The sequence below is a fragment of the Balaenoptera ricei genome, chromosome X (assembly GCF_028023285.1).
Source record: "Balaenoptera ricei isolate mBalRic1 chromosome X, mBalRic1.hap2, whole genome shotgun sequence".
In the NCBI taxonomy this organism is placed as follows: domain Eukaryota; kingdom Metazoa; phylum Chordata; class Mammalia; order Artiodactyla; family Balaenopteridae; genus Balaenoptera; species Balaenoptera ricei.
In genome coordinates, this window is record NC_082660.1 from 119,572,318 (window position 1) to 119,644,406 (window position 72,089).

At 44.6% G+C, this 72,089-nt stretch overlaps 1 long non-coding RNA gene across 2 annotated transcripts; it reads left to right on the top strand.

Annotated features, from left to right (window-relative positions):
- The first annotated feature begins 20,510 nt into the window (after positions 1–20,510).
- Positions 20,511–51,473, top strand: LOC132357828 (uncharacterized). Of its 2 annotated transcripts, none has more exons than XR_009500349.1 (3): positions 20,511–20,610; positions 22,355–22,511; positions 51,304–51,473. It is a non-coding gene; the product is annotated as an uncharacterized LOC132357828 (long non-coding RNA). The 2 variants fall into 2 exon arrangements; XR_009500350.1 differs by lacking the exon at positions 51,304–51,473 and adding an exon at positions 23,309–23,372.
- Positions 51,474–72,089: the final 20,616 nt, after the last annotated feature.

Genomic DNA, 72,089 nt, shown 5'->3' on the forward strand with positions numbered 1-72,089 from the left:
CCCATTCGTCATTTGTTGGCATGGGTGGGTGTGGGAGTCACAGTGTTTCCTGTGGTGTTTGGCTACAGTAGAACAGTACTAGTCTAAAAGTGTTCTACCTTGCTAGGCTGCCCCTTTCCTGGTCCTTTGGCTAGAGAGAGCAGGACTTTTTTTGTTTGTTTGCTCCCATTTGGTGTTTTCTGAACTGCTGGTGTTTCCAGCAGCTAGTCTGGAATCTATGAAGCAAAAAGAAAATCCAGGGAACTCACCACCATGTCATTCTTTGGTTGCTGAGGTCCTTAGCCACTCCACCCTTTTCTCTCCACCTTTCTTCGTCTTCTTATATCTGTTTTATATATAATGTCCAGGGTTTTTAACTGTACTTAGTGAGAGAAATAGGGAAGAGTACATCTACTCCAGCTTCCTGGAGGTGGAAAACACCATTTGACTTTTGGGACCCCACATCTCGTATTAGTTAAATCTCTTCACTTATCTCGGAAGGTATGGTGTTAAAAAGTCACAGTTTGATATGCTGTCTTCATTGAGTGAGTGGATCATACTCATGTAGCCTGTATGATAGTGAGGCAGAACTATAGATTAAAGCATCCCCAGAGTTCTCCAGCTGCTGAGCTGGTGACAGATTCCTTAAATCTGTTCTGCTCTTGAACAAACAAGTCTTCAGTATGTGCCCAGAGCTGCAATGGGTGTTTAAGAGGCTACGGCAAAGGCTGTAGCCTCCACTCTCAGGGTGTTTAATATCTAGGTGAGGAGACAAGACAAATGAATTCTCCATCTTAGGACCTGGCATATAGTAGACACTCAATACATATTTGTTGCCAGGATGAATGCTGCTGAACAAATGCTAATTGCCCCTGAATGACAGGCGCTAAACTAACTGTGTGCTGCACACTAGAATTGCTGTATGAAGTCAGAAGAGAGGCAGCAGTGTGGGCTGGAGTAGTCAAGAAGGGATTTCTTAAGGAGGTAGAGGTTGGTTTTGTCTTGTAGGTTGGGTAGGATCTGGAGGTATTTTTTATTGAGGTATAATTGACATATAACATTATATTAATTTCAGGTGTACAGCATAATGATTCGATATTCATATATATTGTGAAATGATCACCACAATAAGTCTAGTTAACTTCTGTCACCATACATAGTTACAAATGTTTCTTTCTTGTGATGAGAATTTTTAAGATCTACTTTTTAGCAACTTGCAAATATACAATACAGCATTATTAACTGTGGTGGCCATGCTGTAGATCACATCCCCATGACTTATTTATTTTATAACTGGAAGTTTGTACCTTTTTGAAGGTATTTTTAAAGGAAAAATTGACAGGACTTGTTAACAGATTGTTTATGTGGGGGAGGGGGTGTGAAAGAGAGCAAAAAGCCAGACTTTGGTTCAGATCCTGGGTCACTGGGAGCCAAGGGGAAGATTATGTGTTTGATTTTGGACTTGATTAGCTTGAACTGTTAGCAAAACATCCAAGCACAATTGCACGGTAAGTACTTGGACTCTCTGAAGCTGAGGGGCTAGGTAATATTAGAAAAACCCATCTTTTCACCTGAGAGTCTCCAGAAGATGTGGAGCCTAGCTCCAGCTCTGCAGTCAACAAACTATGTGATCTAAGGCAATTCATCATCCCTCCCTGGGCTTTGATTTCTTCATCTGTAAAATGGGGTGCATTGCTAGATGGTTTTTAATGAGGTAACACTGGATCAGCACCTGGCAGAGTATCTGGTATTTGGAAGGAATGCTATACTTGTTGGAATACTTCCGTTCCAGCTGTAAAGTTCTAGGATTCTGAGATTTCTTTGAAATGTGAATAGTCCTTACTGTAGCTGCCTTCTATGACTGAGTTTTTACTTAGTAGTTTTTTTCCCAGAAGAGCCCACCAGTTTATATTGTGTGAAGGTCAGAATGTAAGGAGGGAAGGTTATACATGTTGTGTCTCAATCATTTCAGACTTCCTAAGTTTTTCTGTGTTTTGCAGTTGTCACGCTTGAATCAGAAAAGCCTCCATTTTGGCTGACTCCAGCCCTCCACTCTGGGGAGTACAGTGGGCAGGTAGCCATTAGTACACAGGAAGGGAGGGCTTTGTGGTATCTTAAAGCCATTGGATTTTATTTATTTCCAGTTTACTCAACATTTTTTCCACAGATCTGGACAGTTTTAAAATGGGTGGGGATGGGGAGAGAGAAGGATGAAACCTAATGAGGCCTAGAGAAAAGGATGAACACATTTGCCTTGCAATATCAAACTGAGGCTCTTAACACTTAAACCTGAAAAAACTTGTAGCTTCATTTTGTCTTTCTGAAAACTAAACACTGCCGTGACTTTCCACGTGGCATCTGAAGAGCTGACTTTGGTTTGAGAAATCGTTCCACATTTTGTGACTAGGATAGTAGTTCTTTTTTTTTTTTAATTTTTAAAAAATTTATTTTTGGCTGCATTGGGTCTTTGTTGCTGTGCGCGGGCTTTCTCTAGTTGCGGCGAGAGGGGACTACTCTTTGTTGCGGTGCGCGGGCTTCTCATTGCGGCGGCTTCTCTTGTTGTGGAGCACGGGCTCTAGGCACGCGGGCTTCAGTAGTTGTGGCACACGGGCTCTAGAGCGCAGGCTCAGTAGTTGTGGCGCACAGGCTTAGTTGCTCCGCGGCATGTGGGATCTTCCCGGACCAGGGCTCGAACCCGTGTCCCCTGCATTGGCAGGTGGATTCTTAACCACTGTGCCACCAAGGAAGTCCCTAGGATAGTATTTCTTTCTTTCAAATTAAAAAGATATTTTTCAAATTGTAAAGTAATACAAACTCATTGTAGAGAATTTGGAAATTACAAAAATTAGAATATAAAAATAACTCATAATTCTACCATTAGAGAGAACCATTGTTATTATTTGTATGTATTTCCCTTCAATCTTCTTTCTTTTGCACACACACACATGAGATCATACTGTATGTTCATTTGTATCCTCCCTTTCCCCACTTAATTTAGGTTGTGAGCATTTCCCCATGTTATTAAATACTCTCTTAAACATGATTTTAAATAAATACATAGCATTTCATAGTGTTAAATGTTACCGCATATGATTTTATAATATAGACTTTTAAGTTGATTTCACTTTTTCTCTATTTTAAATGATGCTACAATGAGTTTCCTAGTATTTATATCTTTTGTGCATTTCTATTATTTTTTAAGGATAAGTCCTTAGAGGATTACTGGGTGAAAGGACAAGAACATTGTTAAGGCTTTGGCACATTTTGCCAAATCTTCCTGTGGGAAAGTTGTACCAATTCGCATGCCCAGTAGTGTTTGAGAACGCCTGACTCACTGCATTAATACAGAATAGTTCACCATCATGTGTACATGACACTATTTTGGACTATTTCCATTCAAAAGGCATTTACTGAGCACCTACTATGTGTAGGGTACTATGCTAGGTATGAGTTATGCAGTGTAAGTGCTAGGTAGATAACACACATACAAAGATGGTTAAAAATGCAAGTAAATATAACCATATATAAATCTCTATGGCCAGAGCTGATATCATTCAGCCTTTAAATGGCTACTTTTTTTTAAACTATTTTTTATTATTATTTTTTTTTAATGCTATTCTTGTCTGCTTACATTCTTTTTATGTATGTATGTATGTATGTATGTATGGCTGTGTTGGGTCTTCGTTTCTGTGCGAGGGCTTTCTCTAGTTGTGGCAAGCGGGGGCCACTCTTCATCGCGGTGCGCGGGCCTCTCACTATCGCGGCCTCTCGTTGCCGAGCACAGGCTCCAGACGCGCAGGCTCAGTAGTTGTGGCTCACGGGCCCAGTTGCTCCGCGGCATGTGGGATCTTCCCAGACCAGGGCTCGAACCCGCGTCCCCTGCATTGGCAGGCAGATTCTCAACCACTGCGCCACCAGGGAAGCCCTAAATGGCTACTTTTTGAGGAAAGACACTGTGCCAGAAAATTTTCAAACATAATTTTGATCTCATAAATGCTTTAAAAAAAGAAATGCACTAATATGAATCTTGCACATGACAGGGGCTCAGTTGTAATCATTTACACTGTATTTCCTGATGTAAATTAGGGTCAGAATGGAGAGGAATATTACAAATCCACATCTTTTAAAAAAGCAAAAACCCATTTGGGTAAAAGGACAATTTCTGCTTTTGTCAGTTCCCTTTAGAAAGTTAACCTGTTAGTTATCAGAGAAGGGGGACACAGAACACACAGAAAGCTAACCTCCTTCTGGCAGCTGGGGATAATTTGTCAGTCTCCTTTGAAATGTGGCTTTGTGCTCACTGGTAAAGGCAGCTGGAACAGAAAAAGCATGACAGACAAAAGCTGAAATCCACATGAAGAAAGGTCTTTTTCCCCAAAATTACTGCCTGAGTTAGCAACGGTCAGAACAGAAAGTACATGTATATCTTCCCAGCAACAAGCACGTCTGGAGCTAGAGAAAGCCCCCATGCTACAGGAGCCATTTAGAATAGCAGTAGCCCTGAATGGGGCTGCTGGGTAACATTTAAACAAGCCCGCTCACCCCCATGAAAAATTACACCCTCAAACTCAATCCATTTAAAACGGAGACAAAATGAATGAAAGTATCATGTTTTGAAATCCAGTCAAAAGCATTTACTATTCTGAAAAGGAAGACCTAGTTAATATATAGTGGGTGCTATCTAGAGAAATAGAAATAGAGGTTTAAGTACATGGTTTCAAATTAAAAGGTAACCAGTGGAATTCACTGAAAATAATACTATCAAACTGGAAACAACCCAAATGTCTTTCAACTGGTGAATGGGTAAACTGGTACATCCAAGCAATGGAATACTACTCAGCAATAAAAAAAAAAAGAACTACGGAGACATGAATCTCAAAATAATTATACTGAGTGAAAGAAGCAGTGTCAAAAGATCACATATTCTCTGGTTCCATTTCTATAACATTCTGGAAAAGGCAAAAGTATAGGAAAATAAAACAGATCAGTGGTTATTAGGGTTTGGGAGTGAAGGGCAGGGTTGATTACAAAGGGCAGCATAAGGAAGTTTTGGGGGGTGATGGAATTGTTCTATGTCTTGATTTTGATGGTGGTTATATGACTTTATGTATTCGTCTAAACTCATAGGACTGTATACCCAAAATAGTAAATTATACTATATGCTATTTTAAAAGGTGAATTTCAAAACCTCATAAAGATAATACTATCAAACATGGGGAGGCGGAGGAAAGAGAGGAGGTTGGGAGTAATGTTAAGTGAGCTAAATCCTCAGTTTTTATAGCAGGGAGTCAATAGATAAGGTCCAAAATGGATAAATCAAGGAATAGGAGTAGAGGCATATTTAGAGACCTTGAAGTAACCACCAGATATGAATTGAAAACAGAATCTGTTAAAAATGGTTGCTTCTGAGGAGTGGGACTAGGACTGGGGCAGAAAACTGTTCTTTTTTTTTAAATTACAAGTGCTCCTGTATTATTTGGTATTTTAAAACCATGCCCATGCATTACTTTGATTTAAAAATAAATGTAGTGGGAAATATACTGCCCTGGGAATCACGAAACCTTATCTCTAACCTTCATTCTGTACAAACTGAGCAACTCCCTTCTCCTCTCTGGGTCTCGGTTTCTATATCTGTAAGATAAAGGGGTTGGACTAGATGAGCTTTAAGATCCCTTTCAGACCTAAAAGAATTTATCAAATCAGATGACTTGCATATCTACAACAATTCTTTGTTGAACCCAAAGCTAAGACACAGACATTAAAAAATTTTAAACCTGGAAGGGACTCAGTCATCAAATTAAGCAGTCTCTTTTTAACCACTGAAGAAAGCAAGACACAGATTGGTTAAAAGACTCACTTGGGGGCTTCCCTGGTGGCGCAGTGGTTGAGAATCTGCCTGCCAATGCAGGGGACACGGGTTCGAGCCCTGGTCTGGGAAGATCCCACATGCCGCGGGGCAACTGGGCCCGTGAGCCACAACTACTGAGCCTGCGCGTCTGGAGCCTGTGCTCCGCAACAAGAGAGGCCGCAATAGTGAGAGGCCCGCGCACCGCGATGAAGAGTGGCCCCTGCTTGCCGCAACTAGAGAAAGCCCTCGCACAGAAACGAAGGCCCAACACAGCCAAAAATAAATAAATTAATTAATTAAAAAAAAAGACTCACTTGGAATGACAGTTAATTGGTAACAGAGCTAGGACTGGAGCTTAGGTCTCTGCCTGGCTCTTGCCATCACACCACCCAGCTTCTACCAGGTCTAATGGAATCATTTCCGGGCACCAAAGCTGACAAAAATTCCCAGGGATGACACCAGGCATGAAACTCATATGCACGCTTACATGGTTTCACTGGTCTGGGAAATGAGTCAGAATTTTGGAAGTGGTCCCTGATATACGCATGGATGATGCAGTACCACAGGCATCCCGAAGTTGGTCAAGCTAGGTTAGGGCCCAGTTTGGGGCCTCCATTTCCTAATAACCGGTGGATCAACTGCCTTTGACAGCTCCTGCCAGCCTACTGACTTTCCTTTTTGTGTGATAGGAATCCCACCACTCAGAAATACCGCCATTTTCATTCTGATTTAAAACAATTTTTTTCTCATCGGTCTTTTATCTCTACAGCCTCTAAGGTGCATGACATGTTTCACTGAAATCTGTCAAGTATGATAGATATGTCCACTTGGAAACTTTTATCAGCCATCATCAAATTAGAATGGTACCTTGGTATGGTTTAGCAATCCTCCTAGAAAGAGAGTTGAAACAGACCCCTGACTTTGACCACACCGTCTTCCTAGGAAAGACCTTCCACGTTGGCTAGCAAGCAAGCTGAAAGCATGTGCATTTTGCCAAGTGTCCCTGCCCCCCTTGCCTGGGCCTGCAGGCTCACTTGCCCCTCATCGCACAAGGTCTGAGATTTAGAGAATAAGGACACCATTATGTGGGGCTATCATTCTTCCTCAGTGGAAACAACACTGCCCTTTGTAAGCTCCCAGCGAACTTCAAAGGGTGTGGCTATCTTTCTGTGCTCCCAGGGAAGCCTCCTCGGGAAACACTGCTCACACTGCCCTTCTAGTACTAGAATCTTCTCAGCTGATAGTGAGTTAAAGCAGGAATTTTTAGGCAGCTCTCCCCCGCCCCGACCCCTGCCTGTTGGTGCTTTGTCTACCTTAGAAACAAGATTGTAGTTTTTAATCCTCCCCCCTTGGAAAACACTTGTTTGCCAACTTTTGTGCCCCCCCCACCATCAGTGCTCCCACTCAAGCCTGGCTGTCTGCCCAGTTCTGAATCCTGCCTTACCTACTGCCTGGCGTTTACTTCACAACAGCTGGCCCAGGGATCTCAAGTACTTAGCCTCAGCTGCCAGCTTTGGGAAGGAGAGGCCCTGTAGTTGAGCCTGTGACAAAGACAGCATTTGTTCCCACACCAGCATTCTCAATGTCAACAGCAGTGACAGGCTCCAAAGGGGATCATGCCCAGTTACTGCCCTCTTGATGAGAGCTCCACAAGCCCAGGGATGTTCATACATCCAGCTCCCATATCTACCTTGACTTTCCCCACAATGCTGTGAGGTGACTAAAAACCAGTAATAAAATTCTCATTTTACAGTGCGGAAAGGCAAACATCTGGACACTAGGGGATTTGCCCAAGGGAATGATGATCATAGTGTTAAAATAAAAATCAGGGGGCTTCCCTGGTGGCACAGTGGTTTAGAATCTGCCTGCCAGTGCAGGGGACACGGGTTCGAGCCCTGATCTGGGAAGATCCCACATGCCGCAGAGCAACTAAGCCCGTGTGCCACAACTACTGAGCCTGCGCTCTAGGCCCGCGAGCCACAACTACTGAGCCCACGTGCCACAACTACTGAAGTCCGCGCACCTAGAGCCCGTGCTCCGCAACAAGACAAGCCACCGCAAAGAGAAGCCCGCGCACCACAACAAAGGGTAGCCCCTGCTCACCGCAACTAGAGAAAGCCCACGTGCAGCAAGGAAGACCCAATGCAGCCAAAAAATAAAATAAATTAATTAAAAAAAAATCAGGATACTTGGGTCTGACAAACACTGGCTTCTGTGATTTGCCGATTTGTTTATGTGAAAAGTGCTATAACCTGGCTTGCTCATCATTGAGTGACAGTGGTGGTGCCACCCAAAGTGATGGATGATGGAATGGAGGTTGACGTGAAGGTAGGGGTGGTTCATGCCCTGTGGGGGCATGGCAAAGAGAGACTCTACCCAAGACCATCTCCCCCAGGGGGCTGCATGGCATTCCTGTCTTCCTTCCACCAACAAATGTTGACTGTACCAGGCACTGGAGTGACAAAGGTGACTCAGATATGCCCTTGTCTTCAAGGTGTTCATAGTTGGATGAGGTTATCACTAGTCTTAGTGGTGACTGGGGGCTACAACAAGCAGTCCAGCTTCAGACCTGAGGAAGTTCACGCTCATCCTTGAGCTGGCCAGTAGAAAATGGCGTTTGTGTGGGTTTTCTAACCGTAGTGATGGGTGTGCACTGAATAACTTACTTTGATTCTCCTCCTGAGAAGGGGATCCATTTTGCCACTAATCTGGCCAGACTATTTATAATGTTTTAAAATATAGCTTCACTGCTGCATAGCACAGGGATATCAGCTCGATGCTTTGTGATGACCTAGAGGGGTGGGATAGGGAGGATGGGAGGGAGGCTCAAGAGGGAGGGGATATGGGGATATATGTATACTTATAGCTGATTTACTTTGCTGTACAACAGAAACTAACACAACATTGTAAAGCAATTATACTCCAATAAAGATATAAAAAAATAATATATAGCTTCAAATGATTGTATTTTGGTTGTTGGGTTTTTCTTTTCAATAATAAAAGTGGTGCCACTCTGTGATTCCTCAATAAGTTAAACACTGTATTGCAATATGACCCAGCAACTCTATTTCTTGGTATATACCCAAGAGAATGGAAAACAGGTGTTCAAACAAAAACTTGTATATGAATGTTCATAGTAACACTATTCACAATAGCCAAAAGGTAGAAACGACCCAAACGCCCATCACCTGATGAATGGGTAAGCAAAATATGGTATATCCATACAATGGGATATTATTCATCTATAAAAGGGAATGAAGTACTGATACATGCTACAATGTGGATGGGCCTCAAAAACATTATGCTAAGTGAAAGAAGCCAGACATAAAAGGACAAGTACTGGATGACCCCAGTTATATGAAATATCCAGAATATGCAAATCCACAGAGGCAGAAAGCAGATTAGTAGTTACATAGGGCTGAGGGGAAAGGAAAAATGGGGAGTAACTACTTAATGGGTAGAGGATTTCCTTTTGGGGTGATGAAAATATTCTGGGACTAGACAGCGGTGATGGCTGCACATTGTAAATGTGCTTTATGGCACCAAATTGTATAAAGTGGTCAAAATGGTAAATTTTGTTGTGTGTATTTTACCACAATAAAAAAGATATGGTGCCATTCTTCCTGCTGGCAGTGTTGTTGTCATCCCTTACCGTGCCTGTTGCAACATGTGCATGCACACACACACACGAAAATGCACGCATTTTGCCTGGATAACTCCTACTTATCGATTATTATGACTCATCTTCCTCAGGGAAGCCATCTTGCCATCTCTAGTCAGGTCATGATCACCTTATTTCCATTCACAGCCCCCTGTACTTCTCCTTCACTAGCACTACATAACAACTGGAGTTTAATCATGTATAAATGTATTTGTTCACTGCCTGACTGTAAGCTACATGAAGGCAGGGATCATGTCTGCCTTGGTCACTGTCTAAAAGTGTTCTTGGCACATAATAGACACTCAGTAATAATTTGTGGACTTTTCTTAAAAAGAATGAACACAATATATTTTCTAATGCTATTCTGAGAGCCTTCTGAGAAGCATAAGCCATTCTCCTCTAACACTTTCAAAATGTAGGCAATCAGTTGAAAGAAATGGTCAGTGGAGAGAGAGAGAGAGAGAGCAAGCTCTCTGGTGTCTCTACTTATAAGGGCACTAATCCCATCATGAGGACCTCACCCTCATGACCTCATACAAAACTGATTATCTCCCCAAGGTCCCATCTCGAAATACCATCACATTGGCGGTTAGGGCTTCAACATATGGATTTGGAGGGGACACAATTCAGTCCATAGCAGCCAGTATGCATTAAGTAGACACTGTGCATTGATGGGAAGGGTCATATTGGTGGGCAAGATATTAATGTTGATGTTTTCACTATATCTCATCCCGCCTCGACCCGTCAATGGTGCCTGTTCACCTTTGGCTCCTGTACCTCCTAAAATCTCTTCTCTGCCATGGTTTTCTGTGGGTTCCAGTATCATCTCAAAGCTTCTAGGAAGCTTTTTTATTATTATAACAATAGCCAATAATCCTTGCCTCATGTAAACACAACTTATATGACATTATCCATGTTCAGATGTTTGACACATTTAAAGCACTCAGTAAATGTTAATTATTACTCTTTTATGATAAAAGTATTCCATGCATCCATTAATATCATGTTCTTGAATAATATTTAGGCATATAGGAAAGTTGTTACAAAATATTAAGTGAAAGAAGGAGATTGCAAAGAATATGTACAGTACCATCCCATTTTTATTAAAAAAGCTCATATATGTATAAGACAGATATTATTGTATAGTAATTTAGAGCTCAGTAACTGAAGGTAGGCCTATTTTTTAATCTGTGCACTGTTACTTATTAGCTGTGTGACCTAGAGAAAGTTACTTAACTTCTCTGAATCTCAGTTTCTTTAATCTGTAAAATGGAGACGATACATACATATATATATATATATGTATGTATCTTCTCTCTATTTTTTGTAATGATATGCTTGCATATCTAGAAAACCCAAGAAATGTGAATGAATTGCAATTTTACATCAGACTTTATGAGAGTTCAGTACAGTAGTTAAATGTACAGTGAACATGTAGAAATCAAAAAACTTTCTTATATGCCAGCAATAATCAGTTAGAAACTATGAAAAAAATACACCAGTCACAAGAGAGGTGTAGGTCAGTGCAAAGAGCTGGGCGTCCCCTCTGTCTAACTCTAGGACACCCGTGCCTAGAAGCAGTGCCATGGTGCCACAGTTTCCCAGGCCTATTAGCCCCTGGCCTTGGCTTTCTCCTTCTCGGGGCTCACGTCCAGTTTAGGGACTGGCTGTTGAGCTCCATGCGGTCCCGTCAACTTCTTCGTTCTCTCGTTCTCTCCCCAGTAGAGATAAAATTGCTCCCATAGCAGATTAGTCTGCACAAATTGTTTCCAGCCTCCCCTGTAGACAACTTTGTATGTTTTTCTTCACAAAGCCGTTTTTGCTTCTTGAACCACATTTTAATTCCCTTAAAGAGTATTTGCTTGAAATTTGCAGGGAGAAGAATGCCGAGCAGTTTTCCCAGGGAACGTTTGCATGGTCATTAAAATTATGGGTTCAAATCCCGGCTCTCCACTTACTAGCTGCCTTACCTTAGTGAAATCCTTTTGCCTCTCTTTCTATCACTTTCCTCCTCTGCAAAATCGGGGATAACAATGATCTTCACTTTTAGGGATGTTGTGAAGCTTATATAAGTTTATGTATGTAAAGGGTTTAGGACAGTGTCAGGCACATGGGAAGCTCTCAATATATAGGAGCTGCTGTCACCACTAAACAGGAATAGTTTGTCCTCAACAAATATCAAAGGTTTCACCCTTGTAAGCTACAAACTGCTTGCAGCAATTAAACAGGGTTTCCCCACCCCTAGCTTCCATTCAAGAAAGTTTCAAAAATATCAGTCTTAGTTTTAGCCTGGGTCCCTCAACTGCCTAGGACCCCTCAGGGTACACAAGCTCAGATAATAAACTAAGGACTTACCACCTAGATGGACAGACAGAAGTCACCACAGGAAACAACCAGTTTCAGTGAGAACCAGTGAAGAGTTCTCAGACACAAGCATATAAGGAAATATATCTATATAGGAACATACATAAGGAAATACGTGATCTCCACACAATCCTCCCTAAGCCCTGGAGCCACAGGGCTCTATTCATCCAGCGAAGGCAATTCAAACACAACAAAGTCATTTTTATACTCCTTTAAAGTTTGTAAAAACAAGATTCTCTTCTTCCCCTGAGCATGAGTGTGTGGTACCTTCGCTCTGCCCTACCCCGCGGAAGAGCTGAACCCGCGCTGAATCCAGCCGCTGTTGGCAGCCTTGATCAAGTGCATGGCCCCCGCCCCCTGGGGGTTTCCGGGGCCGAGCCAGGCTTGGCCTCTCAGGCACACGCGGCAGGTAGAAGCGGTGCTTCAGAGCTCCAGCCAACGTGATACTCAGAAGGGTCTCCCACTCACCACCCCTCACCGGGCGTCCAGAACAGGAGTGAAGAACCACTTCACAGCCCTGGGTTTTCTCCCCCAAGGAAAATGCTCGAATCTGAGAAAGAAATTCTCAGGGCAACCCAGGGAACTGAGTCCTGAGCGCTCTTTGCAGACCTCGCTTCTGTACCTTTCATGCTGAAATGTCAAAAAAACCGGTTCACCGCCGGACTAGGGTCTTGACCAATCTGCGCAGGCTGACAGAGGCGGTTTTCCATCGGAAAAGCTTCACAAGACCTGTTACATCAAGTAGAAGCCCGGGCAGAGGCTGAGGAGGGGGATTGTCCAGGTGTTTTGTCATCCCACCCTCCAAAGCCTCCCAGGACACAGGGCGCTACCCTGCACATAACTTAAGGGAGTTCCTTTCCTATCCCTTTTCTTTTCTTTTCTTCTTTCTTTCTTTCTTTCGATATCGTGCAATTTAGTTAACTTCTCTAAAAGCCTCATTTTCCTCATCTATGAAATGGGGGGAATAGTAAAAAATACCTCAAAAGACTGTTGTGAAGATTAAACAGGATAATTGTTTTAGTGATATGTCTTTTTTATTTTTTTTTTTAAATTTTATTTATTTATTTATTCACTTTTGGCTGCGCTGGGTCTTCATTGCTGCGCGCAGGCTCTCTCCAGTTGCGGTGAGCTGGGGCCACCCCTCGTCGCGGTGCGCGGGCCTCTCACCACGGTGGCCTCCCCTGCTGTGGAGCATGGGCTCCAGGCATGTGGGCTCAGCAGCCGTGGCCGGCAGGCTCCAGAGCGCAGGCTCAGTAGTTGTGGCGCACAGGCCCAGTTGCTCCGCGGCATGTGGGATGCCTCTGGACCAGGGCTCGAACCCGTGTCCCCTGCCCCGGCAGGCGGACCCCCAACCACTGCGCCACCAGGGAAGTCCCTGTCTTTTTTATTTTAAGTTGTTTAGTAATATGTCATACTTAGCAAGCCCTCAATACATGTTGACTATTATTATTATTACTGGTTATTCCTCATATATTTCATCTTACTAAATTACTATAGCTTTTAGTATTATTTTCAGAAGGTGTAAGTTTTATATGGTTCCCATGTATCACAAGGAAGGACAACTGGGAACATTTGGCTGTTTTTATTTTTCTCCCTCCTTTTTACTCTTTTAAGCTATTTAAACAAATCTTTTCGATATAATTTCTGACTCTGTTCATCCTCAATTCAAAAAAGCCTAAGTATTCTAATCTGAAAGCATTCTAAACTTCGGGGAGGGTCTAAGTCAAGGCACTCTCTGCACGTTCTTTGGGAAAGAATCATTTCTCAACATGAAGAATCACCTCTCGGTTTCTCTCCTTTGCAAGTGATTTTGCCTGGTTGTCTTTTTTTTTTTTTTTTAACATCGTTATTGGAGTATAATTGCTTTACAGTGGTGTGTTAGTTTCTGCTTTATAACAAAGTGTATCAGCTATACATATACATATATCCCCATATCCCCTCCCTCTTGCGTCTCCCTCCATCCTCCCCATCGCAAACCTCTAGGTGGTCACAAAGCACCGAGCTGATCTCCCTGTGCTATGCGGCTGCTTCCCACCAGCTAGCTATTTTACATTTGGTAGTGTATATATGTCCATGCTACTCTCTCACTTCGTCCCAGCTTACCCTTCCCCCTCCCCATATCCTCAAGTCCATTCTCTACGTCTACGTCTTTATTCCTGTCCTGCCCCTAGGTTCATCAGTACCATTTTAAATTTTTTTTATACATCTTTATTGGAGTATAATTGCTTTACACTGGTGTGTTAGTTTCTGCTTTATAACAAAGTGAATCAGTTATACATATACATATGTTCCCATATCTCTTCCCTCTTGCGTCTCCCTCCCTCTCACCCTCCCCATCCCACCCCTCTAGGTGGTCACAAAGCACCGAGCTGATCTCCCTGTGCTATGCGGCTGCTCCCCACTAGCTGTCTATTTTGCATTTGGTAGTGTAGATATGTCCACGCTACTATCTTAAAGCTGGCCGGCCACGTGCTCCTGTATGAAGGAGGCATCACTCATGCTAGAGAAATGTAAAGACCCCAGATCAGTTTGCTCCATACAGAGAGGAAAGTCTCTGTGCTGCTCTAGGCAAAGGTTCCAGGGACCGGCACGCTCTCTTGCATCGTTCTCCTTTCTGGGTTGCGTGGCCTCATCGCAGCCCAGACTCTGACCATTTAAGTCTGGATTCTCATTCCCGGCTCCCATTCTTAACCTTTTTGTGGGTGGAGCCCTTTGAGAATCTGAGAAAACTGTAGACCTTCTTCTCAGAAAAACGTATAAATGCAAATACACATTTTTGCAGATAGTTTTCAGAAAAATTCACCTAGTTTTCTGTATCTCATTCAAGAACTACAGACCCCAAGTTAAAAACTCCTGCTTTAAGCAAACATAATTTTATGTTTTAAAAAGTGATAAATTCAGAAACAATGATTCCTTTAAATCACAAACCAACCTAGGGCACATAAACCAGGATTTGCTTTGTGAAAATTTTGTTTTCATATAATGTTTTAGGAACATGTCTAATTGCCTGCATGAGGTGCATTTGCAATCAACATCTCTGTGTTCCCCTAGAAATGCAGTTAGAAATATCAGTGGCACAGATGGCCATCATCAGAACTGGCCAGAACTCAGAGCTAGAAACCACACATAGAGTGGTAGTAAGTTTTTTTGTCACTGGAAGGTGGGCAGCTACTCAGTAGACAGAAATGTCTTCATCAGATGGGGATTGGACTCTATGACCTGAACAGCCCCATTCAGCATATGAGTCAAAGGTTCTAAGACCCACGTAAACCTGGAGAAGTCTCAGACCACAAGTCCATCCCCGCTCAGCTGCTGATGGCTTTGTGAGAGGCCAGGTACCTGATGGGGACAGACTAAGTATATATTGGCTCGCTCACCTGAGGCCACAGTCAACCTCCCTACACTGGCCCATGTTGTTCCAAATAGCAACCGTTAGTTCCCTGCCAACCAGAGGCCCTATTGTTCTTTTACAAAAATATCAGATAATCCCAGCCCAAGTCATTCCAAGGCCATTTCCCCCTGGCTTCTTGTGTTTTGAGTAGACAAGGTCTTACTATAATCTTGAATATCATTGTTAGTCATGGACTGATATTTCTTCTTCTGCATCCACCTCCAGTGTTTGAACCCTCATACAAAGGGTGCTTAGTTGCAAGGCAAAGATCTGATGCATTGATCTGGTAGCACTTTCTCCTTTAAAAACCTTTTTCTTTGAAAATAAGGGGTTGTATAGTATGTTCGAAGGAGCACTGGATTGAGAGCCCTAGTTCCTTCATATCTTGCCTCCCTGCCTCTCTGAGCCTCACGTCCCTCTATCAGACACACAACAATTCTTACCCTGCTTCTCTCACAGACGTCTTGTAAGATTCAACTAAGATAGGGTGTATATAAATACTTCGTTAACTGTAAAGTGTTAGACAAGCAGAAGAATTCATAACCGTTATTTCATTTAAGTTTCAAACCAACTCCATGGGCTACACAGATCCTTATTGTTCTGTCATGCTCTCCTTCGCTCTCTTGCCCTCTCCCTCCTTCTCTTTCATTCACTAAACCTTTAGAGGCCGTATTATTACCAGGCACTATATGTAGCTTAAATAAGTGCTTACAGAATCAGAAACGGGCTTAGAAAAGTGAAATAACACTTCCAAGCTCACACTGCTAGGTGGCAAGGAACTGGGACGCCCTCTCTCTTCCCCCTCCCCCTCCCCTCCCCCTCCCCTCCCCCTCCCCCCCTCCCCCAAGACCAGATTCCTTCTGTTACTCCATATTGGCGGTCCCAGAACATCCCTCCCTCCATTGGAATAAGAAATTGTTACTCACTTCTGAAAAATAAATCCTCAACCTTCTTTGAGACCTGTAAGGCAGTTGGTCCTGTTTCCTCCTTGTGCCTGGGTGGGTGGGATGGGGAGGGGATGGGGAGAGGGTGAGGCAGGCCCCTTGGACTTGACTCCTCTATGTCGGAACTGTTGGCTTGGTATATGGCTTCCGGAAGATGGCTGAGTGCGTTCACGCTCCCTCTTTCCCTGCCCCCCTTTTCTAATTTGCAAGTTGTAAAAACGTGTCGCCCCCCAAATGCACCAGGTGCCTCCAGCTTTCTAATTGAGCAAGGCAGCCTCCTTCCCAGCCAAGAGCCTTGAAATATTTATCCACATTTTACTTTCGCTGAATTAATGCCTTAAGCTGGTGAGCAATCCAACTGGAGGTCAACGTTCGTTTCCTAAAGTTGTCCAGTGTCTGTGTGGTATTCAGACCTGAAAATGATGACTCGACTCCGGACTGCAAACTCCCCAGAGTGCGCCCTGGAGATGGAAGCCAGCCCGCACTGCTTTCTGATCAGTCAGCATAAATGATCCTCTCGTTCGAGTTCAAGGTGGGCTCAGAACTGAAGCTGCCTTGAGATAAAGCAGATCAGCCCCATTCACCCCTGGGGGAAGGCCTCTGAGCAGGGGAAAGGCCCCTCCGGTCAGGGGAGACATCCGCTCCCCTTGGCTTTGGGCTGTACCAGTTGGCAGATGAAGCTCTGTGCAAATGCTGGCCAGACCAAAATGGTGCTGAGACAGCCACGGTGCTGTTTAGCAGAAAAGAAAGGAAACATCTGCAAGCCCTGCCTTGGTGCTGAGCAGGGACAGCCTGCGGCTTTTTCTCATGGGCCCACGGTGGGCCAGCTCCTGAATGATCAGAATGGTTCCCTGAAACAAATGCATTTGAAAGATATTTTTCATCCCCCATGCCCCTCCACAGGAAATTCTTGTGTTTAGTCATCCTTACTACATGGGCTGAGTCAGCAAGCTCTGCTTTAACCACAGCTGCTTTCAAATGGTAAGCTAAGAAGACCAGTTAGTCAGCTGAGGAGGCTTGGCTGAAACACTTTGACAGCCGGAGCTCCAAAATCAGATGGATACATTGGAGGACTTGCAAGTTGGGCACTGCTCAATGCCTTTGAGTCCTTCTGGGTGGGCCTCAATTACTCTTTAGTATGTTGGTACTCCAGAGCATTCCAGAACTAGGAGGGACAATAGTTTGAGTGGCTTAAGAGAGCAGTATGGTGCAGTGGCCTAAGCTTTCGGCCTAGGATTTAAATCCTGGGTCTGCTAATAATTAGCTATCTGACTATAGGGCAATTGTCCCCTCTCTCTGGGTCTTAACATTCTCACCCTTAAAATCAAGGCTTGGATAAAATGACCTCTAAGGGCTCTTCCTGCTCGAATCGTCTATGAGACAATCTAGGACAGTTGGCCAGCCATTCTTTCCCCAATTTACCAGGGAAAGACACTACATAACCTGTTTTGGGAATCTGGCCCAGTATTTTATCCTTCTGTGGTAAAAATCTCTTCCCTGGGTCCAACCACCATCTGTTTTCTCTTGCTTGGGCCTCTGTAGGCATGGACTACCCCCAGGGAACATTCTTTTCTAAAGATCCTTTGTCAACTCCAAGGGCCTTCAAGTCAGAGTTCTGTTAAGTCCTCCGCAACCAGGGGAGACAACTGCTTTGGTTTAAATGACCACACTTTCCCTCTCATGGGATAGTTTCCCACCCTTTTGGTCATTATCACCGACTTGGGAACCTAGAGAGACTAAGACTGGGGTAGACTAACTATCCAGGAGGCAGTTAGCTCTGTTGAAGGAAGTCACCTCATCCAGACCAGACACCTCACACAAGTTGACCTAGACCACAGAGACACATGACACACGAGAAAGGATAGCTCTGTGTTATGTGACCCTCGCCACTCCTGGATCCATACCTGGACATGGACAGCCAGTGATGAAAATGGCTGACATTTACTGAACACTTAATATGTATGCGTTGGACATTGTTCTAAGCACTTTAACGTGTTTATCTGATCTCATTTAATCCTCACAACAGTATGATGATTAATCATATTTTACAGATTAGGAAACTGCGCCACATAGAGGTTAGTTAACTGAATCGAGGTTAAATAGCTAGTAAACGGGAGAGCTGCTATTCTAACCCAGGACGGCTGGCTCGGAGGTGGGACCAGCACAATCGGAGAACTGAGCTGGTACCCATGTTTCTGGCTCCCGTGAGGACAGCTTGCCCCGCCTGCCTCACGCGCCTGCATCCCTTGTCAGGCGCAGGGGCCTGCCCTCGTTTCCATGGCATTCTGTGCCCCTTCTACAGAGAAAAAAGCTTTCTCAGGCACAGCTGCCAAATGTTGACTTTACGACACTGGAAATGGGTCGTGTTTTCCTCTTAAAAGAGTAACGTAGGGAAAGAACACTATATAAAATGGGTTTCCCCAAACTAAAGAAAGTGTTGGAAAATGGCCACGTTGCTCTGTGCTGATAAGTCCATGAGATTTGTCAAATGTCAGAGTTTGGGGAGAATTTACAGCTTGTCTAGTCGAAGTCCTTCATGTTACAGATGGGGAAGCTGAAGATGAGAAAGTGGGATTAGGTACATGGGGACTGAGGGTTAGAGGGAGCTTCGAAGGTTGGGAAAGGAACAGAAATGACAGAGTTGGCCTACTTTATAATTTCCCTTCCTTTCCCTACAAGGAAATCGGAAGGAGGGATTCACCCACACCAGAGCCTCTTCTTCCTGTGCACTGCCCCAGCTCCTGGCATAACAGGGGTGCCATGCGGTGGGCTTCACGTGCAGTGAGACACAAAGCCACTGCCACATTCAGATGGCCGTGGTCCATGGCTGAACAGCAATGGCCCTATTACCTGTCTTAACACCAGACCGGCTTACAAAATGGATCCCACAGTGACAATCACAAGCGGCTTTGGGGAAAACCACTTCTGCTGAAAAAGCAGCTGATCAAAAAGTTTGGACTGATGACTGTGATCCAAGGATACCTCTCAAAGCCTATTATAATGAGAGCTCAATGGAACCATCTTACTTTTCCATATTGAATGTGCAGACATTATTGAAATATTTTTCAAGCCAAAAGGCTTGTGAAGTATTATTTTAAAATAAATTTTATGACCGTATAAAATTTCACTGATCCTGACACAGGAGTCAATGTAGAAAAACAGAAAGGACCTGAGGCTTAGTCTTTGGTTAAAGCCGCCCAGGAATTGGCCCAAGGGAATGGTATCTTAATGGCTGTTTTCAAAGAAACAGTAGATCTTCTTCCATTCCCCAGTGTTAACCCACAAGGTACTTTCCAGTCTCTTCCTCCTAAACTCAAAAAAGAAAAAAGCACCAGAGTTTAAAAATAAAAGGTACAGAATTGGAGATTTGGCCTAATTTGCCTGCTACCGAGTTTTACATACAATAAAACCTTATGAAGTGTCCTGTCTCCTAGGTGCAGCTATAGCTAGGCTGGGGACAGACGGTTAAGAGACCCACATCATGTGTTGGGGTGTAGTCTATTACAGCCTACTGACTTTCCCACATGGTAAAGTTGGCCGCACACAACTTTACCTTATGAATAACCAAACGAACTCCCCTTCATTTTATAGGGTGGCTAAAGCCCGATTACCTTTCACCATCAGCCAACCTCTTAATTCCTCCCAGGTTGCAGCTGGGCTCCAGGAACATGGAGGAAGTTTGGTGTGGGAGGGAAGACAGAGGTTGGGAGAGGGACAGGGGCACATACGTATGCGTGCATGGTACACACAGTCACTTCTGAAGATTTCTAATAGGTAGTCAGTACTTCTAAGCTAGAAAAAAAAAAAAAACCCAGCCTTTGTAGTGTTAGGGGATGACATTTCATTACAAAAATCAATGATTTGGTCATTACCATTTCATGGTTGCTGGCAGCCATCCTCCTCTGCTTTCTAACAATTTCCATTTTAGGCACTGACAGGCCCTTCAAAGTGATTCAGCCAAATATCCACCCAAAGTTGCGTATTTGGCAGTTTCATACTTGAGAAATCTGGGGCCTCTGGGCAAAAATGTCAGAAAGGGCTCCCTCCTTCTTTGTCAGTTGCGAAACAAACAGATCACCATAAACAGTCACCGGGGGGGGCTCCTTGGGCAGCCGCGCCGAAGGGAGGGGGAGGAGCGGAAGTTGTTGGCAGGGGCTGCTTCCCCGGCTCTCGCTCCCCGTGGCTGCTCGCACTTTTCCTGAAGGCCAGAGCTGCCTCCGTCGTTAACCCCCAGCAAGGTGAGGCACAGCTCTCTGGCAAGCAGGCGTCCCCCGCTAATGGCAGGCAATGAGCAGAGACGGAACGTGATTCCGTCCCTGGGACGTGATTCCCTGAGGCTGGGAAGGCTAGGAATCCTTTGGAAGCTCACTGTCTGGACCTCCAAGCAGGCTGTCACCATGGATCCTCGCTGGGCGACTTCCAGGTTGGTCTTTGCAACCCACCTGGGCCCCGGAGCCACCACAAGGCTTAGAGCACTTCGGTTTGCCCAGTCGGGGGGCATCTCCCAGGTAGCCTCCTGCCTGCCCAGCTGCTCTAAGAATCTGATTCCCCAAAGTCCTTTCACATGTCTCCCTCGGCCTTAAAGTCTCTCCCCCGGCTCTTTAAGTGACTGCCCACCCCCCCCCCCCCCACAACTCAGGACTCACTCTAAATGTTAGGCTACCTTGGCGAGGCCGTCCTGACTCCTCAGCCTGGGCCCCCACTGAATTTTCTCTTTCCCAGAACCTATTTTTCTCCTGCTCAAAGCACTCATTACCATTCATAACCATGTCTTTATTTGTGTGTTGGCTTGCTTATTACTCATCTCTCCTCTGACACAGTAAGCTCCATGAAGGCAGGGGCCACCTTTATTTTGTTCAACAATGTACTCCCAAATGCCTATCATAGTGCCTGGCACATAGTAGATGCTCAATAAATATTTCTTGAGTGGATGAATAAAATGCTGGTATTCTGCTTACTAGTCCATTCTGTGGAAATTTAAAAAGCACTCCTATTGTCTCCATGCATAGGTCTCTCCCTAAAAGCTTCTTGCATTTGACTGTTGCAGCTTGTGTATCTGGGGGGGAGAGAGCTAGCTAGCACCCAGCTACTTCCTTTCCCTGTCCACTTCCTCCTTCTTCATTGGGCCATGGTGCCCACGATCAGGCAGCTTTTTGGTTAGTGCTGGGGATTTACCAAAAGGAACTGACTTTAATAGCAGTGTATCAAAGTGTTACCTGGGGGGCCAGACTATGATGATACTTGATAATAATCCTCGAGTTCACCTTCCCTTCCCTTTGGGTGCTACTTTTAAGAAGTTATTTAGATTCCCTGTCTGAAAACAATGGCCAATATTCTCGAAGCTACAAATAAAGTCAAGTTGCTATGATGTCTGAAAACTTCTCTCCTTTCAGTTTGCCAGCCTTCCTTCTGGGAGCCTCTTGCAAGGCTGTCTGCTCTATTAAATAAATGGCCACAGCCATCCTGTTCCACACGCCGGCCTAGTTCCTCTTCCTTTGAAATTAAGTAATGAAGAGAGATGAGTTACCAGATCTCCAACATTTGAAAATGGTTCCCAAAGGGTTACCATGCCTTCTGTTCCCTTTCTTCCTGTCACTAGCTGCGACAACACGGGCGTTCATGTGGTTTAGAAAGGTATGGAAGGCCCTGTGCTCTTTGATTATACTATTGAATGGCAACCAATCCATTTATTTCTGCTATATCATTCCCTAACACTACCAAGGAAGGTTTTCCCTCATCCCTAGTTTAAAATATTAATCATCTCAACTCTGAAAATCTTTTCAAAAAAGTCTATCACCATTTCAAATGTGCTTCTTTTGGCCTGGAAATTCTATCGCTTGGAATTGATCCCGCATATATACCAGGATGCAAAGATGTATGTACATCCAGAGTGTTCACCGAAACTGTTTGTAATAGTGGTGCTCCCACAAAATGGAACCCTGAGCAGTCACAAAAAGGGCACGACAGATCTACATGTATGGTCACAGAAAGATCTCCATGATGTCCTAAAGGAAACAAGCAAAGTTCGGTACAGTCGGATCCCATATGTCTTTAGAGTCTGTCCCTCCTCCTCCCAGTGATTTCACTGAGCCCTTCCTTGCTTTTCCTCCCCTTTCATTGGTTCAGCCTTCTAACTGGTTCCCTAATCCCAGGGTTTCTCTTTCCAGTTCATCTTTCCCACCAACTGGAATGAACATTCTAGAACATCATTTCTGTCAGATCTCTACTGCCAGAGGGAGAGTCCCAAGCAACCAAGCCATCGCAATGACAGAGGCAGGGTGGTGGAGTGTTTCCATGCTCTGGAATGGAGACCTGGATTTGAAGGTAGGTTCCACCACTGACTAGCTGTGTGACTTAGGGCAAATGAATTAACCTCTCTGAGTCTCAGCTTCCTCATCCGAAAAGTAGTCACAGGGTGGTTGTGAGGAAGAAATGAGAAAAGCATGTGAAGAGCTCAGCATGGTGCCTGGCACATAGTAAGCACTCAATAAATGGTAGTGTTATTATTATTATTAAACCAGGAATTGGTTTATTTGAAGTTCTTTGAGAAATGCTTTGTAACTTTATAACACCTTTTGGGTGAAGAAGGTTTGTACATTTCCTTCACTTTTACTGGGTATCTAGTACCCATTGTGTACAGTAAGGCTGCCTTTGTTTGTCTATTTTTCCTGGTATGCACTACGAAAGCTGCCTCTCTTGTACTCCAGAATCTGGAGGACGTGTCTAAGTCCCTTGGATCCATGGCCTTCTGGAGTTTCTCTATAAACTTTGATCATATGACATCCTGTCTATGCCTTCATCTTCCCCGACTATTTTGCTCTAATCTTTCCTGCCTGCCCATGTAGGGCAGCCTCCCAGTGACTTCGGCCTTTTCCTGGCTTCATTAAGTCTTTCTTTATGGCTGCCTGTTTTGTGTTTCTCTTCTTTGGGATCAGGTGACTATTTTACTCCACTAATTCTTTAAAACCAAAGGGGCTGTTAGCTGGTGCTGTGGAATGAAAGGGCATGCCAGTTCTGTTGTTGTTTTTTTTTTTTTTTCTGGTAGAATCCTAATTTTATGCCATTATTGTGAAAAGGCAATCATGTTTTTATATTCCATTTTGAATTCCTTCTCTTTCAAGTGGGCTCCCAGAGCGGAGTCACGTCTCAGCTCTGCCTGGGGGCCAATTCACTGTGTGACCTTGGGCGCATCAAAGAGACTCCTGTACCTGTCTCCTTGCCAGCAAGATGAGGGTGTTGGGTCCGGGTTCCTAGCGTGTCTGCCAGCTCGGATGTTAAGTTCTTCTATGGTGTGGATGGGGTCCTGGAGGCAGTGACTACGGCTGAAGTTCTCTCATTATCCCCATGCCAGCGACTGGGACAGTTTCGTATATTTCTAAGCGCCCATCTTTCGAAAATTCTTCTATTGTATATGAAACGTCAAAAAAATTGGTTTTTCCTTTTCTCTGGGGCTCACCCCAGCAGCAAGCCGTAAGCCCCACTTACGCTGATAAGAACCGAACACGCTGACCTCTGGTCAGATCTGATGGCAAAGGACGTTTCTCTCATCACCACCTCTGTTCCCAGGATCGCCATCCTCCCACGCTTACATCCCTTGATACCTTCCAGGCAAATGCTGAATGGTTGATTATTTGCCCAGATGATTTTAGCATGCCCTCACTTGGATTTTGCCTCCAAAGTCTTTTTATTGAGAATTTTAATATTAAACATACACTAAGTCTCAAGCTTGATTTTAACTGATCCCACATGAAGGAATGATTTTCAACTCATAACACATGAGGAACATCTGTTCTGCTTATTTGAATTCAGGCAGTACCGTTATTATTATTATAGAAGCTGACTGTCAAGAATCAATATTTGTCTCTTTTAGTTCCATTGGACTTTCCGGAGTGCCACTCCCATTGGTGGAGCTTTGAAACATACATCCTGGAGTCTAGAAAACAGTGGGACAACGCCCATTTTCCTTTCCCTTTTCCCCAACTTTGGCTGCCAAACTTGGGTCAGGCCCTGGCTATCTCTTGCATACATGGTTGGGCGTGAGAGTCCCTGTCAGATGCAGCCAGAGTCATGTTCAAAAGTCCAGACATCAGGTGCACAGCCTTCAAGGCTGCCCCACGAAGGCCACCCCAGACCTTTGTTTGAAACAATCAGATCTTCAGTCCCCAGGGGGAATTTGGCTGAGCTGAGTTACACCTCTCTGGAGCCTCTAGATGGGCCATGAAGGAGAAAGTCTTCAGAAAAAAACCTTTGGAAAAGGTTCTCATCTTTGATGTTAGGACGCTCTGGTGTCTGACAATCAGTTAGTATTTGTTTCTAATAATCAAATACCAAAGCGTGTGTATGATTTACTTAAGAAAATAAACTCAAGCAGATTCAAGGGGTTCTTTATAAATAACTGTCAGTAATATTCCCATATGCTCTCATGAGTAGGAGGGAAAGGGGTGGGGTTATAGTCAGTGCTCTGGGAACTAAAGAAAACTCTGGGTATGCCCAAGGGCATGTGAACACTAAGGGCACTCATGCCAGGCTCCTATCCCTGGCAGCACGGGGGGTATTTTAACAAGGGCCTCATGAGATTATTCCCCTGCCTATGGGGTCTTAGAGGCAGGCAAGATGGGGCAGGCAGCACCTACCACAAAGGCAGTAGGTTGGCTCTAACTAAGCAGATTGGCTCAAAGTCAGGCTAAATATGTGATAAATAAGGGGAGGGCTTAAGTTGGAATCTTAACTACTAGTGTGACCTTGCCTAAGTCACTCAATTTCTCCGAGCCCCAGACTACTCACCTTTAAAATGGGACATTACTATTACCTGCTCGAGAGAGTTGTGAGGATTAAACGGGACGGTGTAAATAAATCACCCAGCACGTGTCTTGGGTGAGCTAAGTACTGCATGCCAAAAACAGAGCAGCTGCTGCTACCTGGCGTGCATCTGAGGCCGAAGCCTCATGCCTATTACAACAACTAGCACGTGTAGGTACTAAAAAAAAGTGCTGGCTTGACAAAAAAAGGCCACGTATTGTCTGAGTCCACTTATATGAAATATCCAGATTACGTAAATCCCTAGAGACGGAAAGTAGATTAGCGGTTTCCAGGAACTGGTGATCGGGGGATGGGGAATGACTGCTTAATAGGTATGGGGTCTCCTTTGTGGGTAATGAAAATGTTCCAGAACTAGACAGAGGTGATGATTGCACAACGTCGTGAACGTACTCAATGCCACTGACTCGTGCACTTTAAAATGGTTAAAATGGTTAAGTTTTGTGTTATTTGTATTTTACCACAAAAAATTCGCTGGCTTGGATTTAGCACTTTCTTCTCTTTTGTGGGTCTCTAATTCGCAGACAGCCCTGAGACAGTGCACACATACGGAGGCTGATGATCGCTATCTGCTTCCACCCCAGGGCGGGCTGGAGGCACTGGCTATGAGGCATGCCCGCTCTAGGCCGACGCCCCGCAAAACACCTGGGCCCTCGCACTCATGTCATGCGAGCTGGTTGGTGGCTCTCTTGGCCTTGCCCCTGACCTGAGCCCGTGTAGGAGGAGTGAGAACAGTAGGAAGGGTGCCAGCAAGAACCAGGTGATTAGGCTGAGGCCCAGCAGAAATAGTGGTGTCCAGCTCCAAGCCTACTGTTTCTCAGTCCCGGTGGGAGCCACTGACAGCCCTGCTCTCGGGAAAGGCCACTGTCCACGCTGCTGCAGGGAGCCCAATGGGGCTCATGTGATTATTAAACCCGTGCTGTACCCTCCTTCCTTGAGCAATCACCCAACACTCCAAATGCCTAGATCCTTGAGCTACTACCAGGAATGTCCCTGGAGTGAATTCATTTTGGGGGCATTGAGGGACGGGTTCCAATCTGGGGTCTACAGGGTGACCGGTTGCATTTGAGATTTGTTACCCAATAAAAATCTCTGCTAAGGCCCAGGACTGAAATAACTCAGCTGGGTTCTGGACTCAGCAGGGATCATTCATTAGCTAACACTTCTCATCTGTGATAGTTTCAGACAGGTTTTTTCATGCCCGCCCCCCGAAATGGGCTTCAATGTTGCAGCTGGCAGACAGCTGTGGCCTCACAGTGTTTACATTACCCAGACTAATGCAGTCTGTGCAGGAGACACAGAATGAATGTGATTTAGCTTTTGGAAAATGGGATTTCGAAAAGTTCCGTGGTTTTTCTCTCGCCCCTCCCTTCCCGAACTGCAGAAAGACTGAGGTGGAACGAAACAGGCACGGCTAGGAAAGGAGGACTCCTGTTTCTCAGGCTGATGCTTTTCTTTGTTTGGGACTTCTTTATTTGACACCTCCAGGTGGCGGGTGCTGAGCTGAGACCATGGGATTAAGATGACCAAACGTCAGGTCATCACTCTGCAGCCTGGTCTTACTGGGCCAGCACGAGCTCGCTGGGGACTTAGTACAGCATGCACAGAGACAGCTGGGCAAAGTCCCCTCAGCAATGGGCTAGTCCCTTTCGCTCTAGATGTGAAAAGAACTGAAGGGCCAGGGTCCCCATACAGAGCTGGGTCCATGACCAATTGCCCACAAAATGGAAGCAGGGGCTGGTTAATCCTACTAGGGTCTGTAGGACCTACCACACCACTTCCTGAGGAACCTACTCAAGTTCAACAGTCATTTTGTTTTACTTCCTCAAGTCACTGTTAAATAAGTTTCCCAAATCGTGTGCATTCTTTCTTCAAAATGCATCTGACATCCTCCCTTCTCCTCAGTCACCATTGCTACTGCTTGGGGTCAGGGCCATATTTCCTCATATCTGTACGCGGGCAACATCTTTCTAAACTGATCTCCTCTCGCCGGGCTTCTCTTCCTGATGGCTCTTCCAAATATCTAACCTTGTATCCCATCACATACCATCCTGTCCCAACTCATCCCATCAAGAAACATTTCCTGAGTGCCGGCCACGGGTTAAACCCTTTGCTATGCATTAGAGATATACACATCAACCAGATATATAAACTCTTCCCACAAGAAAATCAGTTTGAAGGGGAGAACTCCAAGGGAGCAGAGAATTACAGGAAAGTGTGAAAAGTGTTATGACAGGGCCCAGGGGATTGTGGGAGCCCAGAGGAGCACACCGAACCCAGTGTTGAGGGGAGGGTGAAGAGAAGCTTCCCCTGACCTGGTTTGCATCTGGCTGCTCACCTCCTCAAAACTCTACATTGCTTTCATAATCTGTCTCCGACTTTCTTTTTTCAATCAAATATCCCATGACTCTCTTAAAAGAAATCTCTATTCCAGAAAGACTGGTCCTCTTGCCTGTTATTCAACATATATAAACTCCGCTACCTCTTCAACTTTGCCCTTGCCCTTGGCCATTATCTGTCTTATTTGGGGCTGGATGGCTCCTGTTGGACAGGCAACACGTCTTCCCCCTCTCCTCCAGCACCAGCACAGTGCCTGGCACACAGTGTCTGACGACTGATGACCTACTCAGCACGTTTTCTTTTCACTATGGTACTGATCTGACTCACACAAGCAGGATAAATGATTTCGCCTCTATAAAACAGGGCTATCAGAAAAATCTGCGAATGCAGATGAAGGGGTTTGGAAAACTACTGATAAGTTTAGGTCACACTGTCCCCAGCTTTGTCTTGACCTCCTGGAAAGAGGATGTTGTCGATAATCAAGTGGAGATTAGCAGTTTCAAGAGCTTCAGTAGGCGTAGAGTTGGATATATTTTCCAATTCCGATTTAAATATTTAGCCTGATTTGTTTTGGGCTTTATTTTGTTTTGTTTTGTTTTGTTTTGTTTTGTTTTGGTCCCGGGCCTGTTGGTTAGGGCTAATTTGTACAGCTGCTTTTTCGTTTGGTTTCTTCCAAGAAAGCGAGAGGAAATAAGGTTGCCAGAAAATTTGCAGTTACCAAGGTTTTCCTAAGATGAATATTATTTTTCTCTTCTAATACTGCCAAATACAGTATAAAGAGAAGCATGTGATTATTCCACAAATTTAGTTGCACCAGGGGTCAGATCCTGTGCTCTATCCACATCCTGATGTTGAGAGACCTATACTGCACATTTCCTGACTGGCTCTTTGGTCAACCGTATTTCCATAGTTGTACCATATTTCCAAACTTGTAAATTCACCCTGATTCTGAGCTCGGATTCTCAGACTTGACTCCTCTTGGATTTCAGCAGGAAGGGCCAAAGGGGCTGCTTTGGGTAGGGCAGGGGCAAGAGAGGCAATGGAGAAGCTGGGGCCATGGAGAAAGAACACTGGAGAGGGAGTGAGGAGTGTCGAGCTCTGGTTCCTGCTCTGCCACTGACTAAATGTGTGGGCTGGGAAGTCACTTCCCCTTTCTGAGCATCTCCACAGGGAGGGCTGGAGTGGATAAGCTCCAAGTCCTTTCCTGTCCAATAATTTTGGACCCTGTGACTTTGTGATAGATGGTTCTATAAAGGCTAATAAGAAAATGTCTAGGCCTTGTGGGTGTTAACAAGGCTTCTCCGCCTTGGTCTGCCCTTAGGAGACATTTGCCCAAGCTGGTGCTTGGGCAACCTGAGAAGACTGAGAAGAATGGCCTGGAAGAGGGCACCCATGTTCTTACTAAAGGAACACCAAGTCTGGCCTGGATAGCTGGTACTGAGTCCCACTTAGGCCTGGAGGCTACTTTTTAAAACAGCTTTATTGAGATATGATTCACATATCATACAATTTATCCATTTAAAATGTATAGTTCAGTGGTTTTTAGTATAGTCACAGAATTGTTCAACTGTAACTACAGTCACTTTTAGAACATTTTCAAAAGCCCCTGATGAAAGAAACCCTGTCCCTTTAGCTGTCACTCTCCATCCCAAACTCCCTACCCTTCCCAGTCCTAGGCAACCACTAATGTTTATGTTTCTATGGATTAGCCTGTTCTGGATATTTCATAGACATGGAAACATATGATGCAGTCTTTTGTGTCTGGCTTCTTTCACTTAGCAGAATGTCTTCAAGGTTCATCCGTGTTGTAGCATGTGTCAGTCCTTCATGAGTTTTATGGCTGAATAATATTCCATTGGAAGGATATACCACATTTTGTTTATCCATTCATCAGTTGATGGACATTTGAGTGCTTTCCACTTCTTCGTTATTATGCAAAGTGCTGCTATGAACCTTCATGCACACGTTTTTGTGTGGACATTTGTTTTCAACTCTCTTGGGTATGTACTTAGGAGTAGAACTCTTGGGTCATATGGTGACTCTGTGTTTAATTGCTTGAGAACTTCTGGACCATTTTGCAAAGTGGCTGCACCATTTTACTATCCCACCAGCAGTGTATGAGGGCTCCGATTTCTGGAGGCTACTTGTTAATCCTGTCCCATTGGTAGAGAATACTTTCCAAGATTGACAGCTTGGAGAAGCCATCTCCCTGGAATAGTTTGACCATGTAATGTTAAGCTTTCAAGGGGACAATTTTTATAAGCAAGTCACCTCCATTTTGTTATATGGCGGTTGGATCCTGGGAGAAGATGACTTGGGGAAAGCCACTGTTGGCCTTTGAAATCTACAGTAATTCAGTGGAAACATTTCCAAGATATCTGATAGAATGACTTGTAATAAGACGCCATGGGTTTGTAGTGGGCTTATATCAGTTTTAACCCTTTTAAGGTTACTTTCTGTCAGCATTTGATCATTTCTGGGGTAGAGGGAGTTGAGAGAGTTTTGGTATATCTGCCTACTCAGTTTCAGTGTCAACGTGTCCTGCCTGGGAATTGGGGCAGGAACAAAATAAGTCAGAAAGAAACCCAGTGCTTTAGGTGGGATGAAGGAATGAAGATATGTACTGGTGTGCTCAGGATGGTGCCAGTTTACACCTGCTATCCCAGTATTATTAATAACACTGTGCTTCACCCTCAAAAGTGTCCCAGTTTGGACAATATATATGTCACCTCAGTTTTAGACTGCAAACATGTAATGCCCAGAATCACACTCAGAGCTCTAAAGGCTACAGAGTTTCACATCCTGATGAGCTTATATCTCACTGTGATAAAGAAAGGATGTCTCAAACTTGCTGAGACAGAGTGAGCAAAGACTGTACACAATGGAAAACAAATGCTGATGAGATTCAAAGTGTAGGAAAGTGCATTTTGGAGGAGGGGTGGGATATAGTGTGGGGATGGAAGTTAACACAGCGGACGTTTCCATGAATGAGGTGAAGCTTAAGGAGAACCTTGAATGAGGTATAGGATTTGAGCACTCCAGGTTCCCTGACAGACCAAGGTCCTGAATAGCCTTCATCCTTGTTCTAATTAAAAGGCACCGTGCTCCCTTGCGCTTGGGCAGACAATTCACATGACCTCCCAGCTCATTTGGCAGCACTTGGGAGAAATCTGGCCTTGCAATCAGACTAAATGATGTGTTACCCTACACTTAATCTCCACCATCCATCAAAATCCAGAGGCCTTGGCCTCAGCCCTCGACAAGAGGCCCACAGTACCTGGGTAGGATTTCATCCAGGGAATGAATGCAAAGCCCCTAATTCTCCATCCATCTCAGCCCTCTGTAAACAGTTAAAGACTGCAGCCAACAGCAGAAGAACTGCCAACCCAAATGAAAGCAGTGAGTCAGCAAAATAAAGACAGATGGCAATGGATTAACTGTAGCATAGGCAGCAAGAAGCAGACCCCTCTTAGTTCTGCCTGGATAGCCTCCCCTCAATTTCGGGCGACCTAGTGCTCACACAGAGTCCCTCATGACTTATGCTGGGGGGTGAGAGAAAGCATTTGCTGCACACACGGTGCACGTAGCCGTAGCAGTCTAGGCGAATGCTGTTTCAATCCACCGTCTCCAGGTGGTCCAGGCATGGGGAGGGGGACAGAGAGGACGGGGCAGATGGGAAGAAGACATTGATTAGGCTCTCCCTCAAGCTCTTCCACCTCCCTTGTCACAGGGCCATTTCCTTAGCTGGCCTCATTTTCAAGTGTTCCACTCTGTTGCCCCTTAACCATACTTCCTGCACCACATATTCCAGTTTGTGGCAACACCATCATCATCACCATAACTGGCCCTGGTCTTGCCCATCAGCTTAGTCAAGCTCAAAGTTTGGAGATGATAAAAGGTTGAAATTATGTCTAAAAATAATGTTTGCGATTGTATGTGAATTTCTCTTGTCCATGTATATGACGATGAACCCCTAGCACTGTGCTTCCTAGAACACAGGAAGTGCTCAATAAATATTTGTCGAGTGAAAGAATGGACGAATGAAAGCTCTGACACAAAACGTAGCCTAAAGACCAAAAACAAGATAGGGCCTCCCTGAAGTGAGATCCCTTATGTAAATATCTTTATTTATTCAATCAAGCAATCAGTCAATCAATAAGCATTTCCTAGCACACCCCTGCCCGGCTACCCAATACTTTGTGCTCACCCATCACCTTGGCTACAGCAACATTTTCTTAAGACTTTCTTCAAAAGGCCATCTTCTTAAACTGACCTATATCTTCATGCTGGCTTTTCGTATTCCTAAAACCTTTGATATTTGGGGTTCCTTGGAAGAGCTCCCAACAAATAACTGCCTTTCTATGAACAGTTCTTTGAGAAGTGGAATATGCTTAAGAATAATTCCAGACAATTCTTGGATATGGACAGGAATGGAAGTAGGAATAAACACTTGACCTAGCTGAGTAGGAAAGGAACAAGAATAGGAGCGTGCTGGAGCGGGGGGTGGGAAAGGAAATAGTTCTCACTCTATACCCACCTCGTCTACCACTTCCCACCACTACCCTCTCTGCCGGGAATCAGAATTGTGACTTTTCTAGCCTGACTTTTCTTAATATTATTATTTAAAAAAAATAATTCCTTGAAGTGAAATTCACATAACATTAGCCATTTAAAACTGAACAGGGGGCTTCCCTGGTGGCGCAGTGGTTGAGAATCTGCCTGCTCATGCAGAGGACATGGGTTCGAGCCCTGGTCTGGGAAGATCCCACATGCCGCGGAGCAACTGGGCCCGTGAGCCACAACTACTGAGCCTGCGCGTCTGGAGCCTGTGCTCCGCAACAAGAGAGGCCGCGATAGTGGGAGGCCCACGCACCGCAATGAAGAGTGGCCCCCGCTCGCCGCAAATGGAGAAAGCCCTCGCACAGAAACGAAGACCCAACACAGCCAAAAATAAACAATATATATAAAAAAATAAATTAAACAAACAAACAAACAAAAAAACCAAAAAACTGAACAGGGACTTCCCTGGTGGTCCAGTGGTTAAGACTCTGCATTTCCAATGCAGGGGGCATGGGTTTGATCCCTGGTAGGGGAACTAAGATCCTGGTGTGGGCAAAAGATTAAAAAAAAAAAAAAACCCTGAACATTTCAGTGGCATTTAGTACATTCACGTGTTGTGCAACCTCACCTCTATAGAGTTCCCGAGCATTTCCGTCACTCCAGGGTAAAACCCCTTACCCATTAAGCAGATTCTCCCCATTTCCTCCCTCCATCTAGCCCCTGGCAACCACCAATCTGTGTCCTGTCTCTATGCATTTACCTATTCTGGACATTTCATATGAATGGGATCATATAATATGTGACTATTTTGTCCAGCTTCCTTCACTTAGCATAACGTTTTCAAGGTTCATCCAAGTTGTAGCTTGTATCAGTGCTTCATCCCTTTTTATGGCTGAATGACATTCTATTGTATGAATACACCACACTTTTAAAATTCATTCATCCATCGATGGGCTTTGGGCTTTTTCCACCTTTTGGCTATCATGAGTAGGGCTGCTATGAACATGTGTGTACAGGTACTAGTTTGAACCCCTGTTTCCAATTCTTTTCGTTGTACACCTAGGAGTGCAGTTGTGGGGTCATATGGTAACTTTGTTACTAAGAAGGTAATGTTTAACTTTTTGAGGAGCCACCAAACTGTTTTCCTACTCTATTATTTTAATACCTTCAAGGATGAGTAAACACAACAATAAAAGTGACCAATGCAAAGTCACCAGCATCTGTGAAGCTGACCTAGGTATCTCTGGGCTTTTGGCCCATGAGTCAGTCTGGGGGCTGCCTCAGGATTCTGAAGCACTGGCACTCGTGTTGACACCTAACCCTCTTTCCTTTCAGCTTTCCCTCTCCCTTTCTTTCCTTCCTTCACTCATTTAACAAATATTACTTGAGTGCCTTCCATCTTTTAAATAGCGTGCTAGATATTGGGGGTACAGAGATGAATGACATGCAGTTCCTGTCTTTGAGGCCACTGAAAATTCTGAGGAGATGGGGCATGTTCAAGTCAAGGTGCCAGATAGCATAGCCAGGAGAGTTCCAAATGCAGACACAGTGTCCCACATAGACACCAGCCTAGAAGCTCCTCAAGGGCAGTAGCTGTGTCCTGTTCTTTGCTCTATCCCTAGAACCTAGCACAGTGCCTGGAACACATGTGCTGTCAGCAGAGGAACCTCAGAAAGGTCTGAAGTAGGCTGTCTGGCAACATCTGCCCATCGCCTTTTCCCAGCACCCCTGGGGCCCACGTCGTGCCCTAAGGGCCATCTCTCTTCCATGAGTTCTGTCTGAGGCAGGTGGCACAGAGTGGGTGTACTTTGGGTCCTGCTGTCTCTGACTTCCCTTCAATTTCAGAATGAGTTCTCTTTCAAAAGTGTTTTTATACTTTTAGTTTCATGATCCCTTCTTCAAAGAGGAACCCAGATTATGCGAGGAAGTGAGACCATCTTTCCCAGGGAGTAAATTCATGGTGAGCAGGCACACCCTCGGTCACCACTTTGATTTTTGTTTCTAGAAATTGTCTTCTATCGGACTGTAGCTTAGGGTGGCGGTGGGGACTGAGAGGTGGGCAGGAGCTGGCCCTCATGCTCATGGTGTTCCATGATTTTGGTATGCTTCTTTTTCAGTTCGGCCTATGTTCTGCTTTCCTTGGATCTGAGTGCTAACCACAGAAGTTTCCAGAAGAAAACCTAGGGCAGCAATGCATAGATGTTGCCAATTTCATAAACTATTACTTCAGTTCATATTCTTGAAACACCTCCTGGACACAAGTAATAAAAAAAAAAAAACCTGCAGGGTCAATGGTGAATAAAAGGAGGGAATCGAGGGGAAAGATGAAAATAGAGGGAAAGGTATTTCAGACTAGATTGGAAACAAGAGAAATGGAAGTGTGGGATGAGGTTCCCCCACCCTCACTGCAGAGAAGGAAAGGGCCCCCGTGCAGGAAAGCTGCTTTTAAATGGAAAAGCCCTGGGGCAGCCTGTAGACCTTTAACTGCAGTTAGCCTCAACTCCTTTAATGGCTAACTCTTGGCCTTGTCTCCTCTAGGGTTAAACCTTCTATATCCAGGCTAGAGTGCAGGGCTGAAAGGGGACAGGGGAAGGACTCCTTCCCAGGGGATGACCATTGGAATTACACATTTGAAGGGTTCTGATTCTTTTAAAAATCAAGAAAGGAAGTTCTACTAAGGTTAATTGTTTTCCCTTTTGTTAAGACCTAAAGGGGTGGGTGAAATAGGTAAAGGGGATAAAAAGGTACAAACCTCTAGTTATAAAATAAATAAGCCATGGGGAGGTAATACATAGCATAAGGAATATGGTCAATAACGTTTTAATAATTTTGTATGGGGACAGATGGTTACTAGACTTATTGTGGTGATCATTTCCTAATGTATGCAAATGTCAAATCACTATGCAGTGCATCTGAAACTAACACAACATTGTACATCAACTATATTTCAATCAAAACAAACAAAAAGACCCCAAACCTCAGGCAACAGACTGATGGGAGCCCCTCTGTTAGATCTGCCTGCTGGCTCATGGGGTGATACCTCTAATAAAATTTCCATTTGAATTCCTACCGGGAAGGCCAAGTATTATGTTAGGCACTTGGAGGTACAATTATGAACAAGACACGGTCCCTGCCCTCAAGGAATTTACAGTCTAATAGGGGAGAGAGACAAGCAGACGGCTAATTATAACATAGAATGATGAGTGCTGGAAGTTTCTGGGGGAGGACAGAGGATGAGCATTTAAATCATGCTGGAGGGTCAGGGAAGGCTTCCTGAAAGACATGATGCATAAATTGAAGAATGAGTAGGAGTTAGCCAAGTGAAAGGGAAGGAGGAAAGGATATTCCAGACAGATGGGCTTTGCAGAAACAAGGCTTGCTAATAGAGATTAAAGCAAAAATTTATAAAATACACAATCACAAAAAATGGAAAGCTGATCTATACAAACAAAAGCTGGCTCTTTGGAAACACCATTAAAATAGGCATAGTTAGCAAGTTTGCTAAAAAAAAAATAATAATAATAAACCACTCAGGAGTAAAAAGAGGTAGAGGGAGAGGGAAAGAGAGAAAAAAGAGAACTACATTTAGAATGTATTAAAAAGTGTAGGAAAATTTAAATATTCTTAGTAATTGTGTAAGTCCTGGTATATGTATAACGTTATAAATAATTGGTATTTTGTATTATTATTTATACCAATAAATTTGGAACCTAGATGAATGGACAGTTTTCTAGGGGAATATAAATGACCAAACTTGGCTTGAGAAGAAGGTGAAAATCTGACTACACCAATAAACTGGAGAAGAAATCGAAATAGAATAAAAAATGCATACACCTCAGCCCTCTTGACACACACACAAAGATTTTAAAGGTAAAACGTACAAAAACTTTAAGGGACATCCTTTTATCAAACAAAGTGCTTCAGAGCATTGAAAAAGAGGAAAAGCTTCCAAACTATCATTATACCAATATCAAATTGTATGAAGACAGAAAAATAACACTATAAAAAAGCCCTAAATAAATTATTAGTAAATCAAATCCTGTACTTTCGGAAAAGAAGAATATAACAGAAGCAAGTAGGGTTTAATCCCAGAAACGCAAGGCTGGTTCACCAACAGAAACGAAATCAATGTAATTAATTATATTTGCATATTAAAGGAAAAAACCATATGATCATTTCAATAGATACAGCACAAGTATTTGACAAACTCAGCACCCGTTGGCTCTTAGAAAGCTCTAGGAAAACTAGAAATAAAAGAAAACTTTAATTTGATGAAGAGTATCTTTCAGAAACCTACAGAAAACTCCATACTTAAAGAGGTAATGAACATAGCAGAGTTGTTCAAAACACAGTCTCTGAAGCTAGAGAGTGGAGGTTTGAATCTCTGTTCTGCTGCTTGCTGACTGTGTGACCTGGGGTAAGTTACTTAACTTCTCTGTGCTTCAGTTTCCTCATCTGTAAAATGGAAATAATAATAATAATATCTATCTCATAACTTTGTAGGAGGATTAAATAATTTGTAAAGCGTTCATAATGTGTTTGGCACATAGAAGCACTCCATAAGTGTTTGCTAAGAAACTTTGAAACATTAGATGTTTTCTCTCACAGTCAGGAACAAGACAGGAAAATCTAGTACTGTTGTTACTCTACTATTCAACATTTTACTGATGTCTAAGCCAATGTAATAGAACAAGAAAAGTAATTAATATAACCAAAAAGGAAGGAAAAAAACTCTCAATATTTGCAGATAATAATCTAACCAGGAATGAAGACTGCCTGTGTTCAGAGAGGAAGTGAAAGAAGAAAGGAAGTGGGAGAAGTGGGTGAAGGGGTCAAAAGGTAAAAAAATAATTATACCCTCTAAACATTTGGGTACCACTATTTTCTTCTAGACATTTCTACTTGGATGTCTCACCATCATCTCAAATTGAACATCGAATCCATTACCTTTCCTCTTGACTCCCATTTTTCTGTCAATGGCACCACCACTTTCCAAGTCATCTAGACTCAAAACTTTGGAACCCTTTTGGTCTCTTCCTTCTCTTTCATTTCCCATATTCAATTACCTACTCTATCCACTTAACCCCTTCCCAATGTTTTCAAATATTTTGTATTTTCACTCTCATGTCTCTAGTCCAAGCCAATATCAACTCATACCTGAAATAGTAGATATCCCTTAGTCCCCCTCCAAGTCACTCTATCTACTATCCTCAAATCACTCTCTTGCTTCAAAGTCTCCGGTGGCTTCTCACTTCCTATCATATCCAGTCTACCTCCTCTGCTTGGTGGTCAAGGCTTTTCACCATCTAGCTGCACCCAACCTAACAAAGTTTATTTTTTCCCGCTCCTTTAATATGTACCCTCTGCTTTAGTAAGACCATTACCTTCAACATCCTCACGCACCTCCTTTCCTTTTTAATTCAGTGACTTTGTTTAATTCTGTACCTTGTATTGCTCTCTCTCCACGAGTATCTCCCAATCACCCTTTCTTCAATGGTCAGTTTAAATAGTGCCTTAATGATGCCATTTGTTAAACACTTAACTATGTGCCAGGTACTGTGTTCATTTAATCTCAGCAACCTAATGTGATAGGTATTTATTAATTTCATCCCATTTTATGGATAGGGTATAGTGATTTATTCAAAGTTTCCATTGCTAGTAATGGTGGATCTGGAATGAAGCCGTGTTTATTGCCCAACCCCAGAGTTCGTGCTTTTAACCACCTTCCTCTTTTCTGACTCTGGGATGCATCAATCCTCCCTGACCTTCACTGTTCTGCCTGCTACGCACTGTTGTCTAGTGCGTACAAGTTTAGCTCCCAGCAAAACTGTAAGCTCCTGGAAGCCAGGGCCCACATCTCATACTTCTCTGTGCCCCTACAATCGGCATTTGATTAATTGGTAAAAGCTGATCAAATACAGCTAGCGTCCAGTCTTCAAGAAAGGCTTGAGTAGCTTGAGGATAACACAAGCCTGCCCCATTCAAAAGCCTGTGTTTTAACTCCGGAAAGGGAGGGGAGGCGTAGAATTACTAAATTTTTTGAGATTGCCCCCTGCTCCATCCTGCCGCCCCTGATGGTCAGGCCTCTCTCTGCATAGCGTAGGTCAATGTTGCAGGATGGATCTTCCCTTTACATAAGGATTAGACCAGGCCAGCTTTTGTTAGCACGGGAAAATGGAGCCAAGTCTGTCAAGTTACAATTGTGCAAAATCTGACTTCCGGGCATCTTCCAGAAGTGAGCCCGGGGAAAACTAAGAGTTGTCCTACCTACCTCACAGGGTCCTGGGGAGAATCAAGTGACATGATGGATATGAGCCCACTTTGGAAACTAGCAATGAAAGCAGCTTGCTTCTTCAGCCTGGAGAAGAGCAAGCAGACATCTTTGGTGATATTAAGGCCATGGCCAGGTGAAGGTTGGGAGCTCTTCAGAAATTCTTGGACTCACCATTTTCCAAAGGTCGCAAGCCTTGCTTTCCGGCAATTCTTGGGAAAATTCACTTTATCATGAGACTCCTTCAGTTACATGTAGAATTTATCCTTGACTTCCCTTTTCCTTTTTGTAATTACACTTACTCAGCTAGTCTGCAATACCCTGGGGGCTTCTGAAAGATAAGCTAACTTTCCCTCCTTTTGGTGCATTGAAGAGACAGCATTTTGCTGGTGGTTTACATTTAGCTTTCAAACCTCTCTCCAAGGTCAAGAGCAAGTGATGAGGAGAAAGCACACTCAGGTTGCTGTCTTCTGTGGATGATCTGTACATGATAGTAGCCATTGGATGTTACTAAATAAATAAGGAACACCTCTCTGCTTCCCCTGGAGAGACCAGATTCCCCCGGAATTCAAGTGTTGGAAGCCTTAAGAGAATTTAGGAGTCCAGGTTGGAATAAAGTGCGAGGTAAAAGAAGAGACTTTTGTAAGAGACAAAGTTTGGGTTCAAAAGATTCTGATTCTGAAAGTGAAGGACTCTGGGGGGAGCCAGGGGTGAGTGAGCTCAGCTTGGCCAGAGAAGAGGAGAAAGTGCCGACTGTGCAGGGACCGTAGCCAAAGGGCTCTGGACGCAGAATAGACCGGTCTTGCAGAGGTAGCCAAAGGTATTCTGACCAGGGAATTGAGCAAGATTTATCACCTAAGTTGGCCTAGACTGGACAGAGCTTGGCTTTGAGTCTGTTTTATGTGTTGGGCATGCATTCATCCTTCCCTTCAGCCTGAGCCTTCAGATAGAGAGCCATGACCCTCAAGGAAATGGGGACAAGGGGCGGTTGTCAGGAGTGGGGACAGAACCTGAGAAGCCAAGCTATGGAAGTACCCCTGAGCCTCTGAAGGCAGCCTCGTAGGCAGGAAATAGCAGCCCTCACGCCCCTCCCAAGCTCCCGGGCCACTGGCTATCCTCTCCGATTTGAACTGTGTGTGCCCAGGCGACTTGGCAGCTGCCAGGGAGGTCAGCACTGTTCCCCATTTCGTGGCCTCCTAGGTCCCAGCTTCCACGCACCATAGGCCATTGCTCCCCCTTTGGTTCTAGAACACTAATCCCAATGAGCTGAGCTGCTGGGTTGAGCTGTGGGAACACTGTGGGCCTGTGTGTGTGTGTGCGTGCGTGCGTGCGTGCGTGTGTGTGCGTGTTGAGGGGTTCCCGAGTGGCCCCAGCCTCAGCCTCTCTGACTGCAGGCTTCAGAGGGTGCCTGTGCCCGTGAACTTTGCTCGACTGTGACTGCTGGACGGCGAGAGATGAGAGTAGGCTCCCGCTGATTCTGTCCCACACTCCCCGTTATGATAGGCAGTGAAGCAAATCATTTGGGCAATTGCCTGACCTTAATGGGATAGAAAGGGCTCCTCTCTTGCCTGCAAGGAACATCCAAGTATGTGCTTACTGTTTAGTTTTCCTGGAAAAATAATTTCTCTGGCAAGCTAAGGAGGGTGAATTTGCCTTTAGAAAAGAATTGTGTCACATCCGTAACCCCTGTGGCCCCTCATGCATTTCCACGGCTGAAAGACTTGCGTTCAGCGGAAGAGCAACCAAAACATCTGCTAAGAAAAGTTTTTAGTTTTTACTTAAAGAAAACTGTGTTGTATAAAGAAAAATTGAAATACACAGTCGGGTAGCAATTGGTAACCCAGCAGTCCACTGAAATGCAGAGCTTTTGGAAGGAGAATGCAAAATATAAAATAGGTCGATTTAAGGATACTCCTCCTTCTTGGAATTCTGCCCTTTATACATCCATCCCTTTGTATTTGAAAGACTTTTAGAAGCTTCTGGCTGGAGTCATGTGTTGAAGAGTAAAATATGCCCGGGAGGGATCTCACTTGAAACCAGATCAGGTGATAACAGCTCTCTCGGCAGTGGAGATGGGGAACCTTGGGATGGGACAGAAGGATATCTGGGAACAGCAGGAGGAGGAAGCCTGGGTGACAAGAAGGGACCAGGAGAGGAAAGAGGAGATGGGGCTTGGCTAACTCTGGATATCCTAGATGGAAAGAGCCTCGTAGACCATCTACACCAGTGTCTTTAAAGAAATTTTTTAAAAACATTGGAACCCTTTGTTCAAACACAGAACAAAAAATGAATACAAGCGGGGCTGCTCTGGTTAAAGTGGGGCTGAGGTCCCTGGGGCTCTGTTTACTTGGCTTCTCTTTCTATTGCTGAAGCTAAAAGAATAGGGAGGTAGCACCACACCCCGCTGGATAGCGAGAACCGATTGTTCAACAAAAATTTGGGGAGTTGGCTTGTTAAATATGGTCATTATTAAAAATTAAATTATATACATTGGCAATTAAGTTATATTCAAGATAAAGCTAACAAATACTCAATACTCATCACTTCCAAATGATTTTGCTACACTTCACTAGTTATCTATGCTCTTGATTTACATCTGTTGTGTCTGTGTGGTGGAAACACCCTACAGCAGTGCACTGATGGAACTTCTTCCTGACTCCTTTTTTAAAATTAAAACAATTTTTAAAATTTTTGGCTGCATTGTGGGGCATGCGGGATCTTAGTTCCCGGACCAAGGATCGAGCCCGTGCCCCCTGAAGTAGAAGTGTGGAGTCTTAAACATTGGACCCCCAGGGACGTCCCTCTTCCCAACTCCTTGTTCTGTGACATCATGTTGAGAGCTTGAAATTGGCCACGGTGGGAGTGTTTACACCATGGAAATCAGCAAACGCTATAAATCAGCATCCTTCTCTCCCACCAACCGAGAGGGCCCATTGTTAAACATTTACCAGCGGACCACAGACTACACTGTAAGCCCTCATTTCTCCAGAAGCTATCCTTCCAGCAACCTCAACCGTGACGAGTACGGCTTAGAACTCAGGAGGAGAAGAGGAAATGCAGCTGAGTGATGGTATCACAAAACACAGACCCTTCACTCTGTGGAAGAGACAAGCCACTACACGGTCCCAGCCCGTGCAAATATGTGTTACAAAATGTGGCAGGGCTTCCCTGGTGGCGCAGTGGTTGAGAGTCTGCCTGCCAATGCAGGGGACACGGGTTCGAGCCCTGGTCTGGGAGGATCCCACATGCCGCGGAGCAACTAAGCCCATGAGCCACAACTACTGAGCCTGCGCGTCTGGCGTCTGTGCTCCGCCAACAAGAGAGGCCGCGACAGTGAGAGGCCCGCGCACCGCGATGAAGAGTGGCCCCCGCTCGCCGAAACTAGAGAAAGCCCTCGCACAGAAACGAAGACCCAACACAGCCATAAATAAATAAATAAATAAATAAAATTTAAAAAAAAATGTGGCAGATGAGAAGCAACCTGGTGACAACGGCATGGACTGACAACTGACACTGGGAGGGCCCAGTGTCACAATGTTGAGCCTTATAGTCTAAGAGCAAACACAACCCAACGTATTCCCAAGACGCTCGAAGACCTCACTGCCTCACAGCCCAGCAGAGTTCAGGAAGCGGTACTGTTGATCCTTATGAGCCCCTCAAAAGGAGCTAAATTACAGGCTGAACAAGGTCCATAAAGAAGCTCCAGGTCTGTGTTGCTTCCCAGTGTCCATAGCACCTAGTGTAGTATACCTGGAGCATAGCAGGCCCTTAATAATTATTTATTGAAAGAATGAACCAGTTTTTTCAAGCCAGCCCCTCGCCTGTTTCACCACGATTTCTTCCTTACTGCCCCTACTCCAGCACCTCTGTCGCTCCTCTTCTCTCTCTTCTTGGCCTGCCCCCTTCACTTCCAGTCTCTCGTCCCCGTCTCCTCTGACTCCCCCTCTTCCTCTGTCCTCCTCATACCCTCAGCCCCCAGTTGTCACCCACTTGCCCCTCCCCAAGCACCCAAACACCCACCCTGCAAAGCCCCACCCAAGGCCCCGCGGCCTGGAAACGGCTCCCCCCAGACCCAAAGCGTCTTTAGTAAAAAAGTCCCTTTGTCCACCATCTTTACAAAAGGAAACTCACTCATCCAGAGCCAAATACTTCCTTTTCCTCATTTCGCAATTTATACTGGCACGTGGGTGTGTGTCCCCCAAATGCCTCTGCTGTGCCCAAAACACCTCGTATGCCTGTATGTCCTCACAACCTAATTTGCCACATCTAGAGTTTATAGCATTGCTGGAGATGAGCTTGAGCGTATTTCCTGATTTTAATTAAGCCTTTTTGGGTTACAGTGACCCAGTTGCAATCATCTAGCCAGCTTAGGCAGACTCCAAAAGGAGACTAGGCTGGAACTGCTGGGTGAACCAAAGGCTTTTGTCAGAAAAGACCCAAATCGGCAAGTCATGTGGCCCCAATTGGATGGACGGTTGCTACGATGGCGCTCTTTCATTCTCCCGTGGTGGTCAGGTCAGGGGTCTTCAGGGGCATTTGGGGTCCTTCTAAAGGATTTGGAGGCTTGTGACCAGCCCTAGTGAGGCTTGTTATTTCCGTTCTCTGGTTCTGCAGGTGGTGGCCCCCAGGTGAGTGGTGAGGCTTGGTCCTGGTCAGGCCGACTTCTCAGCAGAGCTATACAGGCAGTCTCATTCTGCAGACAAAGCTCTCACCATAGGCATTGAATCGATCAGGAGAGACAATTTAGAAGTAAGTTCGAGTTAAGAAAAGTAATCTGATGGATTCTAGCAGGATAAGGGACTTCTCGAAGCTCCGCTATTGAATAGGTGAGCAGTGCTAGCCAAATTACTTGACCTCTCTGGGCCTCAGTTTCCACATCTGTAAAATGAGGGCAATGGGAGCACCCACCTCACGGGGTTGTGGCGAGGATTAATTAAATGATATACCTAATATGCTTACTTCAGCACTTGGCATGGAGTATGTACCTTAAAAAGTGTGTGTGGGGAGAATTAAAAGTAAAAGAAAAAAATTCAAAATTGTGGTGTTCTGAAGAGGCATAGCAGAGTTAGAATAAATTGTACTGCAAGGTCCTTGAGGCCTGATACCTCAGCCATGAGGCCCGTGGCTGCCCCCTGCCACTGCAGCCCGTCTGTGCCACCGAACCACGGGGCACGAGGAAGCGTCTCGGATTAGCAGGCTCACGGAAGATGTGGGAAGCACACACACTCGGCACCGTCACGGTAACCACAGAGCTAGGGAATCGGGGACTGTGTGATGGTTTCCCAGTGCCACAGTCACTAGGGCCAGTGTGTGCCTGTGTGGCCACGTAGGAGAGTCTTGGCCCAGGTCCCTCATGCACTTCCTGACTTTACCTCTCCCCGGGCTCCAGACCTCACCTCCCTCATTCCCAAAGGTTCTACCAGTAACTCCAGGGCCAGGTGGGCAGGGCCTGGGCCCTCTAGGCTACCTTTCCTCGCCCTATCGACTGTCCACCGTCCAGGCTCACACTCAAGACCAAATACAGCTCTACCCTCCCTTCCCCATTTGTTTTTTCACTTTAAGTGAAAAGCTGATCTTCTTAAAAGTTTGAGGATCCTGTCTCTACCTCCAAGACACTTGGATTTAGAGAAGACAGGGTGACTTCAGTGCTTCACACTGAAATGTGAACCTTTCAGGCAGCGTGACAAGCCAGTGGCCCCTCTTGGCATTTTGGGTCCCTCACATGACGTAGCAGCCTAGCTGCCTACTCTACCTAGTCCCACTTCAGAGGGTGACTTAGATGCAGGGCTCCTGAAGGGACCTATTTGGGGTAGGGCCTGGCTTTATGGGTCTGTGGGCACTCAAGGCCCCACGGAGCTCAGGCTCTTGTCTCAGGATTATTCTGGAAACACTGTGACTGAGTCTCCTCAAACTGCTGTTAGTAGGGGTTCAATTCCACAGATCTTTAAAAAAAGTCATTTCTTAGAAATTCTAGTCCATATCAGGAATGATAATGGGATGGCTGCCTCCCAAGGTTTGCAAGCTGTTCAGGATTTAGCTGCAAAAAAAGAAAAAATAAAGGAATCCAGTCCCTTTTTGTTAATTGTGCCAATGCTTTCATTTTTCAGGCAATTTCAGTTCAACCCCAGATCTGGTTTCTAGAGTCACATTTTTCCAATCAAATCCTTCCCATTTGCAGGGAAGAGCCTGATGTCGGAGTGTAGGATTTGAACTTGCCCAGGTGCTGGCAGTTAAGGAGGGTTTTCATATGTGAAGCTGCACATGCTTTGGAAATGTGACCCCCAGGATTGCAACAGGGGGCGGAAGCTCTTATGGGCGTTTGTGGGCTCTGTCCTTGGACCTCCGCATTTCTCTGGTGTCTTGTCTTCTCTGTCTATTCTCCTGCCTTTAACTAACACCATTAGTGGAACGTCCATCCCTCAGAGCGGTCCTGTCACTGGAGCCCCAGCCCTGTTTCTCCAACTGCTTACGGTAGCATTGCCCAAGCGTGGGAGCTTGCTCGAAAAATACCCAAGTATTCTTCAGATCAGGTAAGTTTAGGAAGCCCAGGCAATTTCCACCCCAAGTACAATATGATTAAAACCATATTCATCCTAAAAGCAACTCATCCTCAAAACCGGCCCGAAAGAATGAGGCAGGTCTATACATTACCATATGGAACAATCTCCGAGAAGGCTGGGGAAGTTATAAAAAAGCAAGCTGCCAACACTGCAGTGGAAGCTTGCTTACATGGCCTCTGTGGTGCCAACTCTCAGCACAAAGGATGCTCTCCATTTCCTCCATAAAAACGCACCGACACTGGATGCGCTGGTGCACCTCTCCCTGGTAGGTCCAGGCACTTCTGCTTTAACTGATTTTTAATTAACTGACCAACTACTCTCCCAGTTGCATAGATAAAAGAGAGTCTGTTGCAGCTAACAAAAAGATTTATAGCATGAATTCATCCATTTAAGAAAAGGATCTACAAACACAAATATAGGCTTGTAAATGCAGATAAAATTTCAAGAAATGTGAACAGTGGTTGCTTCTGGGAAGGAAGTACTTAGTGTCTGGGGTAGAAAGTTTCACTATGTACCCCTTTGTATGGGTTAACTTTTTAACTTTTAACTATATTCATGAATTATTTTTTCCTAATTCTTTTTTTTTTTGGCCATGCCACGCAGCATGTGGGATCTTAGTTCCCCAACCAGGGATCAAACCCGTGCCCCCCGCAGTGGAAGCGTGGAGTCTTAACCACTGGACTGCCAGGGAAGTCCCTATTTTATCCCAAATCCTTATTTTGAAAATTTTCAAACATACATAGGGATCGAAAAAGAACTATAATGAACACGCATATACCCATCAAGATTCCACAATTAACGTTTCAGCATATTTGCTGTATATTTCTGTTTCTATCGATCAATCTATTTATACATATATGTATTTTTTTCTTTGTTGAGCCACTTGATCGTAAGTTACAGGCATCGTGACACACTACCCTGCATTCTTCAGAATGACTCTCCTAAGAATAAGGAAAGTCTCCTTCCTCACCACAAACCATTATCACACCTAAGAAAGTAAATAATCTAACATCATCTAATTTCCAACCCATACTCAAATTGTCCCAATATCCCACAAATGTCTTATAGAGTCCTTTTAAATCCAAAAAAAAAAAAAAAAATCCAAAATCAAGGTTTGTGCATTGCATTTACTCATGTCTTTTTAGTGTCATTGATTCTACAATGGTGCACGCCCTTAATTTGAGCATATGTGTGTGTGACATTGACTTTTTGAAGTGTTCAGGTCAATTGTGTTGTAGAATATCTCATATTCTGAACTTGTCAGTTTCCTTATAGTATACGTTCTTCTTTTTTTCAATAAAAAGATTTAATAGCAATAGTAATAAAGGAAATCAGGCCCTGTTTTATATAAACAGCAATCTTCAATTTAGCTCATTTTCCCAATATCTCCAGCAGCAGCATTATGAGTCTTCTGGTTCTCAGATCTGATACTTTAATCCCCTTCCCCTGCATTCTCCATATTCAGTCAGTTCCCAAGACTGTCAGTTTGCCCTTTGACATGCCTCATGTTTTTATGCCTTCTCCAGTCCCACTATGCCCCTGCCCCCAGGTCAGGACTTTAATCCTCACCCCTAAACTACTCTCACTGCTTCCTAACTGACCTCTCTGGTGCTAGAATCTTCCCCTAAACATCTGTGCCCCAAGCATATCAAAGAAACTGCTTTCATCATGTCACTCCTCTCTGAAAAACTGTCAGTGGCTCCCTAGTTCCTACTTTCTAGCAAAAGCCCGTCTTTTTTTCTGTCGGAGTCAGCTTTGAACACAGCCTCCAGCATCAGAGACAGATCTCCACTTAAATTCCAATGACTTGCTGAGCGGCCTTGGACAAGTCACTAGGCTTCTCTGGCCTTCCATTTTCTTATCTGTAAAATGGAAATAATAATTGTGCCTGCCTCTCAAGTTTTTCCAGCACATGCCTGTAGAGCTCCCCCTTCTCCTAAGGGTCTCTCCAAATCTCACCCTTTCTTTGAGTCCCAGCTGAAGCCCTGCATCTTCCAGGAAGACTTCCTCTCCACAGCAGCGCCGCCCCACCACCCTGGGAATTTCCATAGCACTTGTGGTCTACAGGGAATAATTTAGCAGATGCTAGTTGCTATGGACTGAGTGTTTGTGTCCCTTCAGAATTCGTATGTTGAAACGTAATCCCCAATGTTTACGTTTTCCTCTTATCTGCCAGTTTGGATGGCTGGGGCCCCTTGAGGGCAGGAGATCTGTCTGTTGTTTGTCCTAGAGTTTAGAGAGCTAGTGCTGTGCTGATCGTCAGCAGCTCTGAGCTTATCACACGACTGGATGTGAGAAGATGTTTGTGGATCTTTACAGGACTCCATTTAACCCTGAGAAAGTATGACTCTGAGAATCTCTGCCTCAGGTGAGACAAGAAGGACCAAGGGCTGCGACCATCATTCAAATAATCATAGTATCTTTTACTATTTATAGAGTGACTATTATGTGTCCAGCACTTTGAATATATACTCTATTTGATTCCAACTTTATAGATTAAGAAACAGAGGCTCAGAGGGGAAGTAACTTGCCCAAAGTCACCCAGCTACTAACAGCTGAGGTTGGATTTTGAAGCCAAGTCTGTCTAAGTACAGAGTTCGTATTCTTTCCCTGCTGCCTCTGGAGTAACAGTGAACAAACAGTGTGTTGATGGAAGGAAGGATGAGTTACTAGAGATGCTATGATTAGGACCAAATTTATTCCAGTGCTCTCCTTTATAAATGAGAATGCCCACCACCCCAAAGGTAGTGTCGTATAACCAGTGATGGGGCAGTTTCCATGAGGACGATGTCTCCCTTCAGAATTGAGACCAGAGACAGGCTTCTCTGTGGCCATGGGAGAGAATGAAGCAAGGCAGCTCACACTGGAGAAGGATTTAGTATCCCCGTATCTGTCTTAAAGGGCCCCAAACTGACTATCTGGGTTCATGGGAACTCCAAGAGGGTTAAAAGCAATGATAAGGAAATAAGTAGGTCAGCGAAGGAAGAGAGAATAATGAGACAAGTAAACAGGGGACAGCATAGGAGATGAGCTTAGGAAATATGTGTTCAGGGGAGTCCGACAGGAAATCCAAAAGAACACCCTCTGTAGTTGGGGGGTGGTGCGTTTGTGTGTGTGTGTGTGTGTGTGTGTGTGTGTGTGATATTGATTTTGTATGTATGCGTGCATATGTGTGTGTACATTAGTTCAATCTTCGGATTTAAATAAAGAACAGACCAAATTCAGAGTCAAACTGCCTCCTTCTCAGCAGCCACTTCATCACCCTGGCGTCACATTTCCCAGCTGGAGGGCAGTAATTGCATGGCCAGATCTGGACCCATCTGGGAAACACCAGGGTCTTCCTGAGTCATCATCTACCACGCTGGCCGCCAAAGGCGTAAGGTGACCTAAGTGAAGCCTTCACACAGGCCATATGCACAGAGTCATAAAACCCCAAGGGAATGTGGCAACAGAGGCAGAACCGGCATGCCTGCCAAATTTCCAAGGAGAAGAAGGAACTTGCTGCGTCCGTATTTGCCCCCAGGATTGGAAAAATGTATCTCAGTCACTGGAACTGAAGGGGGTGGCCTTTACCTTCATAGGAGAGTCACTGTTTGTACAAATACTGCTGATGGCCTGATATATGTGTGTGTGTTTATGTAAATAGAGCTATATACTCACTTTGCCAGATTGCGTCAGCTACCTGTTTAACGTTTTACTTTGGTGCTTTATGAAAACAGTCTGAAAATCAGAATAATCTGTGGCCTCTGCAGTGTTTCCACTTTGCTATTTTGCTTTGGGAGTAAAAGAAACCCAGATCTGGTGCTTGCCCTTGAGCTAGTCACTGACTGAATGCATTGTACTTCCTTTCATTTGTTAGAAACCATATCGCTTTGACAGAGCGCATTCACAGGAACGAGGAGCATGGGGGGCCGCACCATGGCAGTGGTGGTAGTAACTCTTAGAGAAACCAAGCAGTGAGCTGGCCGCTTGTAGCGCTTGGTGTTGCCAATGTGGTGTTCATTTCTTAATTCAGTAAGCGTATGTCAAATGTACCAGGCCCTGTGCTAGGGTTAGGGGGATACAAAAGCAAATAAAACATGTCCCTTCGTGTCCTGGGTTCTCTCAAGGATCCCATGGCCAAATGAGAGGTAAGCCTCTTTAAAAAGAACATGCAGGGATTTCTGGTCATTTTGGTTGCCTGAGCTGTGGCAGGAAGCTCCTTCTGCACTCCAAACGCATTGTTTTTAGAAAATTTAAAATATGCAGCAGAGATCAAAAGCAAAAACAAACAACAAATTCTAGTCCCGGAAATGAAGAGGTAGCTCAGAGCCACAGCAGTGAGCAGGAATTGCAACTCCACAGTCTACAGAAGAATCCAAAGTGGACATGCATCCCGGGTGCAGGGTTTTAATGGCAGGGTGGGGGTGGGAGTGGGATCTGAGCTCCTCGAGAAAGCCAGCAGCTGGAAGGGCTGGCCCATAAATGGGGACAGGGGTAGAAAAAAAAATAAACAATTCAGAAGTGTCCTGGCCGCTTTGAGCTGAGAGTGGGGAGACAGTCACATTAACCCGAGTTATGCAAGCAGGCCTCCCAGGTAAAACAATTCCTGACAAGTAACAGTAATAATGCTGACCAAGTGCTTAATTATGTGCTGGACACTGTACTAAGTGCTTTACTTATATTAACACATTCTTAGAACAGCCCTATTTTAAAGATATTGAACCTAAAGGACAAAGAGATTAAGTAACTTGCCTAAGGTCACACAGCTACTATGTGGCAGAGCCAGAATTCAAATCCAGGTAGTATAGCACATGAGTCTGTGTCTGTCACTATGATTCTGAAGATGAACTCATAGCCAAAACTTGCTAAGTTCCTGAGGATATAAACCACTGTGAGACTGGCATGACAAATGGGAGAATTCACACATTAAGAATTATAGCAAATGGAGAAATATGAAAGGGACTTTAAAATAAGTATGCTTGAATGTTCAAAAATATCTTTTAAAAAGGAATAGGAATTATAAGGGAAGAATAGAATAGTTTGAAAAATACAGGGGGACTTGAAAAAGAACAGAAATATGAACACTGAAATGGGAAAAAGAACACTTAATAGATTAAACAGCAAACCAGATGCAGTTGAAAGGAGGATTAGTGAACTAGAAGCTACATATGAGGAAATCATCCAGGATGCAGAACAGAGGAACAAAGAGATGGAAAGTATGAAAGAGATGTTATACTACATGGAGGATAGAATGACAATTTCTAATGAGTGTCCAGTAAGAGAGAATAGAGTGAATGGGGAAGAGGCAGTATTTGACAGATACTAGAGGAAAATTTCCAGAGTTGTTGAAGACCAGGAGTTCTCTAACTTCCTGTCTTAATATCAGGCTCAGGGACCTGCAGGTAGGTCATCAGTCCTTATGGGAAGAGGCCAGCATCTGCTACTATAATAGCTCAAAAGTGCCACTTTCTTTATGTAGACCAATATTTCTCAACTTTTTTTTTCTTTTTCATTATCACCTCCCTCCTCCCAGGAGCATTTTTAGATACTTTTTCCTAATCATTTCCCCCCCCCCCACAAAATTTTAATGCCAAAGATATACTATATATCTGTTTGTGTACTGTATGTATATCTGTGCTTTATACAAGCATGATATAGGCCGTTCCCATACCCGAGACGAAGGCTATTCTGCTTTCCTCTCCCTCTTCCTTTGCCTGGCTTTCTACTCATTTGTCAGGTATCAGGTTAAATGTCACATCCTCAACCCCCCAGAATAGGTCAGACCGCTATGTTATATGATCCCCTTTAAGGCACTTATGAAAAGTATAAGTGAATAATGATCTGTGTAATTATTGGTTCAGCAGGGTTCATGTCTCTCTTGTGTTCTGCTGTGTCTCTAGGGCTCAGCACGGTGGCTGCCACGTGGTAGATGCTCAAACAGCTGAATAGATGAATGAGTACCATAAGTGGCATTACCTGAGCAGATGAAAGGAAAATCACAGCCTTGGGAGGGACCTTGGAAAGCTATTTTAACCTTTCCCCAGTTTATGAGCAGAACTGTTGTGTAACTACTTCTGAAAGAGCAGAGTATGTGCTTTTCTTAAAACCACACTACAGTAGTTCCTTTTCCCTTTAAATAGTTCTCATTATTTGGAAGCAAAATGTAGTCAGGAAGCTGTTGAGAATAGAGACAGATCTCTTTTTGAAAATATGTAAAAATAACATCTAAAATCATTTCCTATTTTAGAAGAGCCAAGGAAACTACCAGCTTCAAAGAAACTCTGTAGTAAATCCTTTTGTTACAGGGAATAACAGACCAAATTGAGTGAAGATTCTCTCTTTATCCAACAGAACCAAAACAAACAGGTTGAAATTTGGTGTGGTCACAGTGGTTGTTCATATTGGCTTGCGAGAGCCAATTATTACATTTTCAGAAATGTTGAGAGGGGCTTCCTTGGTGGTGCAGTGGTTAGGAATCCGCCTGCCAATGCAGGGGACACGGGTTCGAGCCCTGGTCCGGGAAGATCCCACATGCCTCGGAGCAACTAAGCCCGTGCGCCACAATTACTAAGCCTGTGCTCTACAGCCCGCGAGCCACGACTACTGAGCCTGAGTGCCACAACTACTGAAGCCCGCACACCTAGAGCCGGTGCGCCACAAGAGAAGCCACTGCAATGAGAAGCCCGTGCACCACAACGAAGAGTAGCCCCCGCTCGCCGCACTGGAGAAAGCCCGCACGCAGCAACAAAGACCCAACGCAGCCAAAAATAAATAAATAAATAAATTTATTTTTTAAAAAAAGAAATGTTGAGAACTGGTTGTTAAATACAGCCATTATTAAAAATTAAATTATAGAAACTTACGATTAAATAAATTAGATTAAAAACAAAGGTAATAAATACTCAAAACTCATCACTTCCTAATTATTTTCCTGTGCTTCACTATTATCTATGCTGTTGAGGTGATTTATGTCTTTTGTATCTGTGTAGTGGAAATACCATATAATGTTTCGCATCTGCTCATCTCTTTGCAACTCCGCGTTCAGTGAAGTCAAGTTGGTAGTTTGAAATCAGCCATGGTAGGAGTATTTACATCATGGAAATTAGCAACTGCTACAAATCAGTGCTTAATCTATTGTTCTGTTGATTGTCTTGACCAGGGGTCAGCGAACTTCCACCCACGGCCTGTTTTTGTACAGCTCACAAGCTAAGAATGGTTTTTACGTTTTTAAAGGGTTGTAAAAAAATGAAAAAGAATATGCAACAGAGAGACCCTAGGTAGCCACAAAACCTGAAATATTTATTATCTGGCTCTTTACCGAAAATTTTTGACGACCCCTGGTCTAGACTAAAGAAAGTGATGGAGAAATGTTAATAGTGCAGATTAAATTTAAAATTGTGTCACCTCTGTAACTGTTACATTTCAAATAGCACGAAAAACTGAGGAAATATTCTTCCAGTATTCAAAAACTATTATCTGGTTTAGTAAAGTAGTCGCTTATGTCACTGATGTACACTAGTGAAATTTCGACATACATTCTGTTGTTTCAGTTTTGTCTTATTCATGTAATCAATATATCAACCAATAATCCTGTTGGAAACACACTTAATTATCAATTGCCACCTTAGGTTGGCTATGGACACAAGAGTTAGGAAAACATTGACTAAAGCATTCTGTGAGAGTTATTTGGCTTTATGAAATTTATAATAAAGAATGTATATATTTTATCATTATTTATAAATTGTGTGCTGCACATTTATGATCAAGATATATAGGGTTTTTTTTTCTCAAAGTGAAGGTTATTAAGCATTTAACAGCATACCACTGGTCACACCTTTGGGTTTTTCTTCAGATCTCTAGTTTATTTTATAGTTAACATATTTAGTTAATTTTTTAATTGAAATAAGAGCATTTAACACAAGATCTATCTTCCTAACAAAGTTTTAGGTGTATAATACAGTATTGTTAATCGTAGGCATGATGCTGTACAGTAGATTTCTAGAACTTATTCATCTTGCACAACTGAAATTTTATGCCTACGGATTAGCAACTCCTCATTTCCCCCTCCCCCTAGCCCCTGGCAACCACCATTCTATTCTCTGCTTCTTTGAGTTTGACTATTTTAGATATCTCACATAAGTGGAATCATATAGTATTTGTACTTCTGTGTCGGGATTATTTCACTTAGCATAATGTCCTCCAGGTCATCCATGATGGAAATGGCAGGATATCCTTCTTTTTAAGGCTGAAAAATATTCCATTGTATGTATGTACCGCATTTTTGTTATCTAGTCATCTGTCAATAGATATTTAGGGTGTTTCCACATCTTGCCTATTGTGAATAATGCTGCAATGAACATGGGAGTGCAGATATCTCTTTGAGATCCTGATTTCAATTCTTTTGGATAAATATCCAGAAGTGGGATTGCTGGATCATATGGCAATTCTAGTTTTAATTTTTTGAGGAACTTCCATACCGTTTTCTACAGTGGCTAAACCATTTCACCTTCGAACAATGTACAAGGGTTCTAATTTCTCCACATTCTTGCCAACACTTGTTATCTTTTGATTTTTTGATAATAGACATTCTGACAGGTGTGAGATGATATCTCGTTGTGGTTTTTGTTTGCATTTCCCTGATTATTAGTACTGTCGAATGTCTTTTCATGTGCCTGTTGGCAATCTGTATGTTTTCCTTGGAAAAACGTCTACTCAGGTCCTTTGCCCATTTTTTACATTGGCTTATCTGTTTTGTTTTGGTTTTTTTGCTATTGAACTGTGGGAGTTCCTTATACATTTTAGATATTATCCCCTATCAGATAAATGATTTGCAAGTATTTTCTCCCATTCTGTAGGTTGCTTTCGCATTCTGTTGATTGTTTCCTTCGCTGTACAGAAGTTTTTAGTTCGACGTAGTCCCACGTGTCTATTGTTGCTTTTGTTGCCCGTGCCGTTGGTATTCTTATCCAAGAGACCATTGCACTGGTCATACCTTAAGGAGGCCAAGGTCTGTGGGGATTATTTGAGGCTTTGAATAGGTTCATGGTCTCCTTTCTTCAGCTGTGTCTGAGCAAAGCTACTAACCTGAAAACAAACTTACATCTGAGCTGTCTTAAAGCATTTGAGTTATGGCTGTAAGCTCTAACCCTCTGCATCTGATCAGGGGGAGGGAGGAGGCTGTCTAGTCCTTGAGGCCTTGAGATGCCTGGGAAAATCCTCAGGAAAAGATAACATTTCACTTTGGTGACAAATTTGTTGATTTTACAGATAACATCCACATTTTGCCTTCGAGAAGGAGCACTCAACAAGGACATTGGTTTTTATGTTTTTCTCTAAACAGTCATTAGTACAAATTAATAAATCTTTGTGTTGGGGGAACACTGGGCTATATTTCATCCTTGTTCAACTAACAGAGAAAAAAGGAATGCACTTCCTTGGGTTTAGGATATAAAGAACAAGAAACTTTGAAGTTATATGGACCTGGCACGTGCCCCTAAGTCATGCTAAGGACACAGTGCACTGCTTATGAGCATGAACAGAGCACGTGTGAGCACATTTTTGCTTTCTCTGGCAGTGGAATTTAGAAACCTCTAGAACAGAGGTTCTTAAACTTGAGAGTGCATCAGAATCACCTGGAGGGCTTGTTGAAACACAGATGACCCTCAAAGTTTCTGAATTACCAGGTCTATGGTGGGCCCCCACACATTTGCATATATAACGAGTTCCCAGGTGATGGTGATGCCGACATTGCTAGTCTGCCTGGTTCTGACTGTAATCTACCTTGAGATGTTCCCTACAGGGTCACCTCGACAGTTTGTGTTCATCTAAGCAAGCTGGAAAATGCCTTTCTCCCACAGTTCACACAAAAAATAGGCAAAAAGCTTGGCTGCTCTGAGGTAGAAACATTTCAGCCTTGGACAAAGTCAGGTTCATTCCCATCAGAAAGCCCTGTGGGGCCTGAGTTAGTGTTTCAACTCCTGTGAAGGCAAAAGACCCGGTGAACCCGGGCCCCTGATCTGTGCTGTTCCAGAAAGACATCCAGAGGCCCAGAGGCTCCCAGCTTCAGTGAGGGGTGATGTGCAGGTTAGGATATTGAAATTTTAGCACTATTTAGCTTCACCTTCTGTCTGAGGGAAGGCGTGAAAGAGGGGCTAGAAAGCGAACCTGGAAACGATCCTCCCAGCACTACTCCCAAGAAAGTGGAAGTGATGGTGAAACTTCCTTTCTCCAAGAGCCAAAGCGGCAGCATAGAGAGGCAGAGTGATAAGAGAGGTGGGGAGTGTAATGCAATATCTCAAATGTCTCCAGTGGTTATCTTTGGGGGGTGGGTCCAGAGGTGATTTTTTCCTTTCTACATCTCTGCATTTTATAAATTAAAAAAACTTAACACATATGCATATATTCATTCTTTTTCAGATGCATATGTGTAACTGAATCACTTGCTGTGCAACTGAAATGAACACAACATTGTAAATCAACTATACTCCAATAAAATTTAAATTTCAAAATAAAAAAAAAAACAAAAAAAAAAACAAAAAAAAACCTTAACATGTACATATGCTAACTAATAATTTAAAACTCCTCACTGTTTTTCCCTTTAAAAAAATTGAGGCATAACATACATAGTTAAATACGTAAATTCCACTGACCTTAAGTGTAAGCTTCATGATTGTGGGAGTGTGTGTACCCATGTCACCAGAATGTAGATCAAGGTAGAAAACGTTTCCAACTTCCCAGAAGGCTCCTTCATGCTTTCAGTCTTGAACTTCAAAGAAATGGGGGCAGGATTGGGCAAGGGGTCCGTCAGGCTATGGTGCCCACCTGTCAAAGTCTACCAGCCCAAAGGGGAGCTTTGGAGCAAAGGCTGCCTTCTAGAGGGGTCTTCCATGTGCTGGAAATGGGCCTTGGATCACGTCCTTGATCAGTCATTGGCTGGGGACCACCCCAAGAATAGCATGACCCTGGCTCCAAAGCTGAGGCAGACCCTGAGGGAGATAACAGCTGGAGGCCGTCAGCTAACCACACTTCTCACAGCTGGCCGGTGGGTTCTCTCTCCACAGGGGTTCTGAGCAGTGCACCTCTATGTCAGCCACGGCAAGTACATGCAGGATCAGGGATTCATACACGGGTTATCTGAACCCAACGTCTGTCCCCCTTTCCCCTCTGGCACACTGCTTCCCCATGGTCAAGGAACTCTTCTGGTCAAGAGGTAAAGAATCTCTGCAAGACATGAGCCAGGGTCACCAGGTGCTAGGCAGGGCCAAAGCTAGGGGGAGGTCAGTTTCCCTTTCTGCCCTCGGCGGTCGGCTTCAACTGTCAGGTGCTCATTGTCAACTGGAGTCCCGTCAGCAAAAGTGGGAAGTTCACGTCCAGAATAAACCCGTTGCCACTTGCCGTGGTGCTGCCCAGAGTGTGAGGAAAAAAAATGAAGCCAAGCTCCTCTGCTTTCTGCAAGTCTGGGCTCTAACCACAGCTTGAGCTCAGAGCGGGCAGTCTTGAAAGGGTTAACCCCGGACGAAGTGCCCAGCTAAGGGGGAAAGGGCCTCAGTCAGAAGGAAAGACTTTTCTTGAACTCAGGGCAGCATGCTCAGAGAGAGAAATAGGGTCTACACTGAAGGGTAACTTTCCGGAGAAAGGAAGGTTGGCTGTGGAAACACGTGTAACTTTCCAACATGATTTGCTTCCAGGTTGAGTCATTAGATGTAAGTTTGGTGACTATTTCCCTGGGCTGTGCCCTTTCTCTGCAGAGTGGAGGGATAAGAGGCCTCTGGGTGTGCTAGGCTAAAACACTGGGACTATTGTGAGTTCTCCGTATCGGACCATTCTTTTCTGTCCGCTAAAAATGCTGTGGACCAGAAACAAACCCTCACATTTATGGTCAATTTACTTTCAACAAGGGTGACAAGACAATTCAATGGGGAAGGAATAGTCTTTTCAATAAATGGTGCTGTGACAAGTGGATATCCACATGCAAAAGAATGGAGTTGGACTCATACCTTATACCGTATACAAAAATTAAATCAAAATAGATCAAAGGTCTAAATAGAAGAGCTAAAACCATAAAACTCTTAGAAACAAACATAGGTGTAAATCTTTCTGACCCTGAATTAGGCAATGGTTTCTTAGCTATGACACCAAAAGCAAGCAAAGGAAAAAAATAGATAAATGGGACTACATCAAAATTAAGAGCTTTTGTGCTTCAAAGCGCACAATCAAGAAAGTGAAGAGACCACCCACAGAATGGGAGAAAAATTTTGTGAATTATATATCTGATAAAAGGCTTGTCTCTAGAATATATACAGAGCACTTACAACTCCATCATAAACACACAAATAACTCAAAAACGATCAAAGGATCTGAATAGACAGGCCTCCAAACAAGATATACAAATGGCCAATAAGCACATGAAAAGATGCCCAACATCACTAGTTATTAGGGAAACGCAAATCAAAACCACAATGAGAAAAAAAAAAAAAAAAAAAACCACAATGAGATACCATTTCATACCCACCAGGATGGCTATAATAAAAGATGAAATGGGAAATAACAAGGGTTAGTGAGGATATGGAGAAATCAGAACCCTCAGACATTGTTGGTGGGATTATAACATCGTGCAGTCACTTTGAAAAAGTAGTTTGGCAGTTCCTCAAAAAGTTAAACATAGGGTTAGTTGCCCTATGACCCAGCAGTTCCACTCCTAGGTATATACCCAAGAGAACTGAAAACATACGTGTACACAAAAGTTTGTACTTGGATGTTCATAGCGGCATTATTCACAGTAGCCCCAAATTGGAAACTCAAATGTCCATCTCAAATGTGATATAGCCATACAATGGAATGTTATTCTGCTTATAAAAAGGAATGAGGTACTGACACATTCTACGACATGATGAACCTTAAAAACATTATGCTAAGTGAAAGAAGCCAGTTACAAAGGACCACATATTGTATGATTCCATTTATATGAGATATCCAGAATATATAAATCCATAGAGACAGGAAGTACAATAAAAAGAAAGGGGTTTCCAGGAGCTGAAAGGGAGGAAAGAACCAGAGTGACTACTAAGGGCTACGGGCCCTTTTGGAGTGATGACAATATTCTAGAATAGTGATGATGGTTGCACAGCTCTGTGAATATACAATGGTCGGTGAATTATAGCTCCATAAAGCTGCTATAAAAAATGCTGTGGATCTCTAATCACCTGGCACTCATACCCTTGGATTCCTCTGAGCTGTCCTGGATGGGTGGTCAGTTTTATTCAGTTCTAAATTCCTGGGCCTGCACAAACAGCCAAAAGTTAGGAATTAAGGTTGGAGCTGCTTTTGTCTTTTGCTCCCAAGTAACATTTTTCTAAATGATGTTAGCACAGTGCAGCCTTTCTTCTGAAGCAGCCACTGTCAGAAGGCCAAAATGTCCCTTGGATATTTTTTACCCTGAATGTACTGCCTACTTCAGAGGCTGTGCTAGGGATGGCTTCCTTCTTGAAGATCCACATGTGGCTAGTCAAAGCCAAACTGTAATGATACTCATTTGTTACCATGTATCAGCAATATAGATAAAGCTGTAGTCAGGAACACACACACTAAAATGGGTAAGATAAAATGACTGACAATACTTAGTGTTGGCAAGGATTTATAGCAAATGGAACTCTCATACATTGTCGATCGAACTGTAGATTAGTGAAACCACTTTTGTAACGGTTTGGCAATACCTACTAAAGCTAAATAGGTGTATGCCCTGTGACCCATCAGTTCCTCTCCTGTGTATACGCCCAACAGAAATGCATAAGTATGTTCACCGAAAGAGAAGTGCAGGAATGGATACACTATCCCTATTCATAATAACCTCAAACTAGAAACAACTCAAACGTCCATCATCTGGATGAAGGATAAATTGTGATATATCCATGCAACGGAATACTGCTCAGCACTTAAAAAATAAAACCTACTGCTACACATAATAATACAGATGCATCTCAGAAATATTGAGTAAAAGAAGCCAGACACCAAGCATGGTTCTATGGTTCCATTTATATAAAGTACAAGAGAAGGCAGAACTAACCTATGGTGATGAACGTCAGAGTACTGGTTACTTTTGGGGGAGGGTTGACTGGAAGGGACATGAGGAAACCTGTGATTTGCTGAAATCCTTCCAGCTCTTGATCTGAGTGGTGTAGACAGAGGCATACACAGGCAGACATGGATATAACAATTCATGGAGCCGTACCATGAGGTTTGGACACTTCACTGAGTGTAAATTGCTTCTCAATTAAAGAAAAAGAAAATATAAACTAAGGTAGAAAAATATGTTGTTATAGAAAGTGAGAGCTGGAAGGGGCCCTAGGGATTAGGTCCAGCACCTTCTTTTATAGATGAGGGAACTGAAAAAACTGAAGATTTGTCCAAGGCCACGAGCTAATTGGTGTAAGAACCAAGACTGATAATAAGATTGCCATCTTTGAACACTTGTTACGTGCCAGGAGCTGTTTTCAGTAAAGTGATTTAATGCTGGCAATAACCCTATGAGGTGAGTGGGTGTTGTTATTATGCCCATTTTACAGATGAGGCACCTAGGGCCACATAGCTATCAGGTGGTAGGGCCAAGATGCCAGTCCAGGCAGCCCTACTCCAGCACCCACAGCCATAGCCGCTCTGCCCGGACTCATAACCCAGTGCTCTGGATCCTGGGTATCCTGCTGTATTTAAAAAAAATTTTTTTTAAAGGGATATCTGTTTCTTTCCTCAAAAGGGCCTCTGAGAGTCCTGGAAAGGACTGGTGGTAGGTCTAAACCCAGTCATAATGGCCAGCTTGCACTTGTCTATATGGGAATTCCACACAGGTGAAGTTTTTACACAAAGCCTTCAAGGCTGATGATAGAAAGTTCTAGAACTCGGAAAGATTTCCTCCTGGCTGCTCCAAATCTCCCTGGGATCGGGGCAGGGTGGGCTAAGTGTGAATCCTCCAAGCAAAGCCCTCTCCCACTCCACCCACTCTCCCAGTGAGCAAGTACATTGCTGTCTTTAACCAAAACCACATGAGAAGTCATGGTTACGCTGGTGGCAACGAGGCGGGCAGGCCCAGTGGAAATGGATCTGGCTTTGGGAAATGGCCTCCCAGAGACTATCTCCCAAGGTTCTGGCCTTTGTACTCTGGGCTGGGAGGAAGGGTCTGCTAGGCTTGGACATTTGTGCACAGGGGCAGGCGGGAGACGTGTGTCTCGAGGGCCCGTCTCTTCTTCTGGTCCTTCCCATCTTTCCAAGATCTTCTCCATAGGCGTAATGGTCAGATGTGGTTCAATTGAGTTCATCCAAAATCTCTGGAGGGTCTACTCTGAGAACTCAGATATGATTTGACTCATCTGTCCTCAAAGAGCTCACTTTCCAGTGGGGCAGATTCCAGAGCCAGACAGCCTGGGTTCAGATCGCGGCCTCACCACTCCCTACCTGCGTGACACCGGGCAACTTCATTAACCTCTCGGTTTCCCGGTTTCCTCATCCGTAGAGTGAGGACACCAATAGCGCTGTAGAGTCGTGAGGATTAAAGGTTAACACACGTGAAGGATGTAGAACGGTGACTTGCTCAGCCCAAGTCTGAGGTAAGCGTGAGCTACTGTCATCACCCAGGGCGAGAAGCGCCGTGATTAGGCGAGATCGGGCACGTTCAGGGTGCTATGGCCGCTGACAAGTGCTGTGATTAGAGAATGCACAGTGTTCTGTGGAAGCACAGAGGGAATCGGGGAAGGCTTTCCAGAGGAGGTGACGGTGGAAGTGAGTCTGGAGAGTCGAGGAGGAGTTAGGACAGAGAAGCAGCGGGGTGGAACGTGGTGGACAGACGGGAGAGTGCGAACGGCAGCAGAGAGGCTGGAGACTCCCTGGCACGAGCAGGGGGCTAGGGGTACAGCCCGGAGCTACTAGAGCCGCGGTAGTTGAGGCCGAAGAGGTTGCTGGAGGTGGGCTCCCATGGCGGAGGGCCTCGGAAGCCTGACTAGTCTCCCTGAAGTCTCCTTTTCCTCCCTCTGAGCCAGGCCAGCCTGCTCTTGGCCATGGGACTTGCCCTGGATCTCGAAAGAACCTTGGCTGGGGTTCACAGGAGGCTGCAACCATCTCCAGGAAATGCCGAGGTGATGAGGATGGCCCTGCATACGGCTAATGTAACTGTCACTCCAGTCTCCCCCCTCCTCGGCCCCTCCCCCCCGAAACATTTTTGTCTCTGTCTCTGGAAAACATGTGTGCAAGCAGAGTTTGGCTGGGTGGCAGATGAGACTTTTTTTTGACAACGGAAAGGCATCGACGGTGCAGCTACATAAGAGCTCCCAGCCCCGCCTCATACTTTCACCTGAAACACAAGTCTGAAAAGCCCCACGCCCCTGGGTGGTCCCGTCCCACCTTGGGGACTGTCCTCAATGCATCTGTTTCCCGCTGACCTTACAGTAGAGATCCAGCAGGCAGAGGGACCGTACTGCCTCATGCTTGAGGAATGCCTCCCGGGCTCCTTCCCACCGCCAGCCTCCTGGCTTCCAGAGCTCAACAGCTCGCCTCTTGTGGGCCAATGTTTGCAGAAAATGTTTGCAGACTTCATAGCATGCCACTTCCAGGAATAATTAGCAGTCAGGCTGCCAGTCTTCGAAAACCTCAAGAATGTGGAGCTGGGGGCAGGGGAGGGTGGCGGAGGTTAGGGGTGTTTGCCTAAATGGGGCCTGCCAGCCTGCCGAGCTGGCAGAGTGTGCGAGCCCCTGGATCCCAGTCTCTGAGCACACACCTATCCATGCGAGCACACCACGCAAAGAACCTGCTCTGCCTCGCCGCCACAGAGCACGGGGTCATTGGCTAGCCTTGCTGTTGACCCACAGAACACCAAGTCAGTGCGGCCTCCAGCCCTTCCATGCAAGCAAGACAAGGAGATGCCCCCTCTCATGCAGCTCATGCCCAGAGCTAGCGTTCACGGGCGCGTTCTCCAAGAATGTCCCATCACCTTGAAGATCTGGCATCTGAAAATCCGCCTTCCCCATTGTCACCAAACAAAGACACTGTTGGATTTGGGGTTCACAGACCCAGTTGGGTATCAACCACATAGTAAGCAGTTGGGGATCTTTCTGAGAAGACTGTGATCTAGGCTATGCTTTGGGGTTTCCTGCACTATTTTACGGAACCAAAGCAGAGTGTGATTGCTTTGCTTCTGGGTTTTAAAAAAAAGTTTAACCCCATGGGTGAAACTCCTGCGACACATTGGTATTGGTTTTTGTCAAGCCTCCAACTTTTGGTTAAGACCCAGTTTCTCCCTGTGATAATCCAGTATTATAAGCTACATATACAGGGCCCTGAGTAAATTTTGCAAAGGACTTCCTATCCTGCTGAATCCCCAATTAGCCCAATAGACAGGAATGACAGGATATTTTAGGAAAAGAAAATTTAACAGAAACCAATGAAAAGTCCAGTAATGTGGTCCCCCCCCAAATCAATTTCACAAATATAGGATAGGAGAAAACTGGCTTAATGGAGTAATATGATTTTTTAAAAAAAGGGGGGAGGCTTATGGGTTTCTGGTGACAGTCAGCCCACTGTGAGTCAATGTGTGATGTGGCCAGTAAACCAAAAAGAAAAGGTGACTTTACATTGTATTCATAAAAGTCTAGTCTTCGGAACAAAGGAGCTCTGCTCTGGCCCCATTGATTAAGCCAACTCTTCCTGAGTCCTTGGGTTACATTTTGGCCACCACAAACCTGGGGGTGTCAGGGGATGGAGAGTGACAAGCCGGGTGGGGGGACTTCTTTTATTATCTGTCTCCCTACTAGACTGTAAACTCCATGAGGGCAGGGCTCACACTTGTTTCAGCCACTGCTCTATCCCCAGTATGTCGAGCAGGGCCTGTCACATAGAACTTTTCGTGCTCAGTAAATAGAACTGAGAGACTGAGTAGATGAAAGGAAAATCTTCTGCAGTCAGTACTGTTCAAGAGTACCAACCCCCTCCCCGACCCAGGTGAGATCCCTGCCACTGGAGGAGTTCAGGGAGAGGCTGGAGCGCCGTGTGGTGTGGACACTGTAGAGGGGGCTCAGGGATCATTGGCTGACCTGGAAGCACCCCTCCCCACAAGGCTTAGAATAACATCCATGGTGGGAAATGCAGAGGCTGACACGGTGTCTCTGGGTGGTCCCAATACCCTAGGCTGGCTGTGTGCTCAGAGGCACGTGAAACATGAGTTCCCTCGTGTACTTCCTTACTCTTTCTTGCTCTCCCTTCCCTTCTATATTTTTTATTGAGGTATAATTGACATATAACATTATATTCGTTTCGGATATACAACATAATGATTCGATATTTGTATATATTGTGACATGATCACCGTAATAAGTCTAGTTAACACCCACCAACACACATAGTTACGAATTTTTTTTCTTGTGATGAGAACTTTACGATCTACTCCCCTAGCAAGTTTCAAACATGCAATACAGTATTGTTAACTATAGTCGCCATGCTGTACATTATGCCCGCAGGACTTAATTATTTCATAACTGGAAGTTTGTACCTTTTGACCCCCTTTACCCATGTCTCCCACCCCATCTCATCTCCCACCTCGGGCAACCACCAATCTCTTCTCTATATCTATGAGCCTGTTTCTTTTTCCTTTAGATTGCACATACAAGAGAGATCATTGGTATTTGCCTTTCTCTGTCTGACTGATTTCACTCAGCATAATGCCTTCGAGGTCCATCCATGTTGTCAAAAATGACATGATTTCACTCTTTTTATGACTGAATAATATTCCGTTGTATATATGTACCATATCTTCTTTATCCATTCATCCATCGATGAACACTTAGGTTGTTTCCATATCTTGGCTATTGTAAATAATGCTGCAATGAACATGGGGGTGCAGATATCTTTTTGAATTAGTGGTTTTTTTCGGATAAATACCGAGAAATGGAATTGCTGGATCACACGGTAGTTCTATTTATAATTTTCTGAGGAGCCTTCATACTGTTTTCCATAGTGGCTACACCAATTTACACTCCCACCAGCTCTTCCCTTCTATTTTGATGTTAAAGGTTGTCTTGGGAGTATCTTGCAGTAACTGTTCTAAAATCAGGCAATACTCGCTTATCTTCCTCAGTGACTGGGAATGTTGGTGCTGCTAATCTAGGCAGCTGCTTGGAGGCACACCCCCACTCTGTGAGGAAAATATCTTTAATAAATATTAACCTTAATAAAAACTCATGGTTCTGACGAAACAGAGTAAGAAACTCTTTCAGAAGTCATGAGTGCTACCCCAAAGGGGACCTTCAGTTGAAGAAACCCCAGTTCACGATATACAAGCGAACAATGAGGGAGTCATTACTTACCGTGCAGAAGTTGTTGCACTAACAATGCCCTTTAATAGGTGACTGGCTGGTGGGTGAGGAGAGAGGTCAGGCTCGGGATTTCAGAGACTGGATCTGGTGAGCTTTTCCTCTTTATTGAACGCGCTGCAAGACATGCCCATAAATCTTGTCATTTCAGAGGCTCCTTTGGCCATACTATTAAAGGCAAACTCGTGACTTACTGGGGGCTGTGGGGAGGCTCAAACTCCCTGTGTAAGTCATGAGAAGATGGATTTTTCCCCTCTGTGTATGTTTAAGCTGAAAAGAGAATCAAGTCAGTGCTGACAGGGGGAAAGGTGAGAGAGAGAGAGAAACATCCCAGGCTTGTGAAGTTGCTGAAATTACACTGGGTGAGCATCTGCAGGTTTGTTTTTTAAAAAAGAAAGGAAAAAGGAAAGAAAGAACAAGAGAAAGAGGGAAAGAGAAAGGGAGGGAGGAAGGAAGGAAGGGAGGGAGGGAGGGAGGGAGGGAGAGGAAGGAAGAAAAGTTGAGTGGATTTGTGACAGGCTGTGAGACAGGGAACGGCACATTATTCCGTGGCCATTTTCTTTCAGCCTAGAAACTCTATCATGTGACAACCTCATCATAGTCCTGAAAATTAAATTCTATAAACAGAGAGATTTAGTGTACCAAATGATCCCAAATGAGAGATGGTATAGGATGCAGAGCCCACCCTGGTCCCCAAGCCTTCTGGCTGAAGGAGGCTGTTCCAGATCGCCACCTTGCTAGCAGAGAGATGGTGTTTATTGATAGTGAGTGTCAAACGCTGGAGAGATTTGTGGATGGTGAGGCTGATACTGCCTTTTGATCTCCATCTGTAGAGGGAAGAATGAGGCTTGCCTTCTTCTCTTACATAACTTAATTCCAGAATGAGGGCCCAAAGAGCTTCGAACAATGTGACCTAGGTACTGCTGGCTGATCCCCAAATGTTCCTCATTTGTCTTTACTCTTCTGTTAATGAGAAAAAATGTGCCTGTAATCTAGTGCAGGGCCAGGCAGCTCTGTTCACACAGTCTCTATCTATTCTGGAGATGAAAGGGAAAATGTTCAACAGATGGATATTTCTAAAGGCTACCATCCTTTGCTTTTTTTTGAAGCTACACATCTGTTAGATATGATTACAACAATCCCTACGGGGCTGAAACACAAGACGCTTGCCTTGGACACCAAAATCTCGGCTCAACAGCCCACTTGGGAGCCATTTAGGATACGGCCTTTTTGTGATATTTCACAAGTTTAATGGATATGGGAAAACACCAAGGTTGTTCAAAGGACCTGATATCATGAATCTTTCCCAGAAATTTTAGCTTCAGGATGACATGTGGAAAAATATTCTAAGCACTAAATCCTAAAACTCATGTTCTCAGCCTCACGCCTTGAAGTTTCTTGGGAAGCGATGGAGACACCTTCAGTCTTCGCAAACCAAGAGAGCCTCCATCCCAAAGGCCATTCAGGAAAGAAATGGGAGGGCTGGGGTAGAAGGCAGGGGAGATTCTGTGTCTTCAGTAGATCCAAACAAGGGAAGCTCAAGCGTCCAATAAAAGAAGGCCAAAGTGAGAAAAGACCCAAGATAAAATAAACTTGGTTCCTACAGCATTCTTTCCACAACCTCAGTTGCACCTACTGTGACCCCCAAGTTTCTGTGGTGCACTGAAACGGGTAATTTGGAGCTGTAAAAAACAAGCATCAACAGCCTCTCAAACAGGGTCTAACTGGGTTCTTCACTTTCCTACCAGCTATGTTGGTTTCACATACACATGGCCCAAGATAGACCCTGCTAAATGCTGTGTGACTTCCAGGTTGTGGAAGAAAGTATTCTGGCACATTCGAGGAAATCTTGAAAGTGGGTTCCCTCATTTGTTTCTCATTCTTTCCTTTTCCCGTCTCTATAGTTGGCAATATAGACTAGACCCAATCTTTCAGCAGATGGAGAAAAGAGAACTTGGGAAAAGCTCTGCTCCCGGAAAAAGATCCACAGGATAGGAGTTGGGGGGGGGGGCGGTGTTTGGTAAGAGAAAAAAATGATCAAGGAAACACCTACTGTTTACTCTCCTCAATTCTTAGCAGAGGGTCTTTGGACAAATCATGTAACCACTTGGATCTCAGTTGCCTGATTCATAGCTTGTAGAGAACAATAACATTGATTCGTCCAAGGTAGGGGAGTTGAACTGGTCATCACTTGCGATCACATCCAACTCTGCGACCTAGGATCAGCAGGGTTTGTTCTGGGCCCATAGACAGCCATTGTCTCTGAACTCTGTTAATGGCTGAACTGGTTTATGATCCAGAAGAAAAAGTAAGCTATCACCTCTCGGCACAGCCCACAGCTGCTGTCTGGCCCCTTTCTCTTTACTATGCTGGAATCTGAGAAAAGGCAAGTCCAGGATAAGAGTTGGGAGGGTTTGCTTGTCTCTCCATAAGCCTCCCCAAACTTTTCCTCTAACTGCGGCCTGGTTAGAAAGAAAAGTGGCCTTTTTCCTCCTGCTGCCTCTGTCCCGAGAGGATGCGGCACAGTTGGAACTCAGTGTGGACAACCAGTACAGGAAATCTGAGCTCACAAGATTCCTTCTGGGGCGGAGATAGAGAGCCTGAATTCCCAGATGGACAGGGTCACCACATCATCGCTCAACCCTCTGCTGCTCTGAGCAAGGTAGCCTAGCGTCTTTCCATCTCTCCCAAAGGTAGAACGCTCACTAGCAGAGGCAGGAGCGAAAGGGGACCCGGGGACAAAGGAGGCTTTCTTCGGCAGAGTGACCTTCCGTAAGTCACTTAACCCTTCCATGCCCCTTGCCGCCATGTGACTCAAGTCATAATTTATTGGTTACAAACGTTTCAGTTGCTCAATGAAAAGTAATGGAAAAAGGGTGAACTTGTATAGTTACTCTACTAAGGAAACTTTGTCCATTCAAAGTCAGGTTACAGAGTGGCCTTTATTTTAATTAAAAAGCATCTGGAAATTGAAAAGCCTGTTTGGCCCAGGGCCTCCTTGGAGAGTAATTGATGCATGTCATCTGGCCGGGCCATCCCGTGGTTCCCTCCGTGAGGGCCGCGGGGGTGGGGGAGTGGAGGCTGCCTAGGCCTGGTGCACTTTCTGTGACTGGAGCAGATAAGCTCTAGCGCACACGCTCCCTCCGCAGACGTGATGGGGGCTGTTCCCGCATACCGTCCTCAACTAGCGCCCGCCCCTCCGACCCAGGCTTCCATGCCTCTGGCTTTGTTAACGTCATTCGGAGGGAAAAGGATCTCTGACTTTAAGCTTGTATTTCCGGAGAGATGGTTAGAGAACCCAATGCCAGGGAGTGTTCCTGCATTCCCTGACAGCCAGCACTGATAGCACAAACATTTCTAGATAACCTCTTGCGACTGGCTTTTTATGTGGGCAACGTGATCCCGGGCCCCGCTCCTCACAGAACACAGAATGACTGGACCGAATGGAACGCTCACTAGATGGGGAGAGAGAAAATCTGTCTCATGTCTGACCGGCTTTCAAGAGGTCCCTTCTCTTGTACGGGCTTCACGATCCTCCTCGGGGAAAATTGATCAGTGGGTCCCAAACGACAGATTCATCACAGCCTCTACTGTGCAGCATAGAAGAGTGGTTAAGAGTATGAACTGCCTGTAATGTACATGATAAATATAATGAACGCGACTGCACATTATACACAAAAGCAGTTAAGCGAGTAAATGCTAAGGGTTCTCATCACAAGGAAAAACACTGTTTTTCTATTTCTTTAATGTTGTATCTATATGAGATGATGTCATCATTTCATGACGTATGTAAGTCACATCATTATGCTGCACACCTTAAACTTAGTGCTGCATGCCAATTAGATCTCAATAAAACTGGAAGGGGAAAAAAAAGAGTGTGGACTGCCTGGGTTTGAATTCTAACCCTACTACATCCTACTTGAATGACTTTGGGCAAATTACCAAACCTCCCCGCGCCTCAGCTTCCTCACTGAGGAATGGGAATATTAAAATTATCACTATGAGGATTAAATGAGTCAATATTTATAAAGAACTTAGAACCGTAGAAGTAAGGGCGATATAGTAAGTCTTTGTCACATAAGTAAACCTGTTCCAAATGCAGACTTCTGGACCCTGCCCTGGGAGATTTTGACTTAGTGAGTCTGGAATGGGCCTTGGCAATATGGATTTTTAAAAAGCCCTCTGGGTGATTCTGATGCCCAGGCACTAGACGGTCCTTAAGCTCCCATCTAGCTGTGCACCGTGAGAGAGGTGCATTCACTCGACAAATATTCGCTGAGGGGCTACTGTGTGCTAGACACTGTGCCTGGTACTGGGGATACAGCAGTGAACAAGTCAGGCATGAACTCTGCCTCAAGAAGCTTACCTTCTAGTGGAGAGAGACAAATATTAAAGAAGGAACTAGATAAAGACGTAGTAAACTAAACAAATGCCTGATATAAAATAATTTCAGAGAGTAATAAGTGCTCTGAAGGAAACAAAAGAAAACAGGGTGACTGTCAGGGTCCTACTTTCATGAGGGTCACCAGGGAGGCCTCTTAAAGGAAGTGACAGCAGCTGACAACACTTATATTATACTATCTACGGGAACAGCTAGTGCAAAGACCCTGAGGTCTTGAGGAAGAAGCTGAAAGGAACGAAAACAAGACCAGAGTGACTGGACTACAGAAAGTGACGGTGAGAATGGCAGGAAGTGGGGTTGGTGAAGTAGGTGGGAGCCAGATAATGGGGACCATGGTAGAGTGTTTGGATTCTAAGTGTACTAGAAAACCATTAAGGGTTTTGAGCCAGGGTTGGGGGGGGGGTGATATGTTCTGATTTATGCTTTTCAGAGATTGATTTGCCTGCTGTGTGAGGCAAGGGTTGAAGCAGGGGGACCAGTTGGGAGGCTGTTATCATGAGCCAGGCAAGAGATGACAGTGGCTTGGGCAAGGATAGCAGTGGTGAAGGTGCTGAGACGTGGTCAGACTCTGGATATAGCTTAAATATGAAACCAACAGGACTTTTCAATGGATTAGATGTGGGCGATAGGGAAAGACAGAAATCCGGAATGAGTCCCAGGTTTTTGGTCTGAGCAGCTGGACGGATGGGGATACCAGCCCTCCCTTTTCCACCGGCTAGAACCTCTACCTGTACCCTGTTCGCTTGCCTCCCTGCTGGCCCTTCATTCTCCACAGAGCAGCCGGCTGGTCTTCTCAAAATGCACATCAGGCCATATCACTGCCCCCGGCTCCAGCCTCAGTCTAATGGTCTCCCATCCCACTTAGTATAAAACCAAAGTCCTTTCCATGACCCACAATTCCCTACGTGCTCCGGTTCCTGCTAACGCCCCCCAAATCATTTCCTGCCGCTCTTCTGGTCAGTCTCTATGCAACAGTCAGCCTGACTCCTTGTTTTTTCTCGAACGTGCGAAGGAGGAGCGAACATGCGAAGGAGGAGCCTTTCTAAAGGCCTTTGCATTTGCTGTTCCCTCTGCCTCCAGCACCTTCCCCCAGACCTTCCCATATATTATATGTTATATAGTTATCCATTTATTAGCCATCTCCCTACGGTCTAGTATAATTGCCATGAGGTCAGAGAGTTTGCTTTGTTCTCCACTGTATCTCCAGTGCCTATAATATCCCTGGTGCATTTGTAGGTGCAGTGGGTTGAATGATGGCCCCTAAAAGCATATGTCCATGTCCTAACACCGAGAACCTGTGAGTGTGACCTTATTTGGAAAAGGGGTGTTTGTTGATGTTATTAAGATAAGGGTCTTGAGATGAGATCACGTGGATTATGTGGATGGGCCTTAAGTCCAATGACAAGCGTCCTCATGAGAGACACACAGAGGAGAGATAGAGAGAAGAAAGCCACGTGAAGATGGAGACAGAAGCTAGAGCCATGTAGCCACAAGCCAAGGACCGCCTGGGGCTACCAGAAGTTGGAAGAGGCCAGGAAGGATTCTCTCCTTGTGCCTTTGGAGAGAGCATGGTTTTCTGCTGACACCTTGATTTGGGACTTCCGGCCTCCAGAGCTGTAAGAGAACATGTTTCTGCTGTTGGAAGCCTTACCAAGTTTGTGATAATTTGTTACAGCAGCCATATGAGACTAATACAGTAGGTGTGCAATATTGTATAAGGTAAGAATGAATATATAAGGGCAAGAACAAGATGGGAAAAGGGCAAGGTCGAGAATCAGGAGTTCGCTGTTGGACATGTTGTCTGAGATGCCTGTCCCCCGTGGAAGAGAGATGGCAGTGGATATATGAGACAGGAGTGGGCAGGAGAGGGCACAGCTAGAGACCTCCACTCGGGAGCCATCAACCCCGGGGTTAGGTGGTATCACCACTGGCGACGGTGTGGTTGAGAGTTGAGAAGAGTGCTGAGGAGGCAGCTGTGTTTACAGTGCTGTTCCTATGCAGCGATTGTGCCCCTCCCTGCCCCACCCCAGCAAAGGACGTTGGCAATGTCCGGAGGCGTGTTTGGTTGCCACAGCCTGGGGGAGGGGATGCTATTGGCATCTAGTAGGCGGAGGCCAGGGACACTGCTAAACCTCCTACGACGCATGGAAGAATTTTCTGGCCCCCAAATTGTCAGTAGTGCAGAAGTTGAGAAACGTGGGTACACAGGGAGGGATTAGCTTAAGTCTCCTGGATTTGTGGTTTTTAACCTGTTTTGTGCCGCGCACATTTTCCTTCCTAAACTTTTATTTAGAAAAAATTCAGGAAAAAGATCAAGAGGTGGCAACCAACTCTCCATGACTGGTTTATTGTGTGATCTTGAGCAAATCACTTCCGTTTTTCCTCAGCTTCTGGGTCCTCTGGGTGGGGATGGGTGAAGGTGGAGAGGAGGCTGGTTGCGTCAGCTGCTTGCCGAGCTTCCTGCCAGGCCCTAGGATCTGCGTGTTCTTTCCCCCCTAAAGACAGTAAATTCCCACTTGGTCAAGCTACTGGGCAGAGTTTTCAGGACTAACTGGCAAAGAGCAGAATGCAAGCTACCTCCTGGGCACAGAGACTACATTTTCTAGGACAGCCCCAATTTCAAACATTCTATCACCCTGAATCCCCAGAAGGATATAGATACTTTTGTGTCCCAACATTATTTGGAAAGTGTTCTCCTAACACTGTAAGTGCCAGGCACTATTCTAAGTGCTCTATGCGCGTCACTTCATTTAATCCTCACAGTGACCCTGCAAGGTAATACCATTATTATTCCCTTTTACAGATGAGGAAACCAGGGGTCAGAGGTTAAGTAAACTTGATTAGGGTCTCACAGCCAGCAAATGACAGAGCTGAGATGAAGACCCAGGTCTGCCTGCTGCTAATTGCACCATCTTAGTGACCCCATCACCTGAATTTTCACACCGTGTCCCAATGTGCCCTGGAGCTGTAAGGGGAGAGAAGAAGAGAAACAGGTCCTGCCTCAAATGTTCGTTATTCCTTTGTCTTCGGAAGGGCTTCTGTATGAACAAGCATTCTGAAAAAGGAAAACATCCTCCCCTATCCCTACGTCTCTTGTGTGTGGCCTCTCAGGAAAATTACCCAGTTCAGGGCTCGGAAACTCTGTTCTATATGCGGGACGGTGGCTGTAATTCTAGACTTTTCATTTGGCTGCCTTAATTAACGCCAATATCCAAATGTTTATGCATTTTTGCAAATGTTTATGCAAATGTTTGATTTAGAACAGGGCGTATGTGGTGGTGCGGAGGGCCATTTGGGAAGATACTATACCTTTAGCCCTGGTTCTTTCCTCCCTTCCTGAAGTCAGGAGGAATCAAACCTAATAGAAAACTGTAAAAGATTCCAGTGTCCAGAGGTCAACCCCTTCATTGTACAGGTGAGCATATGGAATTTCAAGGGCCTAAGACTTGCCCAGAATCATACAAGCAGGTTGGGGGGAAAATTGTGATCAGACTTATGTGACCAGGCCAGGAAAATTCTGCATTTCAAGGGGTTCTCATCAGAGAAGGGGCAGAGGATCGCTCCTTCTTCTCTGGACCTCAAATTGTATTTGCTGCTCTTTTGTTAGGGTATCGTTGTTTCCAC